The sequence below is a fragment of the Crinia signifera genome, unplaced genomic scaffold (assembly GCF_055691185.1).
Source record: "Crinia signifera unplaced genomic scaffold, ASM5569118v1 HAP2_SCAFFOLD_451, whole genome shotgun sequence".
Classification (NCBI taxonomy): domain Eukaryota; kingdom Metazoa; phylum Chordata; class Amphibia; order Anura; family Myobatrachidae; genus Crinia; species Crinia signifera.
Window position 1 is genome coordinate 11,072 of NW_028142344.1, and position 72,089 is coordinate 83,160.

Sequence of the window (72,089 nt, forward strand, 5' to 3'; positions counted from 1 at the left end):
TCCCTATTTCCACTCAACTCCACACGCAGAAGGTAGCCCTGACCCGGGGCATGTCATGCATGGGTCCGGGGACCGGCGCCCCCCGCTGGCCGCCCGGGGAAATGCATCCAAACGGTGAAAAAAGGACTTTGAAAATATTTTGACATTTCACCCACTCGAGCCCAGGATTCATGGCCAGGGCTATGGAAGTGTCCCTGGGCACGTGCAAGCGTATTCACCCCGGAAAAAAAACCATCCCTATTTCCACCCAACTCCACACGCGGAAGGTAGCCCTGACCCGGGGGATGTCATGCATGGGTCCGGGGATCGGCGCCCCCTGCTGGCCGCCCGGGGAAATGCATCCAAACGGTGAAAAAAGGACTTTGAAAATATTTTGAAATTTCACTCACTCGAGCCCAGGATTCATGCCCAGGGCTATGGAAGTGTCCCTGGGCACGTGCAAGCGTATTCACCCCGGAAAAAAAACATCCATATTTCCACCCAACTAAACACGCAGAAGGTAGCCCTGACCCGGGGCATGTCATGCATGGGTCCGGGGACCAGCGCCCCCCGCTGGCCGCCCGGGGAAATGCATCCAAACGGTGAAAAAAGGACTTTGAAAATATTTTGACATTTCACCCACTCGAGCCCAGGATTCATGGCCAGGGCTATGGAAGTGTCCCTGGGCACGTGCAAGCGTATTCACCCCGGAAAAAAAACATCCCTATTTCCACCCAACTCCACACGCGGAAGGTAGCCCTGACCCGGGGGATGTCATGCATGGGTCAGGGGATCGGCGCCCCCCGCTGGCCGCCCGGGGAAATGCATCCAAACGGTGAAAAAAGGACTTTGAAAATATTTTGAAATTTCACCCACTCGAGCCCAGGATTCATGCCCAGGGCTATGGAAGTGTCCCTGGGCACGTGCAAGCGTATTCCCCCCGGAAAAAAAAATCCTTATTTCCACCCAACTCCACATGCGGAAGGTAGCCCTGACCCGGGGGATGTCATGCATGGGTCCGGGGACCGGCGCCCCCCGCTGGCCGCCCGGGGAAATGCATCCAAATGGTGAAAAAAGGACTTTGAAAATATTTTGAAATTTCACCCACTCGAGCCCAGGATTCATGGCCAGGGCTATGGAAGTGTCCCTGGGCACGTGCAAGCGTATTCCCCCCGGAAAAAAAAACATCCCTATTTCCACTCAACTCCACACGCAGAAGGTAGCCCTGACCCGGGGCATGTCATGCATGGGTCCGGGGACCGGCGCCCCCCGCTGGCCGCCCGGGGAAATGCATCCAAACGGTGAAAAAAGGACTTTGAAAATATTTTGACATTTCACCCACTCGAGCCCAGGATTCATGGCCAGGGCTATGGAAGTGTCCCTGGGCACGTGCAAGCGTATTCACCCCGGAAAAAAAACCATCCCTATTTCCACCCAACTCCACACGCGGAAGGTAGCCCTGACCCGGGGGATGTCATGCATGGGTCCGGGGATCGGCGCCCCCTGCTGGCCGCCCGGGGAAATGCATCCAAACGGTGAAAAAAGGACTTTGAAAATATTTTGAAATTTCACTCACTCGAGCCCAGGATTCATGCCCAGGGCTATGGAAGTGTCCCTGGGCACGTGCAAGCGTATTCACCCCGGAAAAAAAACATCCATATTTCCACCCAACTAAACACGCAGAAGGTAGCCCTGACCCGGGGCATGTCATGCATGGGTCCGGGGACCAGCGCCCCCCGCTGGCCGCCCGGGGAAATGCATCCAAACGGTGAAAAAAGGACTTTGAAAATATTTTGAAATTTCACCCACTCGAGCCCAGGATTCATGCCCAGGGCTATGGAAGTGTCCCTGGGCACGTGCAAGCGTATTCCCCCAAGAAAAAAAACATCCATATTTCCACCCAACTCTACACGCGGAAGGTAGCCCTGACCCGGGGGATGTCATGCATGGGTCCGGGGACCGGCGCCCCCCGCTGGTCGCCCGGGTAAATGCATCCAAACGGTGAAAAAAGGACTTTGAAAATATTTTGAAATTTCACCCACTCGAGCCCAGGATTCATGCCCAGGGCTATGGAAGTGTCCCTGGGCACGTGCAAATGTATTCCCCCTGGAAAAAAACATCCATATTTCCACCCAACTAAACACGCAGAAGGTAGCCCTGACCCGGGGCATGTCATGCATGGGTCCGGGGACCAGCGCCCCCCGCAGGCCGCCCGGGGAAATGCATCCAAACGGTGAAAAAAGGACTTTGAAAATATTTTGAAATTTCACCCACTCGAGCCCAGGATTCATGCCCAGGGCTATGGAAGTGTCCCTGGGCACGTGCAAGCGTATTCCCCCCGAAAAAAAAACATCCTTATTTCCACCCAACTCCACATGCGGAAGGTAGCCCTGACCCGGGGGATGTCATGCATGGGTCCGGGGACCGGCGCCCCCCGCTGGCCGCCCGGGGAAATGCATCCAAATGGTGAAAAAAGGACTTTGAAAATATTTTGAAATTTCACCCACTCGAGCCCAGGATTCATGGCCAGGGCTATGGAAGTGTCCCTGGGCACGTGCAAGCGTATTCCCCCCGGAAAAAAAAACATCCCTATTTCCACTCAACTCCACACGCAGAAGGTAGCCCTGACCCGGGGCATGTCATGCATGGGTCCGGAGACCGGCGCCCCCCGCTGGCCGCCCGGGGAAATGCATTAAAACGGTGAAAAAAGGACTTTGAAAATATTTTGACATTTCACCCACTCGAGCCCAGGATTCATGGCCAGGGCTATGGAAGTGTCCCTGGGCACGTGCAAGCGTATTCACCCCGGAAAAAAAACATCCCTATTTCCACCCAACTCCACACGCGGAAGGTAGCCCTGACCCGGGGGATGTCATGCATGGGTCCGGGGATCGGCGCCCCCCGCTGGCCGCCCGGGGAAATGCATCCAAACGGTGAAAAAAGGACTTTGAAAATATTTTGAAATTTCACCCACTCGAGCCCAGGATTCATGCCCAGGGCTATGGAAGTGTCCCTGGGCACGTGCAAGCGTATTCCCCCCGAAAAAAAAAATCCTTATTTCCACCCAACTCCACATGCGGAAGGTAGCCCTGACCCGGGGGATGTCATGCATGGGTCCGGGGACCGGCGCCCCCCGCTGGCCGCCCGGGGAAATGCATCCAAATGGTGAAAAAAGGACTTTGAAAATATTTTGAAATTTCACCCACTCGAGCCCAGGATTCATGGCCAGGGCTATGGAAGTGTCCCTGGGCACGTGCAAGCGTATTCCCCCCGGAAAAAAAAACATCCCTATTTCCACTCAACTCCACACGCAGAAGGTAGCCCTGACCCGGGGCATGTCATGCATGGGTCCGGGGACCGGCGCCCCCCGCTGGCCGCCCGGGGAAATGCATCCAAACGGTGAAAAAAGGACTTTGAAAATATTTTGACATTTCACCCACTCGAGCCCAGGATTCATGGCCAGGGCTATGGAAGTGTCCCTGGGCACGTGCAAGCGTATTCACCCCGGAAAAAAAACCATCCCTATTTCCACCCAACTCCACACGCGGAAGGTAGCCCTGACCCGGGGGATGTCATGCATGGGTCCGGGGATCGGCGCCCCCTGCTGGCCGCCCGGGGAAATGCATCCAAACGGTGAAAAAAGGACTTTGAAAATATTTTGAAATTTCACTCACTCGAGCCCAGGATTCATGCCCAGGGCTATGGAAGTGTCCCTGGGCACGTGCAAGCGTATTCACCCCGGAAAAAAAACATCCATATTTCCACCCAACTAAACACGCAGAAGGTAGCCCTGACCCGGGGCATGTCATGCATGGGTCCGGGGACCAGCGCCCCCCGCTGGCCGCCCGGGGAAATGCATCCAAATGGTGAAAAAAGGACTTTGAAAATATTTTGAAATTTCACCCACTCGAGCCCAGGATTCATGCCCAGGGCTATGGAAGTGTCCCTGGGCACGTGCAAGCGTATTCCCCCAAGAAAAAAAACATCCATATTTCCACCCAACTCTACACGCGGAAGGTAGCCCTGACCCGGGGGATGTCATGCATGGGTCCGGGGACCGGCGCCCCCCGCTGGTCGCCCGGGTAAATGCATCCAAACGGTGAAAAAAGGACTTTGAAAATATTTTGAAATTTCACCCACTCGAGCCCAGGATTCATGCCCAGGGCTATGGAAGTGTCCCTGGGCACGTGCAAATGTATTCCCCCTGGAAAAAAACATCCATATTTCCACCCAACTAAACACGCAGAAGGTAGCCCTGACCCGGGGCATGTCATGCATGGGTCCGGGGACCAGCGCCCCCCGCAGGCCGCCCGGGGAAATGCATCCAAACGGTGAAAAAAGGACTTTGAAAATATTTTGAAATTTCACCCACTCGAGCCCAGGATTCATGCCCAGGGCTATGGAAGTGTCCCTGGGCACGTGCAAGCGTATTCCCCCCGAAAAAAAAACATCCTTATTTCCACCCAACTCCACATGCGGAAGGTAGCCCTGACCCGGGGGATGTCATGCATGGGTCCGGGGACCGGCGCCCCCCGCTGGCCGCCCGGGGAAATGCATCCAAATGGTGAAAAAAGGACTTTGAAAATATTTTGAAATTTCACCCACTCGAGCCCAGGATTCATGGCCAGGGCTATGGAAGTGTCCCTGGGCACGTGCAAGCGTATTCCCCCCGGAAAAAAAAACATCCCTATTTCCACTCAACTCCACACGCAGAAGGTAGCCCTGACCCGGGGCATGTCATGCATGGGTCCGGAGACCGGCGCCCCCCGCTGGCCGCCCGGGGAAATGCATCCAAACGGTGAAAAAAGGACTTTGAAAATATTTTGACATTTCACCCACTCGAGCCCAGGATTCATGAACAGGGCTATGGAAGTGTCCCTGGGCACGTGCAAGCGTATTCACCCCGGAAAAAAAACATCCCTATTTCCACCCAACTCCACACGCGGAAGGTAGCCCTGACCCGGGGGATGTCATGCATGGGTCCGGGGATCGGCGCCCCCCGCTGGCCGCCCGGGGAAATGCATCCAAACGGTGAAAAAAGGACTTTGAAAATATTTTGAAATTTCACCCACTCGAGCCCAGGATTCATGCCCAGGGCTATGGAAGTGTCCCTGGGCACGTGCAAGCGTATTCCCCCCGAAAAAAAAACATCCTTATTTCCACCCAACTCCACATGCGGAAGGTAGCCCTGACCCGGGGGATGTCATGCATGGGTCCGGGGACCGGCGCCCCCCGCTGGCCGCCCGGGGAAATGCATCCAAATGGTGAAAAAAGGACTTTGAAAATATTTTGAAATTTCACCCACTCGAGCCCAGGATTCATGGCCAGGGCTATGGAAGTGTCCCTGGGCACGTGCAAGCGTATTCCCCCCGGAAAAAAAAAACATCCCTATTTCCACTCAACTCCACACGCAGAAGGTAGCCCTGACCCGGGGCATCTCATGCATGGGTCCGGGGACCGGCGCCCCCCGCTGGCCGCCCGGGGAAATGCATCCAAACGGTGAAAAAAGGACTTTGAAAATATTTTGACATTTCACCCACTCGAGCCCAGGATTCATGGCCAGGGCTATGGAAGTGTCCCTGGGCACGTGCAAGCGTATTCACCCCGGAAAAAAAAACATCCCTATTTCCACCCAACTCCACACGCGGAAGGTAGCCCTGACCCGGGGGATGTCATGCATGGGTCCGGGGATCGGCGCCCCCCGCTGGCCGCCCGGGGAAATGCATCCAAACGGTGAAAAAAGGACTTTGAAAATATTTTGAAATTTCACTCACTCGAGCCCAGGATTCATGCCCAGGGCTATGGAAGTGTCCCTGGGCACGTGCAAGCGTATTCACCCCGGAAAAAAAACATCCATATTTCCACCCAACTAAACACGCAGAAGGTAGCCCTGACCCGGGGCATGTCATGCATGGGTCCGGGGACCAGCGCCCCCCGCTGGCCGCCCGGGGAAATGCATCCAAACGGTGAAAAAAGGACTTTGAAAATATTTTGACATTTCACCCACTCGAGCCCAGGATTCATGCCCAGGGCTATGGAAGTGTCCCTGGGCACGTGCAAGCGTATTCCCCCAAGAAAAAAAACATCCATATTTCCACCCAACTAAACACGCAGAAGGTAGCCCTGACCCGGGGGATGTCATGCATGGGTCCGGGGACCGGCGCCCCCCACTGGCCGCCCGGGGAAATGCATCCAAACGGTGAAAAAAGGACTTTGAAAATATTTTGAAATTTCACCCACTCGAGCCCAGGATTCATGCCCAGGGCTATGGAAGTGTCCCTGGGCACGTGCAAGCGTATTCCCCCCGGGAAAAAAAAAACATCCATATTTCCACCCAACTCTACACGCGGAAGGTAGCCCTGACCCGGGGGATGTCATGCATGGGTCCGGGGACCGGCGCCCCCCGCTGGTCGCCCGGGTAAATGCATCCAAAAGGTGAAAAAAGGACTTTGAAAATATTTTGAAATTTCACCCACTCGAGCCCAGGATTCATGCCCAGGGCTAGGGGAAGTCGCTAGTGGGAGGAGCATGCTCCTCCGACCAGTGACCATTCAGGGGCTGAAAATAGGAGCGTGCATCCGGCGATTTATCGCTGGTGCACCCTCCAAACGCTGGCAATATGGTCGCTCAGCGACCATATTTCCAGCGATATTTACTATAATCGCCCCCATGTGTACTCACCATCACAGAGTCCATAGCGGGATAACATATCACTGGCTTCTTTAAATGAATGGGCGGCATACCCGTACTCACGTAGATGTGGTGTAGCAGTCATCACATAAAGGTATATTTAGTGTTAGTGTAGATAAAAAAAATTGTATGGTTTACAAGACATTAATAAAAAAGAGATACATTTTTTTTTCTAGGTAAGAGATGGTTGGTGTCCCGGGTGTTTACAGCGTGTGCTAACCCACAGATTGGTTCCGGACCACACTGGTGTTACACTGAGGGTCTAAAGCCATGTACACACTGCTGCGATAGGGGCTGCGCGCTCCTGTTTTCAGCCCCGTTCCAATCGCTGGTCGCAGGAGCTTTCCCTCTGAGGCTCCCCCGGCAGAGGTTCCTTTTCATCAGCGACCATCTCTGGTCGCTGATGAAAAGGAAACACTGAGCAATATATCTCCCCCCGTGTGTACGCACCTTTACCTTCTTCTCTACCTTATTTAAATTGGATGTGTCACAGGTGTTGGCTAGTAAACTATCATCTGCACCACCCCAGCAGTCTGTGATAATGTCTAATGGGCGTAACGGTGTTATTTGGTACTTGTTTCCTAGCACGGCACCTACTTCTCCATTTGCGTAGTGGGCTATTCAGGGTAAGGAAATCGTATCGCATCGTATGCCATTAATGGCATACGATGCGATATGATTTTTTTTATCTTATCCTATCTTTTTAATGTATTCACTGACTTAGCCCATTAAAAAGATAGGGGGTGACATTCTATGGGATGAGATTTGTGTTTTTTTGGCGAATATTAGTAAAACAAATTGCGACATCGCATTTTTCCTTGAAATCTCAATTTTAATAGGATGCGCTAAGGGACGGATATCGCATATTATGTGCGATAACTCATGCGGACCAAAAGTGTGTGTAAAAATCACATTTTTATTGCATCCAGATGTTTTCGTACAGAAAAGTATACAAATCGCTTATTTAATGGGATGCGTTTTCGCAAATCGCACTTTTAAGGTGTCTAATAATCGCACTTTTTTCAGACCAGGTTCTGTTGGGCGATTTGGCCCAGAACTCACTTTAGTCAAGTGCACAAATGGTTAATTTCAGCACAGGTGCCCTCAATTTCACTCAGAAACACCCCTACATATACCCCAACATCATTAAGGACACCTGTGAGGGTTTGAGACATGGAGATTTTGCAGAGTGGTTTGGAGTTGCTCATTTGTGATGTGGCCCATTTGGAGGAGCTGTGCAGGAGGGAGGAAGCTGCACACCAGATTCAGGTAGCCCCCCGACTACTGCGTACCCCACGTATGTATCGTGCTCGGCTGTACCTGGACTCCCTCTCGGATCAACAGGTTGTGGGGATGTTTAGGCTGAACCGCAATAACCTGTTGGACTTATATGAGCAGGTGAGAGATGATTTGGACCCTTTTGGGGGAGGCAACTATGCAGTGTCTGGGCTGCAGAAATTTGGCCACTGGCTCCACTCAGTGACCTCATGGTCCTTGGGGGTATCACAGCCCACTTTCTCTAAGCATTTTACTCAAGTGTTACTTGCTTTAAAGAAGTTGTGGCGGACATACATCAGATTCCCACGTTCTGAGTTGGAGTGGCAGGACCACAAGGTGGCTTTTTATAGACTCTCAGCATTCCCTCACGTGCTGGGAGCTATAGACTGCACACACATTGGGATTAGGGCACCGCACGTGCGGGGCCACGTCTATGTCAATAGGCGTGGGCGGCACTCCCTGAACGTGCAGGTTGTATGTGATGCTCATCTGAAAATCCTAAGTGTTGTCACAGGCTTTCCTGGGAACTGCCATGACGCCTATATTCTGAGGCACTCAGCCCTCTGCACCCGATTCAACCAACAACAAATGCCAGAGGGCTGGCTACTTGGTAAGTACATTTTTACATATTACCCTCTCTGTCCTTATTTGTACCTGCTCAAATGTGTGTGTTTCCAGTTTCACAAGCATATTGCTCTTGTCCCAGTGTCTCCTGTTTGCACAATGCACATACCTTACCATATAAGGCAATAACTTCCTATCTGTGTTTAAGGTGACTCAGGATATGGGTGTGTTTCCTGGTTCATGACACCTTTGCGCTCCCCAGAGGGCCCTGCACAGCACCGGTATAATGAAGCCCATATTGCAACCCGCAATGTGGTGGAGTGTACATTTGGCGTATTGAAAAGTAGATTCAGTTGTTTGGACCAGTCATCGGGTAAGCTGCTTTACCACCCAGCAAAAGTAGTGATGATCATCCAGGCTTGCTGCATGTTACACAACATAGCCCTGTCCCAACCTGCCTATGTGGAGGAGGAACATGCAGCAGTCGTGCAGGAAGCCCAACCTACCACACCTCGGGTAGTGAGGGGTACGCAGAGGGGGAATCTGGTGCGTACACAAATCATCAGGCGTTACTTTTCTGGTAAGTGAAGGATTAATCAGCCATCTTGTCTTAATGTGTTCCTTAGTTTCGTTTCTCCTGTATATTCTTAATGTGTTCCTAAGTTTCGTTTCTCCTACACATTCTGTAAGTTTCATTTCCTGCATGTCACGTGTTGCTATGCCCCTATATGGTAACTTGTACTCACCCCTCCCTAGACACTGTACTTCCCCCACCTCTATGCCAGCCTATTAGCTTGTCAAGCCTACATTCTATGTATTGTTATAAATATGCTGTACGCCCCCATTAAAATCAGAGTTGTACCTTGCATTACGTGGTCTCCGATTATTGATCATTTCTATGCAGGGTCCCTCTCTCACGGAATTCTAAGGAGTGATTACATTGAGGTCTATCAGGTAAGGGGGAGATAAGAATATATTTCCCAACAGCTGGGGGCTGAGTTCGGGATTCTGGGTCTGTCCCTAGACTGACAGAGAACTAATCTTTTTGTCATTTTGGGATTGCAGACAGTCAGAATTTGAACCCGTGTATCTCTGTTCCGGGAACAGAAGAACACTTTTACGAAGTCTGGGACTTCTGAAGCCAGGGGCTTCACTTCAATGTGCGCACACAGATCTGGGATCTGAACATTGACATTTGTGTCTGGGACACATAGACAGGACCTGGGGTCCGATTTAGTGACCTCAATTTGATCACTCGTCTCCTTATGGCCATTCTTTTCTGTCTTCATTTATTGTATGTTTAAAACTGTCTGTTCTATTGAATATCCTTTGTGTGGTTGGTAAGTGAACACACAATTGATATCTGTATAACCATTGTAAGTGCGGTTGGTAAGTTCACGCACAATAACATCAGGAAAATATTGTTTACTGTATGCCAACAGACTAGCGGCCTTGATGTTTCCTTACCTCTAAGGATAACGCTACGTGAGGCTTCATATACAGTATTCACATAACAACAAGACTCTGTCCACCGTCACGTAGACGGTCTGTTGTTTCACTAACATTTTGTACTTAAAAAATTATATTAATGGGATGTACTTAGAGGAAATATAGTTCATATAATATTCAGATAAAGACCAACCCTCACAGTCTGCTGCCACAGGTCCCGACCTGCCTGACTGAGACGGCGCCCCTGGTCTGAGTATTAAGAACTTTCCACGCTCCCATTCACAGTCAGAAATATTGATACACAATCATACCCCGACATGGGTGGAAATAATTGTAAGAATAAAACAGTCTATCCACCCCCATTACCTAGTGAAACATGTAAGGAATATGTAGCCCGTAATTCATCCACGGATTACTTCTTAGTTAATCCATGGGTAGACAATTTAGCAGGGTGGACAGAAGCAGTAAGTCCCAACCCTTTCCCCAGAGAAGGATCAAACTACCCTTTCTTCATGGATATGGTCAAAGGTCTTTGTCTAGAGGACAAAGAAGCCTGGCCATATTACACAGCAGATCCCAAGTGGGATATGAAATACATGCGTGCAGGAGGAGAACAATGGCTCATCATCGCTCCCTCCTGGTACGACACAAACTTATCTAAGAAACAGAGAAAGATAAAATCTGTCACAACAAAATTACACAAAATAGAAGAATTAAGGAGTAATAAGACCCTTAAAAATCTGTCACCTCCTCCCTATAGTCCAGTATATCCCTCACTTACAGATGTTGAATTAATGGCTGTCGGACATCATGTCTTAAAACCCACAGCCCCACCATCTGGCCGAGATGAGGAGGATCTCCTCAAATCAGAAACCAGTGAGGATGAGGAAAAAGAAGAGAAAGAACGAATAACACCTTTAAAAATCCAACTCACCAGTAAAAAGAGATTAACTGCAGATCAATCTTTAATAACTGATGATCTTGGCGCCAAAACTGTCAAATCTGGTGCTACTTATGATGCCCCTACCGCGTCACATACACCATTTATGACAATAGGAGATCAATTGCTCACAAAACCAATTGAAATAGAAGATTTAAATAGGATTATCAAACACTGCCCTAAGCCCACGGTCACAGCAACAGGATGCATTGCATATTTAAAAAAGGCATGCAATGGCAGAAATTACACCCATGATGATATAAGATTAATTATCGACAATGTCATTGACCACCATCATGGGTGGGATTGGAAACAAATTAAAACCATTACTAGTATGACCACGCAAGAAGGAGCCGCTAAGTACCCCCTTAATAACCCTGATGGAATAAAAGCAATGTGGGCTGAATTAGAAGCATATATGGTCGAAGTATTTAAGACTCGATCATCCTTACCCATTGCTGTAGCGTGTAGACAAAAGGCCACTGAAACAGTCACTGAATTCTGGAAAAGATTCAAGAAATGTTGGACTGAGGAGGCGGGACTTTCTCTAGAGATGTCCTCCCTACTCATCTCCACTTTCATCAGTAATCTGCACTTTTCCATCTCCACCGCAGTAAAACAGAGCGTCTCTTCCTGGACCTCTGATACTGTTGAAAACTTTGAAACACACCTATACGAAAAAGAAGCAGCAGGTTGTTTTGAAGTAAAAAAACCCGCCACAATTCCTAGTCATAGTTATCAACAAGACAACAGGGGCCCACCAAATAGACAGAGTAGGGCACCCCAATATGGTCAAAGGAAACCCTTCAGACCATCACAAGGCCCACCACACCAACACCATCGGGCCCCTCCTTACAACAGAGATAATAATACTGGCGCAATACACAAACAAACAACCTGTTACAATTGTGGCCAAGATACACACTGGGCTAGGGAATGCCCATTCCCACCCCAAAGACCACAACAACCATACCAACCTCCACAAGGCCCACACAGGTCTCAACAACCATCTTTCACACAAGGGCCATCCAGAGCAGCCCATGGCCCCACACCCGTTCAAGAACATGTACGCTTTAGGGTTGACTGGTCCGACCCCACCCTGTGACGGGGCCCAGAGGAGGGTATCCTATCTTTTGTCCAATTTACCACCCACTGGGAAGATGCACCCCTTGTCACATTATATGTGAATGGGAAGAAACTACCCTTTTTGGTAGACAGCGGTGCCACAACCAGTGTCCTGTGTTCCTTACACTATGATGGTGAATTACAAAAGACTACTCCTTCAATGGGAATCAACGGGATACCCACTGACACTTACCTGACTGACGAACTGACCATACAATCTGAAAACGGACGTTATCTAGGTGAACATCAATTCAGGGTCATCGCAGAATGCCCTGTCAACTTATTGGGAAGGGACCTTTTCAATAAATTCCGCATCTCCATCACACCTTCACCCAAGGGAAGTGGACTTCACGTCACTTCACCACACTTCTTAATGTCCCAAGACTCACTAAACACTTCAATTGACAAAATCAACGCAGGAATCTGGGCCAACGGTCCCTATGACACAGGCTTCATACCTTGTACGCCATACAAAGCCAAACTCAAACCAGATTCAAGTCATGTGTACAGTAAACAGTACCCATTATCACCAGAGAAGATTGAAGGTCTTAGACCAATGATACAGGAGTTCTTAGAACAAGGCATACTGATCTCACCATACTGCACACCCATCAACCCTGTTGCTAAAGCTGATGGAAGCATAAGATTTGTTCAGGACCTGAGGAAAGTAAATGACCTCATAGTACCAATTGCACCAATAGTGCCAGACATTAACACACTCATTTCATCAATCCCTGCAGACGCAGCATTTTTCTCAGTTGTCGATCTGAAGAATGCGTTTTTCAGTATCCCGATTGACGCAGAGACCCAATTACTCTTTGCTTTTTCTTTTGAAGGTAAACAACTCACCTGGTGTCGTTTACCACAAGGCTATATTGACTCACCTGTAGTCTATAGCATAGTCCTCCAAGCCACATTGGCTCCATGGCACCCCCCCCATAGTTCTGTCCTGCTACAGTATGCAGACGATCTGCTACTCTGTAGTCCAACTGAGGAGGCCAGCCGGGAGGATGGTATATCACTGTTAAACTGGTTATGTGAATGTGGACACAAGGTGTCCAAAACAAAAATGCAATGGTGTCAAAAGCATGTCAATTACTTGGGTTTTGTGCTCTCTGAGGGAGAAAGGAAAATCAGCCCACAACGCATACAGTCTGTACTGGGCCTGGTCACCCCAGCTACCCAGAAGGATATGCTGTCTTTCTTGGGTATGGTAAATTACTGCAGACAGTGGATTTCTGATTGTTCCTATTACGATAATATCTTGAGACAATGCACACTCAAAGACAAACCCAAAGTCATACAATGGTCAAATGAAATGTTTTCTGCACATGAAAAGCTCAAAGCAATGTTAGTTAAAAGCCCCGCGCTTGGTCTCCCCAACTATGTTTTGTCATTTCACCTGTTTGCAAGGGACACCTGTAAAACTATGGCGGGTGTGCTCACCCAAGTTCATGGAGGCAAAATGCGACCCGTCGCATTCTTTTCAAAGGTAATGCCGGTCACTGTACAAGGAATGCCTGCTTGTCTTCGAGCACTGGCTGCCTGTGCAATGGTTGTTGAAATGGCTGCCGCACTCACTTTAGGACACAGTACCGTTCTTCATACTACACATAACGTACTGTCCATCCTCAAAGGCTTACATACACAACACATGTCAGCCCAAAGACTCAGTGGTTACGAGGTACTCCTACTAGGTAACCCATCACTCATTATCAAGTACGCAACAAATTCAGAGGGACCGGTGCCCATACTCAATGCCCTTTTAGGCTTAAAAGGACCTGACGACGAGGCACCTCCTCCACATGACTGTTCTCTGACTATTGACTCAGAAACTTCACCCAGAAGTGACATGTCGACTGTGCCCATACCTGACGCCGACATAATTTTTGTTGACGGATCTTGCAGTCGACCAAATGACAACACGTACCAGGCAGGCTACGCAGTAGTTAAACTTCCTCAAACTGTTCTTGAAGCAAAAGCAGTTCCTCTACAATCAGCACAAGCTGCTGAACTAATTGCTCTCACAAGAGCATACCACCTATACACTGCAAAGCCTGTCACTATTTACACAGACTCCAAATATGCCTATGGCGTTGTCCACGACCATGGTATGATTTGGCAGCGCCGAGGCTTCACAGGCGCTGATGGAAAAGGCATATCACATGCCCAATTAATCACTGACCTCCTACATGCAATCACACTGCCTTCACACATTGCCATCCTCCACTGCAAAGCACACACCGGAGGAAAGGACGATATCTCGCGGGGCAATGCCCTTGCTGACACTGCTGCAAAACAGGCTGCTACCACATCCACATACAATCTCACACTGGCCGTAATCTCGCCACCGTCATTAGATGACACATACCTTCTCACAGAGTTACAGGCGGCTGCCTCTAATTCTGATTTAGCTGATTGGACTTATCCAATTCTGCAGAAGAATCCACGGACTGGATTAATCTGCAAAGAGGGGAAACCGTGTATCCCCCAAACAAGTGCCTCACTGTTCATAGCACACTACCACGGAGTAGGTCACCACAGTAAAGTCACGACAACACTGCTCCTCACCAATGATTTTTACATCACAAATGCAAAAGAACTTGTAAACCAATATGTTAGCAGATGTATTGTGTGTCTTAGAAACAACCCAAACAACCCCAACAAAGCAAGACACCAGCATCTTGAATACCCAACCACCCCGTTTACTCACCTGCAAATAGATTTTACCCATATACCAGGTACAGGAAAACAAGAATACGCTTTGGTCATAGTTGATATGTTCTCGCGATGGCCAGAAGCATTCCCAACAAAGTCCGAAGACGCAAAAACAGTTGCCCGCATTCTCACGCAGGAGATCATTCCGCGATGGGGATGCCCACTACAAATCAATAGTGATAAAGGATCAGCCTTTACTGCAAAAGTCACTGAAGCTCTAGTTAAAGCCTTGCAAATCCAATGGAAATTCCACATTCCCTATCATCCCCAGAGCTCAGGTATTGTGGAACGAATGAATAGGACTTTAAAGGATAAATTGAGAAAAGCAACAGGCGGCAACTTCAGCAAATGGAAGACAGTCCTTCCTATCATACTGGCTGAAATTAGAATGACGCCACAAAAGACTCTAGGTTACTCCCCCTTCGAAGTGCTAATGGGCAGACCCTTCCCCACGCCCTGGGCGAAGAAACCATTGGTCATAGCGGAGGGGGACTTAGAAGTAATAAGAGAGGAATACATAAGATCCCTAATACAGAAACTAGATGAGATTGAACAAAATGTTATCTTTAAAAATCCTTCTCATCCACAGATACCCACTCACCCATTCAGGGTTGGAGACAAGGTCGTTGTGAAGATCCTGCCAAGGAACAAGAACCCCGGAGACTTCGCATACGGACCAGAGACAGAAGTGGTCGCTGTCACAAGAACGGCTGTTCTTACAGACGAGGGACCAACGTGGATCCACGCATCCAGAGTAAAAATCCCAACTTCAGCTGCTATCGACACAGAGGTCGACACCGATCCAGAGATTGACACAGGCCGGACCAGCGAGGTACTAACGAGGGTAGACAACCCTGACCTCCACCCTGGAGAAGAACTGCCGGTTGAAGACACCGAGGACGAGGACTTACAACCTCCTGAAGCCGAGGGGGACTTTGAGAGAAATGATTCCCCCCACTTTAGCCCTAGTGACTTTGCTAGGTCTTGCAGTATATATACCCCTTAAAGCTGAAGTAGATATAACTCGAGATGACGAACTGTTAACCCTATGGTATAATTCATCTAATACCCATGTTGCCACATTTGTGCTTGACTATTTTCAATTCCCAAAAATAGCTAAAGAGAGAAAAAAAAAATCGATATAGCCATGCGATTCGATCAAGTACCACCATCCAACTTAAGGCCCGAAGTTATTTATATCTGTGTAACAAGTGATTACTGGGGACACAACTGCGATTATTGGGGGGCGGCAGCTTGGAATTCAGGGAACAAGTGGAATTACCGCCCCACCGAGGCCCTGAACAGGAAAGACAAACATAACAGGGCCCTCATAGACAGAATGACTATCTCCAAGCATACCACTATCTGCACTTCCTCTAACGCAGACCGACCCCGCGGGCACTGGAAACCTAAGATCCTCAAGCCCTGCCAGTTTACGATAAATATAGAAAACCCCAGCCCCCAAGACAGCGGCCTGTACGTATTTGGACTTCACTTCCCCCGAGGCCTAGTCCCTAGCCCCTGGCAAACCTTCTACCTAAAGGATATGTATAATGGTAAAAACTATGCCCCCAGTGCACAGAGGGGAAGGGATGACACAGGTAAGCCTCTTATGCCACACATAGTTAAGTTCAAAGACATGTTAGCTATCAACAACCCCACTTATGAAGATACTATAGCTATGGAAACTGGATTCTCAGATGTTAATTTTTGGTTAGAATGGATGAAATATAATGCCCATAAAAGTAATAATACTGATTGTTATGTATGTGCTAAATCTAGACCTCATCTAGGTACTGTCCCCCTGAATATACCAGAATCAGAGGATAAATGCTTTTTTACCTTGTACACTGATAGTAAGACATTAGATAATGAATGTGAGTCATGGAAAAGGAATTATCCCATTTTGTCTAAACACACCAACCCAGGTAACGCTATCACCATCTACCCAGGTAATTACACTTGTTATTACTCAAATATCACCAATGGAGCTGATTTGAAAGTATTTCCTGAAGGATTCTGTGCCACTCGCAGATTCTTTGCCCTACCCATTATGAAAAAGTCCCTTGGTGATATTTATTTTATCTGTGGTGATATGAAAATTAGAACCAGACTCGAAAACGCATGGAAAGGAGAATGTGCCCTGGCTAAAGTCATTATGCCTATCCACATTCTACCCTCCAGCATTGAAATACCCACACCTGCACCCACAACAAAACCATTAAACATTATTAGAAGTAAAAGAGAAACACCTAAGGAAAGTTTTGATCCCCATGTATACATAGATACTATTGGTGTCCCAAGAGGGGTCCCAGATGAGTTCAAAGCACGAAACGAAGTTGCTGCCGGCTTTGAATCACTGATACCCATTGTGACAATCAATAAAAATGTGGCATGGATAAATTATATGTATTATAATCAGCAGAGATTTGTTAATGATACCCGAGATGCTTTGAAAGGTATAGCTGAACAATTAGAGGCCACCTCCCAGATGACATTCCAAAATCGAATGGCCTTAGATATGATTCTTGCTGAAAAAGGAGGAACTTGTGTGTATATTAATAAAGTAGCAGGATGCTGTACGTACATACCTGACAACACAGGTCCCAACGGTAAAATCACTTTAGCTATTAAAAAGTTAGAAGATCTACCCATCGAACTCAAGAAGAACTCAGGTGTCACCGACCCCTGGAGTGCTTGGTTTGGATGGATGAACAATTGGAAACATGCCTTAGCTCAGCTAGGCATTTTCCTACTTGTAGTACTGATATTATTTATGATTATTGCTTATTGTGTTTTCCCCCTGTGCAAGAAGATTGGGGCAAAGTACCTAGACAATGCTACACCTGTTATGTATACTGATTTGTCTGCCAAGACCCCTTCCCCAGAAGATTACGCTGCTTATGTCACACAGCAACGCCAGAAGAGGGAAGCTGTTTATAAGAATCAGATAGTCTGAGAGACTATGATTCTAAGAGGGGATTGAAGGGTTAATCAGCCATCTTGTCTTAATGTGTTCCTTAGTTTCGTTTCTCCTGTATATTCTTAATGTGTTCCTAAGTTTCGTTTCTCCTACACATTCTGTAAGTTTCATTTCCTGCATGTCACGTGTTGCTATGCCCCTATATGGTAACTTGTACTCACCCCTCCCTAGACACTGTACTTCCCCCACCTCTATGCCAGCCTATTAGCTTGTCGAGCCTACATTCTATGTATTGTTATAAATATGCTGTACGCCCCCATTAAAATCAGAGTTGTACCTTGCATTACGTGGTCTCCGATTATTGATCATTTCTATGCAGGGTCCCTCTCTCACGGAATTCTAAGGAGTGATTACATTGAGGTCTATCAGGTAAGGGGGAGATAAGAATATATTTCCCAACAGTAAGCACATGTGCCCTGTATTCCAACATGTACCTTTGCTGTAAGTGTACTCATAAACAAATTATTTAGCAATACCATCTGTTTCCACCCACATTTAGCCTAATACACAGAGCCCAATGGATGCAGCTGGTGGTGCTGACCTATCCCTTGCTGTAATCAACCTTGTAAGTACATTTGTAACATGTATGAATTAAGTTTGCTCTAAAACATGGCTCACCTGGTGTTGTGGAACTACACGTGCCAGCATGCCTTGACACACAATAACCATTACAGTCTAAACAATGAGTGCCAGAGCTTGCTGGAATATGTAGTTCCACAACCTTTGACGGGCCAGAAGTTACCCAACACTACTTTTCAGCAATCCCATTGTCATATACCATTACACTATGTCATATTTCACACAACAATTGCTTTAAAAATAATACACAGACAAAATGGTATGCGTTTAGACATTTTTACTGCAATTTCATATGTCATAAACAACCTGCATTTTTGTCACTCAAACATTCAAACTGTTGGGGGATGTAACAAGATGTATTGCATATTAGATGCAAATTAAAAATGTATAAAAAAAATTCTCCCACCATCAGGCCACCCTAAACCACTTCTTGAAGCTGCACCCAGGCCACCCCGGGTCCTAATACTCCGATGGGGTGGGGAAGTGGGGGAGCCACTTACTGGGGTGCTAGATACACTACTCAGTGTAGATGCTGCTGCACCTACGACATTGCCTTCCATCTGCTGAAGTTGTGCCTGCATACCTATTAAGGCATTGGTCTGCGCTGTGCATGATTGGCTAAGTGCAGCTATACTTTGCGCAAGGCTGCCAATATGGCTATTCTGTTCCCTTACAGCAGAAGTAAGATCTGCAAAACGGGTGTCAATGCTATTAGCAATGCGCACATGAGTACCTACACCAACCAGTACACTCCTTGAAATTTTTCTTAATTGAAGAAAAGTGTGACGCATGTACCCCTGAATGTTCCCTATTTGCAGGCTTTGGGAGGCCATAAATTAAATTTGTTTCTCCTTGAAATTTACCAAGGAGTTCGCTACTTGTGCAGCAGAAGCTGCTGTATGGGGTGTGTTTGTGGGTGGGGGTGGGAGTCACCCCACTTGGGGGAAGATCACTCTGTGATGACGTCTGTATTTCCTCCTCAGCCGCAAAGGTCTCCACGGGTTCGAGAATGATGTCCATTTCGTCCAACATCATAGAGGATTCTGTTGGTTGTGTTCCTAGTTGTACATTACCTGTGGATACAGATGAAGAGGTAAGTACTGATGCATATATAGGCCAGTCTCTCTTCAGTACTGTTTTTGAAAAGGCTTGAGATGCTGAACGCACATACATAGGGGTATTATGTACTTGTACACATGTATAAATTTCCGTTGCAATGTAGCAGCAGGAGATGAATGTAGTGTGAGATATTGTTGATGTGACATGGGTGTTTGTTGATGTGACATGGGTGTGTGTACTGTATGTGTAATGGCCTGTTTTTTGTTCATTTACCTGCTTCCACAGATTCTGCACCAACGGGCCTTCTGTTCTTTGATGCGTGAGCACTTCGGGACGGACAATCTGTGAAAGGAAAGATGGGCAGCCATTATGTACCTTGCAATGGATAAGCATTTATGCCAAAAATGCATTGAAATTACATTACTGGACAATACTTCCTTTGGTTAAGGACTACATTATTTAGTCCCCACATTATTTGACATATGTTTTGGTACTCTTTACCCAATTGACCCGATTTTCCATAGGGAACAATGTTAAAAGGCCCACAGAGGCCAAATAGCCACCCTGAAGTGTGAAATGCGCCCCCCAATTGTTAACGCCACCCCACGATCAACGTCAACCCGAAGTGTGGCGAGCGCAGCGAGCCTGCGAGAGGCGGCGGTACGCGTCCTCCGACCTTTTCATACCCCCACTATCCACGTCGGCGTGGAGGTGAGAATAGAAAGTGTGGTGAGCGCAGCGAGCCCGAAGCATGGCGAGCGCAGCGCGCCCCGCGAGGGGACGCGGGCACCTGTGAAACCCGCGAGGGGACGCGTATGGAAGTTTTTTTTTCCGGGGGGGGGGGGGGGAGACGCTTTAACGTGCCCAGGGACACTTCCACAGCCCTGGGCATGAGTCCCAGGCTCGAGTAGGGAAGCAGTTTCAAAGTATTTTAAAGTGCTTTTTTCACTGTTTGGATGCATTTCTCCGGGCGACCAGCGGGAGGCTCCGGTCCCCGGGGATGATCTCCCCCGGGCCTGGGTCACCTTCCCCGGGCAGCGTGGGTGGAAATCTGGAAGTTTTTTTTTTTCAGGGGAAGACGCTTTAACGTGCCCAAGGACACTTCCAAAGCCCTGGGCATGAGTCCCAGGCTCGAGTGGGGGAGCAGTTTCAAAGTATTTTCAAAGTGCTTTTTTCACTGTGGATGCATTTCTCTGGGCGACCAGCGGGGGGATCCGGCCCAGGGTCCCAGGGTGACCTCCCCTAGGCCCAGGCTACCTTCCCCGGGCAGCGTGGGGTGGAAATCTGGAAGTTTTTGTTCCAGCAAGGGGGGGGGGGGGGAGAGAGAAAGACGCTTCAACGTGCCCAGGGACACTTCCACAGCCCTGGGCATGAGTCCCAGGCTCGAGTGGAGGAGCAGTTTCAAAGTATTTTCAAAGTGCTTTTTTCACTGTTTGGATGCATTTCTCTGGGCGACCAGCGGGGGGCTCCGGTCCCCGGACCCGGGGATGATCTCCCCCGGGCCCGGGTCACCTTCCCCGGGCAGCGTGGGGTGGAGATCTGGAAGGTTTTTTTTTTCAGGGGAAGACGCTTTAACGTGCCCAAGGACACTTCCAAAGCCCTGGGCATGAGTCCCAGGCTCGAGTGGGGGAGCAGTTTCAAAGTATTTTCAAAGTGCTTTTTTCACTGTGGATGCATTTCTCTGGGCGACCAGCGGGGGGATCCGGCCCAGGGTCCCAGGGTGACCTCCCCTAGGCCCAGGCTACCTTCCCCGGGCAGCGTGGGGTGGAAATCTGGAAGTTTTTGTTCCAGCGGGGGGGGGGGGGAGAGAGAAAGACGCTTCAACGTGCCCAGGGACACTTCCACAGCCCTGGGCATGAGTCCCAGGCTCGAGTGGAGGAGCAGTTTCAAAGTATTTTCAAAGTGCTTTTTTCACTGTTTGGATGCATTTCTCTGGGCGACCAGCGGGGGGCTCCGGTCCCCGGACCCGGGGATGATCTCCCCCGGGCCCGGGTCACCTTCCCCGGGCAGCGTGGGGTGGAGATCTGGAAGTTTTTTTTTTTTCAGGGGAAGACGCTTAAACGTGCCCAGGGACACTTCCACAGCCCTGGGCATGAGTCCCAGGCTCGAGTAGGGAAGCAGTTTCAAAGTATTTTCAAAGTGCTTTTTTCACTGTGGATGCATTTCTCTGGGCGACCAGCGGGGGGATCCGGCCCAGGGTCCCAGGGTGACCTCCCCCAGGCCAAGGCTACCTTCCCCGGGCAGCGTGGGGTGGAAATCTGGAAGTTTTTTTTTTCAGGGAGAAGATGCTTCAACGTGCCCAGGGACAGTTCCACAGCCCTGGGCATGAGTCCCAGGCTCGAGTAGGGAAGCAGTTTCCAAGTATTTTCAAAGTGCTTTTTTCACTGTGGATGCATTTCTCTGGGCGACCAGCGGGGGGATCCGGCCCAGGGTCCCAGGGTGACCTCCCCCAGGCCAAGGCTACCTTCCCCGGGCAGCGTGGGGTGGAGATCTGGAAGGTTTTTTTTTTCAGGGGAAGACGCTTCAACGTGCCCTGGGACACTTCCACAGCCCTGGGCATGAGTCCCAGGCTCGAGTAGGGAAGCAGTTTCCAAGTATTTTCAAAGTGCTTTTTTCACTGTGGATGCATTTCTCTGGGCGACCAGCGGGGGGATCCGGCCCAGGGTGACCTCCCCCAGGCCAAGGCTACCTTCCCCGGGCAGCGTGGGGTGGAGATCTGGAAGTTTTTTTTTTTTTTCAGGGGAAGACGCTTAAACGTGCCCAGGGACACTTCCACAGCCCTGAGCATGAGTCCCAGGCTCGAGTAGGGAAGCAGTTTCCAAGTATTTTCAAAGTGCTTTTTTCACTGTTTGGATGCATTTCTCCGGGCGACCAGCAGGGGGGGGGGGGGGGCGCTCCTGGGTCACCTTCCCCGGGCAGCATGGGGTGGAAATCTGGAAGTTTTTTTTTCAGGGGGAAGATGCTTCAACGTGCCCAGGGACACTTCCACAGCCCTGGGCAAGAGACCCAAGCTCGAGTGGGGGAGCAGTTTCAAAGTATTTTCAAAGTGCTTTTTTCACTGTGGATGCATTTCTCTGGGTGACCAGCAGGGGGATCCGGCCCAGGGTCCCAGGGTGACCTCCCCCAGGCCAAGGCTACTTTCCCCGGGCAGCGTGGGGTGGAAATCTGGAAGTTTTTTTTTCAGGGGGAAGACGCTTCAACGTGCCCAGGGACACTTCCACAGCCCTGGGCATGAGTCCCAGGCTCGAGTGGGGGAGCAGTTTCAAAGTGTTTTTTTACTGTTTGGATGCATTTCTCTGGGCGACCAGCGGGGGGGGGGATCCGGTCCCCGGACCCGGGTATGATCTCTACCGGGCCCGGGTCACCTTCCCCGGGCAGCGTGGGGTGGAAATCTGGAAGGTTTTTTTTTCAGGGGGAAGACGCTTCAACGTGCCCAGGGACACTTCCACAGCCCTGGGCATGAGTCCCAGGCTCGAGTGGGGGAGCAGTTTCAAAGTATTTTCAAAGTGCTTTTTTCACTGTTTGACTGCATTTCTCCGATGTCCCTGGACCCCGGGATGACATCTCCTGGGCCCAGGCTTGCTTCCCCAGGTAGAGCGGGGTGGTTTTCTGGAAGTTTATTTTCAAGAGGGGAAGGCGCTTCAGCTTGCCCATGGACACTTCCATAGCCCTGGGCATGAATCCCGGGCTTGAGTGGGTGATCGATTTCAAAGTATTTTTTCTTGATTCTCGCGGAGCCTGTTTCTGGGGCGTGAGAAGCCCCTCTTCCCCTGGGGATGCCTGGAGCTCGTTGGGGGCTCCCCGTGCGCAGCTATCCCAGCCTGAGCTCCATGAGCCCGGCCCGGAACTCACCCGGGTCCGAGAGGGGGCCTCCCGCTCCCTCGTGCCCGAAGGAGGGAACCGAGAGACGAGGGTGCCTTGTCCTGGCTCGCAGTCGCCCCCCGGTGGTGCGTGATATATTGCACTTTGTGGAAGTCTTTTCTATGAGAACGAACCTGCCCCTCTGCGGCCGGAGGTCGGTTCCAGGAGGGCGGGAGGAGGATGCTCCAAGTACCGGTAAAGTGACGCGCGCCACTCACATGCAGCTACCCACCGGAGCACCCCTCCTGGAGATATATAGGAGGGATGAAATCTGCCAGCAGGCGGAGGAAAGATGGAAGTTAGAGATGGGCCTTCTTTCGTTCCCCGCTACCCCGATCGATGTGGCACCCTGGCCGAAGAGATGCATCCAACCGGTGAAAAAAAAAAACTTTGCTTCAGCTTGCCCATGGACACTTCCATAGCCCTGGGCATGAATCCCGGGCTTGAGTGGGTGATCGATTTCAAAGTATTTTTTCTTGATTCTCGCGGAGCCTGTTCCTGGGGCGTGAGAAGCCCCTCTTCCCCTGGGGATGCCTGGAGCTCGTTGGGGGCTCCCCGTGCGCAGCTATCCCAGCCTGAGCTCCATGAGCCCGGCCCGGAACTCACCCGGGTCCGAGAGGGGGCCTCCCGCTCCCTCGTGCCCGAAGGAGGGAACCGAGAGACGAGGGTGCCTTGTCCTGGCTCGCAGTCGCCCCCCGGTGGTGCGTGATATATTGCACTTTGTGGAAGTCTTTTCTATGAGAACGAACCTGCCCCTCTGCGGCCGGAGGTCGGTTCCAGGAGGGCGGGAGGAGGATGCTCCAAGTACCGGTAAAGTGACGCGCGCCACTCACATGCAGCTACCCACCGGAGCACCCCTCCTGGAGATATATATATCAATTTATGGAAGTTCCTCAGATGAGTGCAAACAGGCCTCCCTCGGGCCGTGGAACAGGCAAATGGAAATGATGCCTGAGTAATGAAAAAAAGGTACATAGATTGGGAGGGTGTCTGAGCCACAGATCAACCCAGCCTGCAGAGCTTGTTTCTATGGGTGTGAAACCAATAATGCATGGAGCTTTTAATCGGGTGTTTTTCACTGCAAAACACACCCTGCTTTCCGTGAGAGGGAGGTTTGCCTGGCTGAGGGGACCAGAGCCCAGGGAGGTGTGGGCCGGCTCTTGGGTGCCCCCTGGCAGTGTAGACAAGTAGTGCAATTTATGCAAGTTAATCAGATGTACGGTGCACCCAGAACTTCTCCAAGTGAGTTGGTCTGGTCTTCGTAAGGTACTCATACTCCTGGCCTGAGCGGAGTTAAAAACAAAAAGGGCCTTTATCTGTAATTTGATCGATGTGGCAACCTGCACCCCGGCGGGGAGGGTTATTCACTCGGCAGGAGACCAGGGTCCCAGTCGGCTTCAGGTGAACCCAACGCTCCCTCTGCCCACGGTGCACCCAGAACTTCTCCTAGTGAGTTGGTCTGGTCTTGGTAAGGTGTCTGCCTAATGCTCCTCGCCTGCAACAGCGTTGAAGGAGATTGGGTAAATCTGACCCTGTACGGTGTGGTCTGCTCTGTCTGCAAACCTACAGGTGCCTGCCTAAACCGGGAATGCTAGCAAGTGAGGTTCTCAGCCTTGCACCCTGGTGGAGCACATAATTTCCTAGGAACTATATGAGCAGTGCCAATGGCTGGGGCTCACTGGCCCTGGAGAGGGCTTTAAGCACTGCCCAATATGGTGGCCACATCGAAGGGCAGAGGTAGAGTGAGAGCATGGATAGGGGAGCTTTGCAGGGCTAAGAGAAAAGCATAGACTTTTCAGGTAGTGAGAGGCTCTATTGGCGGGAGCAGGCGGAAGCTGTGCGTGAAGTGGACGTGGTATGTGACAGCTTTTGACACCCTTTCACCCACCCTCGGTTAAGATTAAACCAGCCAGGTATGGATCGGGATGTGGTGGGTTGAGGTAATGTGGTCTCCTTGAAGGCCCGGTGCCGGGGTAACTGAGGTGACCACAGGCTATTAATAAATCACACACACTCCCTGAGAGGGCTTGCATTGGTTTTTAAGTTGTTGGGTGAGGAGAAAAATGGTGATAGCAGGTGAATCGGGCCCTGTGGTTATGCCAACCTCTCACTCAGCATGCGGACGGTCGCTAGCCTGCCAACGGTCTACCTCATTGCCCTCCGCTTGAAGGCTGCCCCAATGCATGCCTCTTACCTCTGCCATTGCACCATCTGGCGGCACACACTGCTTTCGAAACACCTGATGGATGGGCCCAGCCCTGGGCTTCCAGGAACCCAAGAGATACATGCTTGATCCTGCCAGTAGCATATGCTTGTCTTAAATGAGTACAGTTTTAATCCCTTAACCAGGACCCATTGGATGGCAATTCTGGTGCCAGCAGCTGCTATAATTATAGCTCCAACAGCATGTTTTCAACTCGCTGCAGTGGCGGGATATGCATCAGATGGAGGATAAGGGAAGGTGGCTGCGGGGCCCACCCCATCTCGGGCACACCCACTTCAGCAGTTCCCTCCAGGCCGATCTGGGTAACACTCACATCCTCCCCGCCCCGGAGAGGGGGAGGGGGTGGTAGGTTGAGAAGACCTAAGACGCAGTGCCTCCCTGCCAGGAGTGCTGCACAGGCAAGGTATGTGCTCAGCGGCCCACACCTCTGCCATGCAGCAAGATTCCCGGCAGGACAGAGTGTCCGGGCGCCCAGACACTCTGACCCTTTCGAAACACAGAGTGCCCCTGTTGACCACAGTGAAAAGCAAAGTGAAAACTACAACTCTCAGTGGTGGATCACTCGTCTAGCGTGTTGATGAAGACCACAGCTAGTTGTGGTAATCAGTGTGAATTGCATTGCTCATCGACTCTTTGAACGCACCTTGCGCCCCCTGGGTTCCTCCTGGGGCTATGCCTGTCTGATGGTCCCTATATCAATCGCTCACGATCGTTTTGGCGGCGTGCAGCGCAGCTGGGGCTGTTGCAGTCAGCCACCGCCCCCCTCTCCTGCAGGGGGGGGGGGCTGGCTGCCTTCATTCCCCCAAAGGCAGACCCGTTCTCTTTTCCCTTTTCCTGGGACATGATGGCTTCACCCTCTGGGCGTCCCGAGGTCAAATCAGGGCGGCCTGGGGGAGAGCTGGCATGCACTGTGAGAGGGTCTGGAGGCGGAGAGAGAATGCTGCGGGAGGAGGGTGGTGGTGGGAGGGGGTTATACCCCTCCCAGCTGCCACTCCTGCCCCCACCTCCTGGCGCCATTCTCACAACTGAGACCGCAGAACAGACATGTCGACCCGCTAAATTTAAGCATATTAATAAGCGGAGGAAAAGAAACTAACTAGGATTCCCCAAGTAATGTTGAGTGAAAAGGGAAAAGCCCAGCGCTGAATCCCTGCACGCCTGGTGGGCACGGGAAATGTGGCGTACGGAAGACTGGACCCACCCCAGTGTTGCTGGGGTTCTTGCTCGGGAACCATTCTGAGCAAAGAACAGCCCAGAGACGGTGATAGGCAATTGGTGGAACCCAGTCTTCCCGGAGTCGGGCTGCTTAAGAATGCAGCCCAAAGCGGGTGGTAAACTCCATCTAAGGCTAAATACTGGCGCAACAACGACAAGTACCATAAGGGAAAGTTAAAAAGAACTTTGAAGAGAAAGTTCAAGGCGTGAAACTGTTGAGAGGTTAACGGGTGAGATCTGATCGATCTGCCCAGAGGATTAAAAATGGCGGGTCAGACTTCCTGGGTTTTTAGGCCCCTGTATGCTACACCGTCCCCTTGTGGGAGGGTGGCCAGCAGCAGGGGAATACGGCCCGGGAGGTCCAAGCCCCGCATTTCCTCTGCGGTGGTGCACTGCGAATGGCTCCAGGTCGGCTGGAAAAATGGCACGGAGGCCGTAGGCGGTTGCACAGCTTCAAAGCCCCCTCCTGGCAAGGACAGCCTCTGGGGCCATGGGAGATGACTGCCTCTGTGCCTTTGATGTTGAACCATCCCAAATCCTGTCCCACTCCTGAAGACATCAGGAATCGGGGTAAGGAAGAGGGATGGGGCCACTCGCTCCCAGCAGTGCTGCCCACTAGGGTAGACTGCCCTCAGCGTGCCCTAAACCATGCTGCAGAGGTGGGAGGGCCACAACTAGGGGCGCAAGCAGTCCGCGGTGATGTTGGTGTCCCACCCGACCGTCTTAAAAAACGGACCAAGTAGTCTAACGCGTACGCGAGTCAAAGGGCACGAGCGAACCCCATGGCGCAATGAGGGCGAGAGTCGGAATCCCCCGGCTGAGGTGGGATCCTGCCACTGTGGGCGGGCGAACCACCGGCCCGCCTTGCCCTACTCCATTGGGGAGGCGGCGCTTGAGCGTGCGCGATAGGACCCGAAAGATGGTGAGATTTATACTTCGGAAGGGCAAATCAAGTGGAAACTCTGGCGGATAGAGTTGAAAGACTAATCGAACCATCTAGTTGCTGGTTTCCTCCAAAGTTTCCCTCAGCAACGATAGCTGGTGCTGGTTGGTTACACGCATGGACTGAGAGCACCCAGTGGGCCACTTCTGGTAAGCAGGACTGGCACTGTGGGAAGAACTGAATACTGAACGCCGGGTTAAGGCGACTGATGGCGATGCTCATCAGACCCCAGAAAAGGTGTTGGTTGATATAGACTTCCGGATGGCGACCATGGCAGTCAGAACCCGCGAAAAAGTGTGTACTAACACACCTGCCAAATCAACTAGCCCTAAAATGGAGCATCGAGCCCATACCCGGCCATCGCTGGCATTGGCTAGCCCGCGGGGGTTATGCTGCGATGAGTAGGAGGGCCGCCACGGTGAGCGTAGAAACCTGTGGCGAGAGCCTGGGTGGAGCTGCCGTGGGTGCATATCTTGGTGGTAGTAGCAAATAGTCTCAAGGTGTGAATGAACAGCCTCTTAGGTTAGAAGTAGGTAAGGGAAGTCAGCAAGTCAGATCTGTAACTTCGGGATAAAGATTGGCTCTAAGGCCTGGATCGGTCGGGCTAGGGCAAGAAGTGGGGCTGGGTGCGTGCCGCGACTAGATGAGGCGCCCCCTTCCAGCACCTGTGCGTTGACTGTCACCTCCCTTGGGGGCAGGTGCAGGCTGGCAGGCAGCAGCAGGGGCTTCCAGATGGGCGGCAACTCTGGACATGTACCGCACCCGTCCCGTGGATTGCCCCAGCTGCAGCGGGCACCTCTCCTCCCGAGCTCCCCCTCAATACATCTGCTCTCCCCCTTGCAGGGAAAGCAGGTCGACGGGAGGGGAGACCAGGGTGGCGTTGTCCCGCCTCGACTGGTCCTGCGCTGCTGACTAAGAGCTGCAATGTGATTTCTGCCCAGTGCTCTGAATGTCAAAGTGAAGAAATTCAATGAAGTGCGGGTAAATGGCAGGAGTAACTATTAGCGATGCAGGTGAGCGAGATTCCCTCTGTCCCTACCTACTATCTAGCGAAACCACTGCCAATGACACGGGAGTGGCATTAGCGGGGAAAATAACCCTGTGGAGCTTGACTCTAGTCTGCGATTGTGAAGAGAGATGATGAGATGTAGAATAAGTGGGAGGCACCCAGTCCCCTACTGCAGAGGGGCCATGGGAGCCAACAATGAAATACCACTACTCTCATAACTTTTCACTTACCCGGAGCGGTGGGAGGGTGAAGCCCCAAGACCATCCGCTGCGGGGACAGTGGCAGGTTGGGAGTTTTGACAGGGAAACCTGGGTTTAGACCGTTGTGAAGACAGGTTAGTTTTACCCCACTGAAGTGGTGTTGTCACTATAGTAATTCTGCGTGGTGCGAGAGAAACAGCAGGTTCAGACATTTGGTGTATGTGCTTGGCTGAGTAGCCAATGGGGCACATAAGCTACCATCTGGGGTATTCCGATAAAATACCAACTAATGTGTGACGATACTAAAGCGCCGTCGAGCCACGGTTGGCCTGGGATAGTCGGACCTGGGGGCCAGGGTCCGGCACGTAGGGCCCGATCGCCACGGGAACGGAGCGTGGACGGAAGTGGGCCACCTCTCTCCCGCAGCACATCTCTTATTCGCAGGGTACCCGGTGCTAAATCCTTTGGAAACGACCTGATTCTGGGTCAGGGATTTGTACGTAGCAGAGCAGCGCCCGCGCTGCGATCTATTGAAAATCATCCCTCGAGCCAAGCATTTGTCAACCTTCGGGGGTGGCGCGCCGGGGCGTCCCGAGCGTGCGCCACGCACCCGACCTTTCTAGGCCTGGCACGACCCCTTGGCCTTTACCACGAGTCAGCTCCACCGCCGAAGGGGAGGTCGGAGTGAGGGGGATCTTAGACCTAAGAAGGCTGTTTCAGCTATATTATAATTTAGGGGAGCTACCCATCCGCCGCTGGGCCATTTAGCCTGTTCTAAATGCTCCATTAGCACAGCAAGGTAGTGCAGTGAAACAACAGAAAGAACTATAAACCAAGCGCAGGAAAAAACAAACAGGGCTAGTGGTTGTCCTTGCTGCTATCCTAGAAGGGATACTCAACCCTTCTTAAACCAAAAAAGCCCAAAATACATACAAATAGACAGCGCAGACTGGACACTCAATAACCCATTAGTTAAAATTTAAATCTGTTTATTTAGTATAAATCTCTTAGAATTATAAACAAATTTTAAAAAGAGATCACCGGCCGGTGGGGTTCATACAATACATAGCATTTTTCACAAAATGACATAAAAAAAATAAAATAGATGAAAAATAGGAGCAGCATTCAATAAGGACTCATTCCAGCTTGGTTAAGCATACATAGGGTTAGTTGCTTGTTAAGCAGGGTTAGATGGAATCAGGCTTTTTGCCAGAAGGCTGTTAATTGACAGGTTGTTATGCTGTGCTGCCTGCACAGACCTTGCTTTCAGCAGCTTGATATTAGATTAGTCAGTCAGCCATGCGTTTAGGTTAAAGTTAGTGACAGATTTGGCACATATAAGCAGAAAAAAACAAGCAAACAGATATATTTATGCTTTGTTCTGCAGCTCGTGGAATGCTGTGTATTTGTAATCCACTTGGGGAATGAAAACTTGCCCTGCCTTGAGTGGTGTTCCCAGCTGGTTTGCTCGAATTGCCTTCAGCTATATCCAGAACGCTCCGGCTTCCAAGTACCCCACACTCAAGGCAGAGCAAGTTTTCATTCCCCAAGTGGATTACAAATACACAGCATTCCACGAGCTGCAGAACAAAGCATAAGTATATCTGTTTGCTTGTTTTTTTCTGCTTATATGTGCCAAATCTGTCACTAACTTTAACCTAAACGCATGGCTGACTGACTAATCTAATATCAAGCTGCTAAAAGCAAGGTCTGTGCAGGCAGCACAGCATAACAACCTGTCAATTAACAGCCTTCTGGCAAAAAGCCTGATTCCATCTAACCCTGCTTTAACAAGCAACTAACCCTATGTATGCTTAACCAAGCTGGAATGAGTCATTATTGAATGCTGCTCCTATTTTTCATCTATTTTATTTTTTTATTTTTTTATGTCATTTTGTGAAAAATGCTATGTATTGTATGAACCCCACTGGCCGGTGACCTCTTTTTAAAATTTGTTTATAATTCTAAGAGATTTAAATTTTAACTAATGGGTTATTGAGTGTCCAGTCTGCGCTGTCTATTTGTATGTATTTTTAGTGCAGTGAAAGTCCCCCCCCTATAAGTGCGGTCGGGCAACAGGGAAATGGTTCAAGGAGTCTGGGGAACTATTGAATGTGGCCTGCACACATTTTTTAGGTGGTGACTGAGATATTCAGAAAAGACAGTTTGTTAGAATAAAAGGGTGATTGTTTGGCCAGTGACCAGGTTTCCTGGAGGCAGACTGTAAAAAAGATCACGGAGGCAAAAGTACTGGAAACCAGTAAAGGTGTGAAGTGCTTAACACTCAGGTTTGCTGGTCCCAACAGGGACATGACTTTTATGAGGCAAGCAGTTCAGATGACTGCAGCAAGGATGAGACATCTTCGGGAAAAAGAAAAACATTATGCTATTTGTCTAGGTTCTTTCCTGAAAAAGGGATAGTACACCAAGAAAATAATTTGCTTAAGGCTATAATCAAAAATGCAAGGAAGCCATCCACTGCAGTTGGAAAAAGAAACAGCCACCTTCCCAATGGAAAAAATATTTAAATCGTCCCGCCTAAATCTAAAATATATCTCCATCTTCCCACTAATTGTATGGGGTTTGGATAATTTGGTCTACAGCATGTTGGTGGACAAGCATTAGATTGACACCACTAGGTTGACATGGGACAGGGTCGACACAAGCATCAGATCGACAGTGTCTAGGTCAACAGTCAAAAGGTCAACATGGGGTTTTTCACTGTTTTTTTGGTACTTGTGTATTATCTGGGCGCCCGATATATCGCATGCCACTAGTTAAGGCATGCGATGCGATGGGACCCGGTTTTGAGCCTTTCCCGAGAGGAGTGTACAATTTTAATATCGCGTTGCATCGCATGCCTTAACTAGTGGCATGCGATGCAATGCGATTATACCCGATATTACATTGTACAGGCACCCTGATGGGTGATGTGAAATGCCCCCCCCCCATTGTTAACGCCACCCCAAAATCAATGCCAACCCGAAGCGTAGCGCGGCGGTACGCGTCCTCCGACCTTTTCATGCCCCCACTATCCACGTCGGTGTGGAGTTGATTTTATATAGTGTGGAGAGTGCAGCGTGCCTGTGAGTGGACGCGTATTACTTCACATGTATTCCGCGTCCGCTCGCCACGCTTCGGGCTCGGTGGCTCGCCACACTATATAAAATCAACTCCACGCCGACGTTGATAGTGGGGGTATGAAAAGGTCGGAGGATGCATACCGCCGCCCCTCGCAGGCTCGCCACGCTTCAGGTTGGCATTGATAGTGGGGTGGCGTTAATAATGGGGGGCCATTTAATCATAGTAATCACCCATCAGGGTGGGTGTACAATCAAAAATAGGGTCTGGGGGTGGGGGGGCATTTAACATAGGAATCAGGCATCTGGGTGCCTGTGCGATTAAAAATCGGGTCCAATCGCGTCGCATGCGATATGATTGTATGCGATGCAACGCAATTTTTTACGTGCAATAAAAAAAAACGGGCGTCCAGATAAATACACAAGTACCATTTTTTTTACCCAGATGTCGACATGGTCACAGTTTCAAGTGCACCGCATCGCTCTCCATGCTTCGGGCACGGCGCCTCCCGCCATGCCCTAGTGGATGGTAGGGCATGAAATAATGCCTGTTGGCACATGTCGGCTCAAACAGTGAAAAACCCCATGTCGACCTAGACCCAGGTCGACCATCATGCTGTAGATCAAATGACCGTATCCCATTGTATGAGAGTGGGCAGAAATCTGAGTGCAATTGCTGCAGCCTAAAACTAGGTCAGTCTCCCTCACACCACAGAAGAAAATTGAACAAGGTTAATTGTGACAATGCTCAGGCACTCCATGCCTTTTTGTACAACCCTGAGAATTGGCACAGGCTGATGACAGGGGTTGGGCTGATTGAGTTTTAAGGTGCCCATTCACTAGGGCAATATTTCCGGTGGCAGATGAACAGGGCCCAAATCGCTGTGGTATTGCCCTTGTGTATGGGGACCTAGTGCATCTAGTTTTGAGCAGAATGGAAAAACCAATGGATGTAGTCATTAGAATTACATTAAAAATATTTACACTAAAATGTCAACAGTTATGTTGACATTGTTAAAAGGTCAGGTCATGGGTTCAATCCCCACCATGGCTCTAACTGTGCGGAGTTTGTATATTCTCCCCGTGCTTGCGTGGGTTTACTCCTGGTACTCCGGTTTCCTCCCACAATCCAAAAATATACAGATAGGTTAATTGGCTTCCAACAACAACAAAAAAAAAAGTTATGTTGACATTGTTAAAAGGTCAACTTGACAACAAGTCGACAGTCTTGGAATGGCAACATGTCTATTGACATTAGAAACAGACATGGGAGGGGAAGGGTTATGTGTGTTTACACGGTCAGATATGCCGTGCTATGCGAGTCACGATACGATCAGATTGTATCGGGACTCGCATCGCACGTCATCGATGGATTGGCACAATTTAGACTATATAATGCAGATCTGCACTATATAGTCTTGGCTGCCCTCTCAATTTGACGGCCGACTTAGACTCACACGGGAGCGCGCATCAGGCTCGCAAGCCCTAAAAAAGCATGCAATATGGCTTCCGATGTTTACTATATCAGCAACATCGGAAGCCATATCTGCCCGTGTGTACACACTATTAGATAACAGGGTGGGAAACAGACTTGTGGGGCGATTCAGGTCCCACAGGTCCGAATTTGGCCCAGATGGTGGGGGCCTGGATATGTAATAATGCGCATGTGCAAAGCCCAGCAGCGAGCACCTTCTGTGAATTTTTCATTCGCCGGGGTGCTCGTTGTCTGATTGACAGGCAGGGGGGCATTTCAGAGTGGGTACCCAGCATTTCTTGGGGGTGCCCACAAAAATGGTTGGCGTCCATAGAAAGATAAGCACCTGCCCCCCAACTTGGCCATCTCCGTTCAAGAAAAAAAAAATGAAGTCCTGGCCTACTCTTTGAATAGAGAAAACCATCAAATGATTTTTCCTCTGTGCGGGCACATGAGAGCGGATATGTAAGCATACACACCTGATTGTGGCATAGCAAGGGGATTCTGGGGACAGGGGGCATGCGTTCGGCAGGCTGGTGTGAACCTGCTCACTAGGCAGTGAATATATGCAGCCTAGCTAGCAGGTCTGAATTGGGCCCTGTGACTGTATTTAGATTTGGTTGAGGGGTGTTCAAACCGAAAACAAAATAGCAGCATAAAAATAAAGCAGCCAATATATGCACTGCACATAAAAAAATTCAAATAAAACAAAATCACCCAAATATGATCCTATAACTACGTACACACCAGAACGATCATGATCGGACACATTTGCAGATGTACGGCCAGGCTTTTAACTAGTTGCACATCATCACCATTTACAAACAATATATTTGTAGATGTGTGATACCCTCACAGATAAGTATCTTTATCCTTACAGGTTATCTTGCAACAGCAATTATCAACAGCTCACCACAATAACTCACAAGGAAAAATAATAGAGTAATTTTATTAAGCTGGAACTCCGTTTTTCTTAAAGGAACTGATGGAAATCAAGGATACTATTATGCACAAAATATCAATATATAAATACAAACATCAGAGATTCTTCCCACGTAACATTGGTGAGATATTGATGTATAACAATATTAGTTAGAGCATAAATTGTACTATTCTGCAACAAACAAATAAGCAACTATCCATTCACCTGCAATGTATAACAAACCGTTACAATATCAAAACAGGTTATAGCGTTTTACCAGTACTAGATTATCATTGCGCAATAATTGTTTATGTCTACAATAGTCTTGGGTTAACCCTATTATGTCTGCAGTCACCTGTTCTTTAAGCGCTTATTTATAACAAATATTCTTTCTTTTATAGGTCCCACGCTGCAAGGTCAACTCTCTGTGTATTTGTAATCCAAAGTCAAGAGAATACATAAGGTAAGTCTTGCGTAATAATGCTGCTGCCTTTTAACTTGAACGTCAAATAATCTGATAATAGATGACAGAAGCTAGCAATCTTTTTGGAATATCCTGAGTAGAATGATATAAGCAATTTTCCTTAGCAGTATAATTGCCACAAGTGTCTCTATAAGTGTCAGTCCACTTCTGTAATATGCAGCTTTGGGGCTGATTCAGCAGCCACTACTCCCTTCCTCCTAACTTGTAGCTAAGGACGACTTGGGTATTGTGTGCAGTATTAACTACTAGAGTCTCTCCCCAAATGCCAGTGTAGGTACTGCTTATTGCTGCCTGGATGAGGTGAATGTTACACACAATGCTTTCTTTAGCCGGGAGAGGTGTTAGGTTGGCTATGAGGTTACTGCAGGGGCGTTACAGCTATCTGTGGGCCATCCTGTAGGCTGTCTCCGGCTGGACTATCTCTGGGCTGATCTGTGGGATATGCAGGAGGCTGTACTGTGCTGCCTTGGGGCTGGACAATCACTCACCACACCCTCTTCTTTATCGATCACAGCATGGATCAGTCACCGCCTCTGTCACCGCTGCTCAAGGGGACCTCGGGAAATCACCGGAGCCCTTTTGGTAAGTATTCTCCTAATTACAGCAACGCATCACACACTTTCCAGCTGCCTTAACTTTCTCTCCACAACTGCTACACAGTGTCTTTTCTGCTATCCACAACACACCTACAGCTCTTTCCCCTGAGCACCTCTATAGTCCCTGCTCTGGGGTTTCCAGATGAGCAGGGGCTCTGCCAACTGTCAGAGTATATTTTCCTTTCTGGAATATTCCTCACAGTTCTCCCCTTTAAAGCAGGGTATATGGTATAGTCCACCCTAATGGGCTAGGAGGACAAGTCCATTGTCAGTTCAGGAAAGGGGTAAACAGTGTTCAGTCCACAATATTCTATTAATAAGGAGTATTAACACATTAATACTTTTCCTAAATAATTAATTAACTACTAATATTACTTTTGATATCTGCTACATTTACTGTATAACAACCATATAACATTTTAGTTTATGTATAAACATTAACCCTTATTGGGGTGTTACAGATGTATGGCCAGCTTTAGCCATCATTTTGCCAGGCTTTTAAGTAGTTGCACATAATCATCATTTACAAACAAAAATAAAAACACTTGCCTCCTGTTAATGAATTGCACCCAGATCATTTTAGTTGAATGGTAACTCGGAGAAGCGCCAGTTAGCTGTCCCAGGCACGGTACAGTGACACACATGGTTGGTGCTGTACAGGAGCAATACACAGCGACCGCACATTCGGCAGAATCGAGCATACACTAACTGACTACGGCAGCAGGTACACACAACACTTACCCAGCACCAGCAGAATTTGTTTTTCCCGGATCAACGCGTCACCACATCGCAGCTGGCGCAGACCTATCGCAGTTCTCGTTTTACAGCCTGCGGAAAAGGCTGCAGAGTACAGAGAGGAGTCATTGGCTTAATGCACGGCGGCCACCGATTGGTTGTAAATCGAATGTCAGGGAGGAGCTGGGTGCTGCTACGCTCAGTTAATTGCAGCCAATCATTTCTGAACCGGTACATAATTACATAGCGCTTCTCTTACCTCAATCCGGCTAATATAAAAATTGGGATAAGCCTTTTAATTGGTAAAGTCCGTGTCATTGTTTTCCATAGGGGGAGTACGTACTGTACATCATTATAGTTACCTCTGAACTAATAGTCGTGCCGTGAAAGTTTGTTATTGTAGAGTTGAGGTGCAGTGCTAAGCACAGGAGTAGGGACTGAGGTGGAGCTCAGAAAAACTATTTGACCCTCACCTATTGATGCCCAAAACATTGAGCACTAGGTGTTTGGGGAACATCGATAGTCGATGGACATCCCTAGTGCAGAATAGCGGGGTATGGGTAAAAACCGGACCAGGACAAAACCCCCGGACCAGACATCAAACTCTGCATTTTGGAGCTTGTAGCGTCCGGTCCAGGGGGTGTCCGGTCCGGGGATGTCCTGTCCTGGGGGGCTGCCTGTGACACCTGTCACCAGGTAGAGGAGGAGGGGTAGAATAAAGCCTCCCTGTATGGTCCGGGCATGTAGCAAAAACCGGACGGTCTGGACCACACGGGGAGGCTGTAATCTCCCCTTCCACATGTCCCTGATGATAGATATCACAGGGACCCCCCTGGACAAGACACCCCCCAACAGGACACCCCCCGGACCGGACCCTATAAGCTCCGGACTGCAGATTTTGATGTCCTGTCCGGCGTTCCGGAGTCTGGTCCGGTTTTTACATAGTCCCAGAATAGCGGGGGAATTAATAGAGACTGAGGGGTGCAATGACAGGGACTGAGGGTGCAGCACAGAGGGGCGCAGTGGTAAGGACCGAGATGTAGCCCAGAGGAGCGCAGTGGTAAGGTCTGAGGGGCAGCTAGGGTTGCCACCTCACTCATCATCGATTCCTGGAAATCATACCTCTCCCCTCATCCCAATGCGGTGCAGCGCGGCTCTGCGCAGCGTGCCGACGTCAGAGGTCACACTGTGCAGGCCGCATAGGATGTCTCCATGCTGTGACTGACCCCGGCACGAATATCCGCCCGTAGCGATAACCATCGTTGCCATAGCCATCGATGGTTGGCATCGATGGCAATTCAGCAACTGGCCATCGATAGTGCTAAACTATGCAATGGATGACCATCAATATTTTTACATATCGATGGTCATTCATTGTGTTTGATTGATTGGCCTTTGGGTCAATCAAAACATGGGGCGGGGTTTCACCGGTGTCGGGGGCGGAGCTATGCTCAGTGTCCCGGCACTTTTGAAAAAAAAGCAAAACATCATTTTGCTGTTCCATCGATGGAGGGAAACCATCTGGTTCTCCCCCATCGATGGCAAAAGTATTCGACATCGGCCATGAACCATCAATGATTTCAAATCATCGATAGTCGATGGCCATCCCTACCGCCCCGGCCACAGACCGCCGGCGCCCACCCGCCCAGCAGCGGACCAGCCCGCTCCCCATCAACACAGCTCGTCTTCCCGACGGGCTCCATCTCCCCTGCTCGCCCACCCACCGGCTCCCGGCCGCACCACGCAGTGAGTAAATATGCGGGGCGGCCAAGGCGTGTTTTTTATATTAGGGAGCCGGGATTGGAAAAAATGCCCCGGGATTGGCTTCCTTAGTACGTACCCTTCTCTCCATGTGAGACATGTAAATAAAAGGAATAAACAAAACAATGTGTAGTCCTGTATCTTATAAAACAAGTAAAATTATCATGGGGGGGTTTAAAAAAAAAAAAAAAAAGTCCCTCTCTTCCACTTCATGTAAGTCCCTGTTTCAGATGAATAAATTCTATGGGGTTCACCCCGTGTCACCAAAGATAGGGTATTCATACATGTATTTTGTAAAGAAAGACTGCACTTATAAGAACCAGGTGCATGTAGGTCTGAATTAACGCTCACCACTTGCTTGTAAACAAATATATTTATTAAAAAGTATTAAATTCATATACATTTATTTTTGCAATAAAATATACACATACAATCAATACTCGGTGGCCACCTATATTGTGTAAATTAATAAAACAGTATTACTACTCGATCAAAGAAGCTTTCTTTGGGCTTGTAGGCTCTAAATATCAAAATGAAATTAGCTTATTCCAAGAGGGACAATAATATAAGCCAGTAGGATAGTATCCAGTCTCCGCTTGTGAGCTTTATAAGGTAAATGTCCACTGCACTTTAATGAAGTTTTATACTCACAGACTCCATGTTTGATGTAAATACTGGGCTGGGCAGTTGTTTGAATTAGCAGGGAGGCAGGAGAGCTTATGTGAATTAGCTGTGTCCGTAGCTCTCCGTTCTACACCCGCAATAGCAGACGCTAAGACGCTGAACCAATCCCCAGCAGTTCTAGTCAGTCCAGATACCGCGTCTCTCACTCGCGGCTGGAGTCTCCTCCATCAAGCGTCTGCCCAGCCCGTAGAACTGCAGAGTGGCGTCTCTCACCTGCCCTTTTGCACCAGCAACACGATAGCGCTGGGTCTGTGTTTCAGTAATACTTGGTGTGCAGGTTCAGTTGGAGATGACAAGAGAGAGTCCCTTCTTGGATCCAAAGTTTGCCGGGCAAGTTCCCACTAAGGCATTTTGCTCTATTAGAGCTTTTTCAAAGCCTCTGTAAACTTTGGTTTGAAATTATAGGACTGTTTTCACATTTAACCCTGACTGCAGACATTTCATTTAACACTATATAAACACGTGTGTGTGTAAGTACTAGGATGGTACTCTTTGAAAAAGCTCCAATAGAGCGTCTGCCACCGGAAATATTGCCCTAGTGAATGGGCACCTTAAAATTCAATCAGCCCAACCCCTGTCATCAGTCTGTGCCAATTCTCAGGGTTGTACAAAAAGGTTGTGATTTCTCTGTTTGCATATTTATAGAAACAATAAATGTAGTATCTTTTGCTCACTGAGGGCCTTGCGTACCATCTCCAATGCGCAGGCGCGACGACTCCACAACGCTCACGGACGGGTCTTTCCGTGCGAAAAAACCTGTACGCGAGAGTACGGTCACTGTGGGCGGAATAGGGGCGTGTTGAGGGGAGTGGCCGAAATAATGAGGGAAAATGGGCGTACACGGGGGTGTGCACCAAAAATGTGCGGTGCTACTACCGCTCGCTCGGCTAAAGCACCGTTCATTTTTGGACACAAAACAGGCGGCCGCCACCGCCACCTCAGACCACCCCTACAGATACCGCTTGACAGCGGACGCCTGGGTCTGCTAATTTATGCTGATTACTACTCAAACACATACACCTGAATGTAATAAGCAATGCTGCAGTCTATTAAGTCCAAACCATTATTTCTTGCCACTTGCAGACTCTCTGAAGAAGCCGCTGATAACCAAAAAAGGCGGGGAAACGCGTTAGAGTACAAGTCCACCGGCAATATACCTAAGAGGACCGATACCTTTGAGTACACTGTGACCAGCTTTCCTGAGAACCATACTCCGGATAAAGTTGAGAATCTGGCTAATCAGCGCCATCAACTGGGAGGACAGGACGTAGCAGCACAAGGTCATCTGTAAGGTACCAATTATTGTCTGGCCAGACGTAAAAAGTTATTAAAACTCCATCAAACTACTAACAAATACTGCAGTTTATCACGTTTCTAATAATGATATGAAAATCCGGGAATGCACAGTGACTGTCAGTAACATCATATGTTTTTAACAATACTAACCTGATACCAACACTACCAGGACTGGAATACAGCTAATACGACCGGTTGTATAATCCACCCCTCTATTTTTCATATTTTGTGTTTTTATTGTATTTTTACTTATTTTTTATTTCTGTATTGTACGTGTGTAATTGTAATAAATTGTTTTTAATACTCCAGTTGGGTGTGCAGCTCTATTTTTCTACATTATTTCACTACCTGCAAGCTACACACAGCACTCAAACACATTGGATGCATATCTTTCTACACTTCTCTACATTAAAAGCTTTGTTTCATTTAAGGTAAGAATCATTTAAAGAGCTGCTTATATATGCTAAGTTAGGTATTTGTTAAACATTTATACACATTCACTACGTGTTTTCATATACTTTACACAGTAGCACACTCAATCTACACAAGTCGACATGTGTCAACGTGTTCACTCTAATACAAACATATGTTTTGTATTTCTGATACAAATACATAAACCACATCTAACAGCTACAAAGGATGTTTCAGCAATGTTTTAAGCCCATGCCCACTATTTTGCACACAATCTTTGTATAGTACCCAAAATACAGAACTGTACCACTTTCTGATCTGCTATGAATTGGATTTTACTACACTCTGGATGTAAGATGCCACCAATCACATTATTGCAATCACATCTCTCTAACAAAGGATTCCTACATCTGCTTATGACACTGAAAACTCATATATTTAAATATTTAAACATGTTTGTTCACAAGCAATTTTATCATGTTTGGCCGATTCACACATCTTTAACATGTACCAAGACATGACTGTTTTTTTAGGGAGGACACATATGCATTCCTACACAAATGTCCCTTTTGACACTTGTTTGCCTACCTCACCCACTCCATGAGGAAATCATTGTTCTGGACCTGCTTTTACCTACTAATGCAGGAGTTACCTCACCTGCACACAAACTGCTTTCTCACCTATTACCATTTACCTTATAAAGCTCACAAGCGGAGACTGGATACTATCCTACTGGCTTATATTATTGTCCCTCTTGGAATAAGCTAATTTCATTTTGATATTTAGAGCCTACAAGCCCAAAGAAAGCTTCTTTGATCGAGTAGTAATACTGTTTTATTAATTTACACAATATAGGTTATTCATTATAATATATAATATTATTATAATACTCATTATTTCGGCCACTCCCCTCAACACGCCCCTATTACGCCCACAGTGACCGTACTCTCGCGTACAGGTTTTTTCGCACGGAAAGACCCATCCGTGAGCGTTGTGGAGTCGTCGCGCCTGCGCATTGGAGATGGTACGCAAGGCCCTCAGTGAGCAAAAGATACTACATTTATTGTTTCTATAAATATGCAAACAGAGAAATCACAACCTTTTTGTACAACCCTGAGAATTGGCACAGACTGATGACAGGGCAAAGTTGGGCTGATTGAATTTTAAGGTGCCCATTCACTAGGGCAATATTTCCGGTGGCAGACGCTCTATTGGAGCTTTTTCAAAGAGTACCATCCTAGTACTTACACACACACGTGTTTATATAGTGTTAAATGAAATGTCTGCAGTCAGGGTTAAATGTGAAAACAGTCCTATAATTTCAAACCAAAGTTTACAGAGGCTTTGAAAAAGCTCTAATAGAGCAAAATGCCTTAGTGGGAACTTGCCCGGCAAACTTTGGATCCAAGAAGGGACTCTCTGCCAGTTATCTTATCACCGCTAATTGTCATCTCCAACTGAACCTGCACACCAAGTATTACTGAAACACAGACCCAGCGCTATCGTGTTGCTGGTGCAAAAGGGCAGGTGAGAGACGCCACTCTGCAGTTCTACGGGCTGGGCAGACGCTTGACGGAGGAGACTCCAGCCGCGAGTGAGAGACGCGGTATCTGGACTGACTAGAACTGCTGGGGATTGGTTCAGCGTCTTAGCGTCTGCTATTGCGGGTGTAGAACGGAGAGCTACGGACACAGCTAATTCACATAAGCTCTCCTGCCTCCCTGCTAATTCAAACAACTGCCCAGCCCAGTATTTACATCAAACATGGAGTCTGTGAGTATAAAACTTCATTAAAGTGCAGTGGACATTTACCTTATAAAGCTCACAAGCGGAGACTGGATACTATCCTACTGGCTTATATTATTGTCCCTCTTGGAATAAGCTAATTTCATTTTGATATTTAGAGCCTACAAGCCCAAAGAAAGCTTCTTTGATCGAGTAGTAATACTGTTTTATTAATTTACACAATATAGGTGGCCACCGAGTATTGATTGTATGTGTATATTTTATTGCAAAAATAAATGTATATGAATTTAATACTTTTTAATAAATATATTTGTTTACAAGCAAGTGGTGAGCGTTAATTCAGACCTACATGCACCTGGTTCTTATAAGTGCAGTCTTTCTTTACAAAATACATGTATGAATACCCTATCTTTGGTGACACGGGGTGAACCCCATAGAATTTATTCATCTGAAACAGGCACTTACATGAAGTGGAAGAGAGGGACTTTTTTTTTTTTTTTTTAAACCCCCCCATGATAATTTTACTTGTTTTATAAGATACAGGACTACACATTGTTTTGTTTATTCCTTTTATTTACATGTCTCACATGGAGAGAAGGGTACGTACTAAGGAAGCCAATCCCGGGGCATTTTTTCCAATCCCGGCTCCCTAATATAAAAAACAAGCCTTGGCCGCCCCGCATATTTACTCACTGCGTGGTGCGGCCGGGAGCCGGTGGGTGGGCGAGCAGGGGAGATGGAGCCCGTCGGGAAGACGAGCTGTGTTGATGGGGAGCGGGCTGGTCCGCTGCTGGGCGGGTGGGCGCCGGCGGTCTGTGGCCGGGGCGGTAGGGATGGCCATCGACTATCGATGATTTGAAATCATTGATGGTTCATGGCCGATGTCGAATACTTTTGCCATCGATGGGGGAGAACCAGATGGTTTGGTACTTATGTATTATCTGGACTCCCATGTTAAATGCACCCCATTTTTTCATACCCCTACTATCCAACTACGCATGGAGTTGATTTTATATAGTGTGGCGAGCGCAGCGAGCCACCGTGCCCGAAGCGTGGTGAGCGCAGCGAGCCCCGCGAGGGGACGCGGTCTCAAAAGAAAAACGGGAGTCCAGATATTACATAAGTACCGATGGTTTCCCTCCATCGATGGAACAGCAAAATGATGTTTTGCTTTTTTTTTCAAAAGTGCCGGGACACTGAGCATAGCTCCGCCCCCCGACACCGGTGAAACCCCGCCCCATGTTTTGATTGACCCAAAGGCCAATCAATCAAACACAATGAATGACCATCGATATGTAAAAATATTGATGGTCATCCATTGCATAGTTTAGCACTATCGATGGCCAGTTGCTGAATTGCCATCGATGCCAACCATCGATGGCTATGGCAACGATGGTTATCGCTACGGGCGGGTATTCGTGCCGGGGTCAGTCACAGCATGGAGACATCCTATGCGGCCTGCACAGTGTGACCTCTGACGTCGGCACGCTGCGCAGAGCCGCGCTGCACCGCATTGGGATGAGGGGAGAGGTATGATTTCCAGGAATCGATGATGAGTGAGGTGGCAACCCTAGCTGCCCCTCAGACCTTACCACTGCGCTCCTCTGGGCTACATCTCGGTCCTTACCACTGCGCCCCTCTGTGCTGCACCCTCATTGTCATTACACCCCTCAGTCTCTATTAATTCCCCCGCTATTCTGGGACTATGTAAAAACCGGACCAGACTCCGGACCGCCGGACAGGACATCAAAATCTGCAGTCCGGAGCTTATAGGGTCCGGTCCGGGGGGTGTCCTGTTGGGGGGTGTCTTGTCCAGGGGGGTCCCTGTGATAGCTATCATCAGGGACATGTGGAAGGGGAGATTACAGCCTCCCCGTGTGGTCCAGACCGTCCGGTTTTTGCTACATGCCCGGACCATACAGGGAGGCTTTATTCTACCCCTCCTCTACCTGGTGACAGGTGTCACAGGCAGCCCCCCAGGACAGGACATCCCCAGACAGGACACCCCCTGGACCGGACGCTACAAGCTCCAAAATGCAGAGTTTGATGTCTGGTCCGGCGGTCCGGGGGTTTTGTCCTGGTCCGGTTTTTACCCATACCCCGCTATTCTGCACTAGGGATGTCCATCGACTATCGATGTTCCCCAAACACCTAGTGCTCAATGTTTTGGGCATCAATAGGTGAGGGTCAAATAGTTTTTCTGAGCTCCACCTCAGTCCCTACTACTGTGCTTAGCACTGCACCTCAACTCTACAATAACAAACTTTCACGGCACGACTATTAGTTCAGAGGTAACTATAATGATGTACAGTACGTACTCCCCCTATGGAAAACAATGACACGGACTTTACCAATTAAAAGGCTTATCCCAATTTTTATATTAGCCGGATTGAGGTAAGAGAAGCGCTATGTAATTATGTACCGGTTCAGAAATGATTGGCTGCAATTAACTGAGCGTAACAGCACCCAGCTCCTCCCTGACATTCGATTTACAACCAATCGGTGGCCGCCGTGCATTAAGCCAATGACTCCTCTCTGTACTCTGCAGCCTTTTCCGCAGGCTGTAAAACGAGAACTGCGATAGGTCTGCGCCAGCTGCGATGTGGTGACGCGTTTATCCGGGAAAAACAAATTCTGCTGGCGCTGGGTAAGTGTTGTGTGCGCCTGCTGCCGTAGTCAGTTAGTGTATGCTCGATTCTGCCGAATGTGCGGTCGCTGTGTATTGCTCCTGTACAGCACCAACCATGTGTGTCACTGTACCGTGCCTGGGACAGCTAACTGGCGATTCTCCGAGTTACCATTCAACTAAAATGATCTGGGTGCAATTCATTAACAGGAGGCAAGTGTTTTTATTTTTGTTTGTAAATGGTGATTATGTGCAACTACTTAAAAGCCTGGCAAAATGATGGCTAAAGCTGGCCATACATCTACAAATATATTGTTTGTAAATGGTGATGATGTGCAACTAGTTAAAAGCCTGGCCGTACATCTGCAAATGTGTCCGATCATGATCGTTCTGGTGTGTACGTAGTTATAGGATCATATTTGGGTGATTTTGTTTTATTTGAATTTTTTTATGTGCAGTGCATATATTGGCTGCTTTATTTTTATGCTGCTATTTTGTTTTCGGTTTGAACACCCCTCAACCAAATCTAAATACAGTCACAGGGCCCAATTCAGACCTGCTAGCTAGGCTGCATATATTCACTGCCTAGTGAGCAGGTTCACACCAGCCTGCCGAACGCATGCCCCCTGTCCCCAGAATCCCCTTGCTATGCCACAATCAGGTGTGTATGCTTACATATCCGCTCTCATGTGCCCGCACAGAGGAAAAATCATTTGATGGTTTTCTCTATTCAAAGAGTAGGCCAGGACTTCATTTTTTTTTTTCTTGAACGGAGATGGCCAAGTTGGGGGGCAGGTGCTTATCTTTCTATGGACGCCAACCATTTTTGTGGGCACCCCTAAGAAATGCTGGGTACCCACTCTGAAATGCCCCCCTGCCTGTCAATCAGACAACGAGCACCCCGGCGAATGAAAAATTCACAGAAGGTGCTCGCTGCTGGGCTTTGCACATGCGCATTATTACATATCCAGGCCCCCACCATCTGGGCCAAATTCGGACCTGTGCGACCTGAATCGCCCCACAAGTCTGTTTCCCACCCTGTTATCTAATAGTGTGTACACACGGGCAGATATGGCTTCCGATGTTGCTGATATAGTAAACATCGGAAGCCATATTGCATGCTTTTTTAGGGCTTGCGAGCCTGATGCGCGCTCTCGTGTGAGTCTAAGTCGGCCGTCAAATCGAGAGGGCAGCCAAGACTATATAGTGCAGATCTGCATTATGTAGTCTAAATTGTGCCAATCCATCGATGACGTGCGATGCGAGTCCCGATACAATCTGATCGTATCGTGACTCGCATAGCACGGCATATCTGACCGTGTGTACACACATAACCCTTCCCCTCCCATGTCTGTTTCTAATGTCAATAGACATGTTGCCATTCCAAGACTGTCGACTTGTTGTCAAGTTGACCTTTTAACAATGTCAACATAACGTTTTTTTTTTTTTTTTGTTGGAAGCCAATTAACCTATCTGTATATTTTTGGATTGTGGGAGGAAACCGGAGTACCCGGAGTAAACCCACGCAAGCACGGGGAGAATATACAAACTCCGCACAGTTAGAGCCATGGTGGGGATTGAACCCATGACCTGACCTTTTAACAATGTCAACATAACTGTTGACATTTTAGTGTAAATATTTTTAATGTTATTCTAATGACTACATCCATTGGTTTTTCCATTCTGCTCAAAACTAGATGCACTAGGTCCCCATACACAAGGGCAATACCACAGCGATTTGGGCCCTGTTCATCTGCCACCGGAAATATTTCCCTAGTGAATGGGCACCTTAAAACTCAAAATATTGCCCTAGTGAATGGGCACCTTAAAACTCAATCAGCCCAACCCCTGTCATCAGCCTGTGCCAATTCTCAGGGTTGTACAAAAAGGCATGGAGTGCCTGAGCATTGTCACAATTAACCTTGTTCAATTTTCTTCTGTGGTGTGAGGGAGACTGACCTAGTTTTAGGCTGCAGCAATTGCACTCAGATTTCTGCCCACTCTCATACAATGGGATACGGTCATTTGATCTACAGCATGATGGTCGACCTGGGTCTAGGTCGACACAATCATTAGGTCGACAGTGTGTAGGTCGACATGGGGTTTTTCACTGTTTGAGCCGACATGTGCCAACAGGCATTATTTCATGCCCTTACATCCACTAGGGCATGGCGGGAGGAGCATGGAGAGCGATGCGGTGCACTTGAAACTGTGACCATGTCGACATCTAGGTAAAAAAAATGGTACTTGTGTATTTATCTTGACGCCCGTTTTTTTTTATTGCACGTAAAAAAATTGTGTTGCATCGCATACAATCATATCGCATGCGACGCGATTGGACACGATTTTTAATCGCACAGGCACCCAGATGCCTGATTCCTATGTTAAATGCCCCCCCACCCCCAGACCCTATTTTTGATTGTACACCCACCCTGATGGGTGATTACTATGATTGAATGGCCCCCCAATTATTAACGCCACCCCACTATCAATGCCAACCTGAAGCGTGGCGAGCCTGCGAGGGGCGGCGGTATGCATCCTCCGACCTTTTCATACCCCCACTATCAACGTCGGCGTGGAGTTGATTTTATATAGTGTGGCGAGCCACCGAGCCCGAAGCGTGGCGAGCGGACGCGGAATACATGTGAAGTAATACGCGTCCACTCGCAGGGCACGCTGCACTCTCCACACTATATAAAATCAACTCCACACCGACGTGGATAGTGGGGGCATGAAAAGGTCGGAGGACGCGTACCGCCGCGCTACGCTTCGGGTTGGCATTGATTTTGGGGTGGCGTTAACAATGGGGGGGGGGCGGCATTTCACATCACCCATCAGGGTGCCTGTACAATGTAATATCGGGTATAATCGCGTTGCATCGCATGCCACTAGTTAAGGCATGCGATGCAACGCGATATTAAAATTGTACACTCCTCTCGGGAAAGGCTCAAAACCGGGTCCCATCGCATCGCATGCCTTAACTAGTGGCATGCGATATATCGGGCGCCCAGATAATACACAAGTACCAAAAAAACAGTGAAAAACCCCATTTTGACTGTTGACCTAGACACTGTCGATCTGATGCTTGTGTCGACCCTGTCCCATGTCAACCTAGTGGTGTCAATCTAATGCTTGTCCACCAACATGCTGTAGACCAAATTATCCAAACCCCATACAATTAGTGGGAAGATGGAAATATATTTTAGATTTAGGCGGGACGATTTAAATATTTTTTCCATTGGGAAGGTGGCTGTTTCTTTTTCCAACTGCAGTGGATGGCTTCCTTGCATTTTTGATTATAGCCTTAAGCAAATTATTTTCTTGGTGTACTATCCCTTTTTCAGGAAAGAACCTAGACAAATAGCATAATGTTTTTCTTTTTCCCGAAGATGTCTCATCCTTGCTGCAGTCATCTGAACTGCTTGCCTCATAAAAGTCATGTCCCTGTTGGGACCAGCAAACCTGAGTGTTAAGCACTTCACACCTTTACTGGTTTCCAGTACTTTTGCCTCCGTGATCTTTTTTACAGTCTGCCTCCAGGAAACCTGGTCACTGGCCAAACAATCACCCTTTTATTCTAACAAACTGTCTTTTCTGAATATCTCAGTCACCACCTAAAAAATGTGTGCAGGCCACATTCAATAGTTCCCCAGACTCCTTGAACCATTTCCCTGTTGCCCGACCGCACTTATAATGACTCATTCCAGCTTGGTTAAGCATACATAGGGTTAGTTGCTTGTTAAAGCAGGGTTAGATGGAATCAGGCTTTTTGCCAGAAGGCTGTTAATTGACAGGTTGTTATGCTGTGCTGCCTGCACAGACCTTGCTTTTAGCAGCTTGATATTAGATTAGTCAGTCAGCCATGCGTTTAGGTTAAAGTTAGTGACAGATTTGGCACATATAAGCAGAAAAAAACAAGCAAACAGATATACTTATGCTTTGTTCTGCAGCTCGTGGAATGCTGTGTATTTGTAATCCACTTGGGGAATGAAAACTTGCTCTGCCTTGAGTGTGGGGTACTTGGAAGCCGGAGCGTTCTGGATATAGCTGAAGGCAATTCGAGCAAACCAGCTGGGAACACCACTCAAGGCAGGGCAAGTTTTCATTCCCCAAGTGGATTACAAATACACAGCATTCCACGAGCTGCAGAACAAAGCATAAGTATATCTGTTTGCTTGTTTTTTTCTGCTTATATGTGCCAAATCTGTCACTAACTTTAACCTAAACGCATGGCTGACTGACTAATCTAATATCAAGCTGCTGAAAGCAAGGTCTGTGCAGGCAGCACAGCATAACAACCTGTCAATTAACAGCCTTCTGGCAAAAAGCCTGATTCCATCTAACCCTGCTTAACAAGCAACTAACCCTATGTATGCTTAACCAAGCTGGAATGAGTCATTATTGAATGCTGCTCCTATTTTTCATCTATTTATTTTTTTTTTTATGTCATTTTGTGAAAAATGCTATGTATTGTATGAACCCCACCGGCCGGTGATCTCTTTTTAAAATTTGTTTATAATTCTAAGAGATTTATACTAAATAAACAGATTTAAATTTAAACTAATGGGTTATTGAGTGTCCAGTCTGCGCTGTCTATTTGTATGTATTTTTGGCTTTTTTGGTTTAAGAAGGGTTGAGTATCCCTTCTAGGATAGCAGCAAGGACAACCACTAGCCCTGTTTGTTTTTTCCTGCGCTTGGTTTATAGTTCTTTCTGTTGTTTCACTGCACTACCTTGCTGTGCTAATGGAGCATTTAGAACAGGTTAAATGGCCCAGCGGCGGATGGGTAGCTCCCCTAAATTATAATATAGCTGAAACAGCCTTCTTAGGTCTAAGATCCCCCTCACTCCGACCTCCCCTTCGGCGGTGGAGCTGACTCGTGGTAAAGGCCAAGGGGTCGTGCCAGGCCTAGAAAGGTCGGGTGCGTGGCGCACGCTCGGGACGCCCCGGCGCGCCACCCCCGAAGGTTGACAAATGCTTGGCTCGAGGGATGATTTTCAATAGATCGCAGCGCGGGCGCTGCTCTGCTACGTACAAATCCCTGACCCAGAATCAGGTCGTTTCCAAAGGATTTAGCACCGGGTACCCTGCGAATAAGAGATGTGCTGCGGGAGAGAGGTGGCTCACTTCCGTCCACGCTCCGTTCCCGTGGCGATCGGGCCCTACGTGCCGGACCCTGGCCCCCAGGTCCGACTATCCCAGGCCAACCGTGGCTCGACGGCGCTTTAGTATCGTCACACATTAGTTGGTATTTTATCGGAATACCCCAGATGGTAGCTTATGTGCCCCATTGGCTACTCAGCCAAGCACATACACCAAATGTCTGAACCTGCTGTTTCTCTCGCACCACGCAGAATTACTATAGTGACAACACCACTTCAGTGGGGTAAAACTAACCTGTCTTCACAACGGTCTAAACCCAGGTTTCCCTGTCAAAACTCCCAACCTGCCACTGTCCCCGCAGCGGATGGTCTTGGGGCTTCACCCTCCCACCGCTCCGGGTAAGTGAAAAGTTATGAGAGTAGTGGTATTTCATTGTTGGCTCCCATGGCCCCTCTGCAGTAGGGGACTGGGTGCCTCCCACTTATTCTACATCTCATCATCTCTCTTCACAATCGCAGACTAGAGTCAAGCTCCACAGGGTTATTTTCCCCGCTAATGCCACTCCCGTGTCATTGGCAGTGGTTTCGCTAGATAGTAGGTAGGGACAGAGGGAATCTCGCTCACCTGCATCGCTAATAGTTACTCCTGCCATTTACCCGCACTTCATTGAATTTCTTCACTTTGACATTCAGAGCACTGGGCAGAAATCACATTGCAGCTCTTAGTCAGCAGCGCAGGACCAGTCGAGGCGGGACAACGCCACCCTGGTCTCCCCTCCCGTCGACCTGCTTTCCCTGCAAGGGGGAGAGCAGATGTATTGAGGGGGAGCTCGGGAGGAGAGGTGCCCGCTGCAGCTGGGGCAATCCACGGGACGGGTGCGGTACATGTCCAGAGTTGCCGCCCATCTGGAAGCCCCTGCTGCTGCCTGCCAGCCTGCACCTGCCCCCAAGGGAGGTGACAGTCAACGCACAGGTGCTGGAAGGGGGCGCCTCATCTAGTCGCGGCACGCACCCAGCCCCACTTCTTGCCCTAGCCCGACCGATCCAGGCCTTAGAGCCAATCTTTATCCCGAAGTTACAGATCTGACTTGCTGACTTCCCTTACCTACTTCTAACCTAAGAGGCTGTTCATTCACACCTTGAGACTATTTGCTACTACCACCAAGATATGCACCCACGGCAGCTCCACCCAGGCTCTCGCCACAGGCTTCTACGCTCACCGTGGCGGCCCTCCTACTCATCGCAGCATAACCCCCGCGGGCTAGCCAATGCCAGCGATGGCCGGGTATGGGCTCGATGCTCCATTTTAGGGCTAGTTGATTTGGCAGGTGTGTTAGTACACACTTTTTCGCGGGTTCTGACTGCCATGGTCGCCATCCGGAAGTCTATATCAACCAACACCTTTTCTGGGGTCTGATGAGCATCGGCATCAGTCGCCTTAACCCGGCGTTCAGTATTCAGTTCTTCCCACAGTGCCAGTCCTGCTTACCAGAAGTGGCCCACTGGGTGCTCTCAGTCCATGCGTGTAACCAACCAGCACCAGCTATCGTTGCTGAGGGAAACTTTGGAGGAAACCAGCAACTAGATGGTTCGATTAGTCTTTCAACTCTATCCGCCAGAGTTTCCACTTGATTTGCCCTTCCGAAGTATAAATCTCACCATCTTTCGGGTCCTATCGCGCACGCTCAAGCGCCGCCTCCCCAATGGAGTGGGGCAAGGCGGGCCGGTGGTTCGCCCGCCCACAGTGGCAGGATCCCACCTCAGCCGGGGGATTCCGACTCTCGCCCTCATTGCGCCATGGGGTTCGCTCGTGCCCTTTGACTCGCGTACGCGTTAGACTACTTGGTCCGTTTTTTAAGACGGTCGGGTGGGACACCAACATCACCGCGGACTGCTTGCGCCCCTAGTTGTGGCCCTCCCACCTCTGCAGCATGGTTTAGGGCACGCTGAGGGCAGTCTACCCTAGTGGGCAGCACTGCTGGGAGCGAGTGGCCCCATCCCTCTTCCTTACCCCGATTCCTGATGTCTTCAGGAGTGGGACAGGATTTGGGATGGTTCAACATCAAAGGCACAGAGGCAGTCGTCTCCCATGGCCCCAGAGGCTGTCCTTGCCAGGAGGGGGCTTTAAAGCTGTGCAACCGCCTACGGCCTCCGTGCCATTTTTCCAGCCGACCTGGAGCCATTCGCAGTGCACCACCGCAGAGGAAATGCGGGGCTTGGACCTCCCGGGCCGTATTCCCCTGCTGCTGGCCACCCTCCCACAAGGGGACGGTGTAGCATACAGGGGCCTAAAAACCCAGGAAGTCTCACCCGCCGTTTTTAATCCTCTGGGCAGATCGATCAGATCTCACCCGTTAACCTCTCAACAGTTTCACGCCTTGAACTTTCTCTTCAAAGTTCTTTTTAACTTTCCCTTATGGTACTTGTCGTTGTTGCGCCAGTATTTAGCCTTAGATGGAGTTTACCACCCGCTTTGGGCTGCATTCTTAAGCAGCCCGACTCCGGGAAGACTGGCTTCCACCAATTGCCTATCACCGTCTCTGGGCTGTTCTTTGCTCAGAATGGTTCCCGAGCAAGAACCCCAGCAACACTGGGGTGGGTCCAGTCTTCCGTACGCCACATTTCCCGTGCCCACCAGGCGTGCAGGGATTCGGCGCTGGGCTTTTCCCTTTTCACTCAACATTACTTGGGGAATCCTAGTTAGTTTCTTTTCCTCCGCTTATTAATATGCTTAAATTTAGCGGGTCGACATGTCTGTTCTGCGGTCTCAGTTGTGAGAATGGCGCCAGGAGGTGGGGGCAGGAGTGGCAGCTGGGAGGGGTATAACCCCCTCCCACCACCACCCTCCTCCCGCAGCATTCTCTCTCCGCCTCCAGACCCTCTCACAGTGCATGCCAGCTCTCCCCCAGGCCGCCCTGATTTGACCTCGGGACGCCCAGAGGGTGAAGCCATCATGTCCCAGGAAAAGGGAAAAGAGAACGGGTCTGCCTTTGGGGGAATGAAGGCAGCCAGGCCCCCCCCTGCAGGAGAGGGGGGCGGTGGCTGACTGCAACAGCCCCAGCTGCGCTGCACGCCGCCGAAACGATCGTGAGCGATTGATATAGGGACCATCAGACAGGCATAGCCCCAGGAGGAACCCAGGGGCCGCAAGGTGCGTTCAAAGAGTCGATGAGCAATGCAATTCACACTGATTACCACAACTAGCTGTGGTCTTCATCAACGCGCTAGACGAGTGATCCACCACTGAGAGTTGTAGTTTTCACTTTGCTTTTCACTGTGGTCAACAGGGGCACTCTGTGTTTCGAAAGGGTCAGAGTGTCTGGGTGCCCGGACACTCTGTCCTGCCGGGAATCTTGCTGCATGGCAGAGGTGTGGGCCGCGGAGCACATACCTTGCCTGTGCAGCACTCCTGGCAGGGAGGCACTGCGTCTTAGGTCTTCTCAACCTACCACCCCCTCCCCCTCTCCGGGGCGGGGAGGATGTGAGTGTTACCCAGATCAGCCTGGAGGGGACTGCTGAAGTGGGTGTGCCCGAGATGGGGTGGTTGCGTTGCTGCCACGGGAGAGAGGGTGGGCCCCGCAGCCACCTTCCCTTATCCTCCATCTGATGCATATCCCGCCACTGCAGCGAGTTGAAAACATGCTGTTGGAGCTATAATTATAGCAGCTGCTGGCACCAGAATTGCCATCCAATGGGTCCTGGTTGAGGGATTAAAACTGTACTCATTTAAGACAAGCATATGCTACTGGCAGGATCAAGCATGTATCTCTTGGGTTCCTAGAAGCCCAGGGCTGGGCCCATCCATCAGGTGTTTCGAAAGCAGTGTGTGCCACCAGATGGTGCAATGGCAGAGGTAAGAGGCATGCATTGGGGCAGCCTTCAAGCGGAGGGCAATGAGGTAGACCGTTGGCAGGCTAGCGACCGTCCGCATGCTGAGTGAGAGGTTGGCATAACCACAGGGCCCGATTCACCTGCTATCACCATTTTTCTCCTCACCCAACAACTTAAAAACCAATGCAAGCCCTCTCAGGGAGTGTGTGTGATTTATTAATAGCCTGTGGTCACCTCAGTTACCCCGGCACCGGGCCTTCAAGGAGACCACATTACCTCAACCCACCACATCCCGATCCATACCTGGCTGGTTTAATCTTAACCGAGGGTGGGTGAAAGGGTGTCAAAAGCTGTCACATACCACGTCCACTTCACGCACAGCTTCCGCCTGCTCCCGCCAATAGAGCCTCTCACTACCTGAAAAGTCTATGCTTTTCTCTTAGCCCTGCAAAGCTCCCCTATCCATGCTCTCACTCTACCTCTGCCCTTCGATGTGGCCACCATATTGGGCAGTGCTTAAAGCCCTCTCCAGGGCCAGTGAGCCCCAGCCATTGGCACTGCTCATATAGTTCCTAGGAAATTATGTGCTCCACCAGGGTGCAAGGCTGAGAACCTCACTTGCTAGCATTCCCGGTTTAGGCAGGCACCTGTAGGTTTGCAGACAGAGCAGACCACACCGTACAGGGTCAGATTCACCCAATCTCCTTCAACGCTGTTGCAGGCGAGGAGCATTAGGCAGACACCTTACCAAGACCAGACCAACTCACTAGGAGAAGTTCTGGGTGCACCGTGGGCAGAGGGAGCGTTGGGTTCACCTGAAGCCGACTGGGACCCTGGTCTCCTGCCGAGTGAATAACCCTCCCCGCCGGGGTGCAGGTTGCCACATCGATCAAATTACAGATAAAGGCCCTTTTTGTTTTTAACTCCGCTCAGGCCAGGAGTATGAGTACCTTACGAAGACCAGACCAACTCACTTGGAGAAGTTCTGGGTGCACCGTACATCTGATTAACTTGCACTACTTGTCTACACTGCCAGGGGGCACCCAAGAGCCGGCCCACACCTCCCTGGGCTCTGGTCCCCTCAGCCAGGCAAACCTCCCTCTCACAGAAAGCAGGGTGTGTTTTGCAGTGAAAAACACCCGATTAAAAGCTCCATGCATTATTGGTTTCACACCCATAGAAACAAGCTCTGCAGGCTGGGTTGATCTGTGGCTCAGACACCCTCCCAATCTATGTACCTTTTTTTCATTACTCAGGCATCATTTCCATTTGCCTGTTCCACGGCCCGAGGGAGGCCTGTTTGCACTCATCTGAGGAACTTCCATAAATTGCCTCGGACCCGGGTGAGTTCCGGGCCGGGCTCATGGAGCTCAGGCTGGGATAGCTGCGCACGGGGAGCCCCCAACGAGCTCCAGGCATCCCCAGGGGAAGAGGGGCTTCTCACGCCCCAGGAACAGGCTCCGCGAGAATCAAGAAAAAATACTTTGAAATCGATCACCCACTCAAGCCCGGGATTCATGCCCAGGGCTATGGAAGTGTCCATGGGCAAGCTGAAGCAAAGTTTTTTTTTTTCACCGGTTGGATGCATCTCTTCGGCCGGGGTGCCACATCGATCGAGGTAGCGGGGAACGAAAGAAGGCCCATCTCTAACTTCCATCTTTCCTCCGCCTGCTGGCAGATTTCATCCCTCCTATATATCTCCAGGAGGGGTGCTCCGGTGGGTAGCTGCATGTGAGTGGCGCGCGTCACTTTACCGGTACTTGGAGCATCCTCCTCCCGCCCTCCTGGAACCGACCTCCGGCCGCAGAGGGGCAGGTTCGTTCTCATAGAAAAGACTTCCACAAAGTGCAATATATCACGCACCACCGGGGGGCGACTGCGAGCCAGGACAAGGCACCCTCGTCTCTCGGTTCCCTCCTTCGGGCACGAGGGAGCGGGAGGCCCCCTCTCGGACCCGGGTGAGTTCCGGGCCGGGCTCATGGAGCTCAGGCTGGGATAGCTGCGCACGGGGAGCCCCCAACGAGCTCCAGGCATCCCCAGGGGAAGAGGGGCTTCTCACGCCCCAGGAACAGGCTCCGCGAGAATCAAGAAAAAATACTTTGAAATTGATCACCCACTCAAGCCCGGGATTCATGCCCAGGGCTATGGAAGTGTCCATGGGCAAGCTGAAGCAAAGTTTTTTTTTTTCACCGGTTGGATGCATCTCTTCGGCCGGGGTGCCACATCGATCGAGGTAGCGGGGAACGAAAGAAGGCCCATCTCTAACTTCCATCTTTCCTCCGCCTGCTGGCAGATTTCATCCCTCCTATATATCTCCAGGAGGGGTGCTCCGGTGGGTAGCTGCATGTGAGTGGCGCGCGTCACTTTACCAGTACTTTGAGCATCCTCCTCCCGCCCTCCTGGAACCGACCTCCGGCCGCAGAGGGGCAGGTTCATTCTCATAGAAAAGACTTCCACAAAGTGCAATATATCACGCACCACCGGGGGGCGACTGCGAGCCAGGACAAGGCACCCTCGTCTCTCGGTTCCCTCCTTCGGGCACGAGGGAGCGGGAGGCCCCCTCTCGGACCCGGGTGAGTTCCGGGCCGGGCTCATGGAGCTCAGGCTGGGATAGCTGCGCACGGGGAGCCCCCAACGAGCTCCAGGCATCCCCAGGGGAAGAGGGGCTTCTCACGCCCCAGGAACAGGCTCCGCGAGAATCAAGAAAAAATACTTTGAAATCGATCACCCACTCAAGCCCGGGATTCATGCCCAGGGCTATGGAAGTGTCCATGGGCAAGCTGAAGCAAAGTTTTTTTTTTTTCACCGGTTGGATGCATCTCTTCGGCCGGGGTGCCACATCGATCGAGGTAGCGGGGAACGAAAGAAGGCCCATCTCTAACTTCCATCTTTCCTCCGCCTGCTGGCAGATTTCATCCCTCCTATATATCTCCAGGAGGGGTGCTCCGGTGGGTAGCTGCATGTGAGTGGCGCGCGTCACTTTACCGGTACTTTGAGCATCCTCCTCCCGCCCTCCTGGAACCGACCTCCGGCCGCAGAGGGGCAGGTTCATTCTCATAGAAAAGACTTCCACAAAGTGCAATATATCACGCACCACCGGGGGGCGACTGCGAGCCAGGACAAGGCACCCTCGTCTCTCGGTTCCCTCCTTCGGGCACGAGGGAGCGGGAGGCCCCCTCTCGGACCCGGGTGAGTTCCGGGCCGGGCTCATGGAGCTCAGGCTGGGATAGCTGCGCACGGGGAGCCCCCAACGAGCTCCAGGCATCCCCAGGGGAAGAGGGGCTTCTCACGCCCCAGGAACAGGCTCCGCGAGAATCAAGAAAAAATACTTTGAAATCGATCACCCACTCAAGCCCGGGATTCATGCCCAGGGCTATGGAAGTGTCCATGGGCAAGCTGAAGCAAAGTTTTTTTTTTTTCACCGGTTGGATGCATCTCTTCGGCCGGGGTGCCACATCGATCGAGGTAGCGGGGAACGAAAGAAGGCCCATCTCTAACTTCCATCTTTCCTCCGCCTGCTGGCAGATTTCATCCCTCCTATATATCTCCAGGAGGGGTGCTCCGGTGGGTAGCTGCATGTGAGTGGCGCGCGTCACTTTACCGGTACTTTGAGCATCCTCCTCCCGCCCTCCTGGAACCGACCTCCGGCCGCAGAGGGGCAGGTTCATTCTCATAGAAAAGACTTCCACAAAGTGCAATATCTCACGCACCACCGGGGGGCGACTGCGAGCCAGGACAAGGCACCCTCGTCTCTCGGTTCCCTCCTTCGGGCACGAGGGAGCGGGAGGCCCCCTCTCGGACCCGGGTGAGTTCCGGGCCGGGCTCATGGAGCTCAGGCTGGGATAGCTGCGCACGGGGAGCCCCCAACGAGCTCCAGGCATCCCCAGGGGAAGAGGGGCTTCTCACGCCCCAGGAACAGGCTCCGCGAGAATCAAGAAAAAATACTTTGAAATCGATCACCCACTCAAGCCTCCCCAGGGGAAGAGGGGCTTCTCACGCCCCAGGAACAGGCTCCGCGAGAATCAAGAAAAAATACTTTGAAATCGATCACCCACTCAAGCCCGGGATTCATGCCCAGGGCTATGGAAGTGTCCATGGGCAAGCTGAAGCGCCTTCCCCTCTTGAAAATAAACTTCCAGAAAACCACCCCGCTCTACCTGGGGAAGCAAGCCTGGGCCCTGGAGATGTCATCCCGGGGTCCAGGGACATCGGAGAAATGCAGTCAAACAGTGAAAAAAGCACTTTGAAAATACTTTGAAACTGCTCCCCCACTCGAGCCTGGGACTCATGCCCAGGGCTGTGGAAGTGTCCCTGGGCACGTTAAAGCGTCTTCCCCCTGGAAAAAAAAACTTTCAGTTTTCCACCCCACGCTGCCCGGGGAAGGTAGCCTTGGCCTGGGGGAGGTCACCCTGGGCCGGATCCCCCCGCTGGTCGCCCAGAGAAATGCATCCACAGTGAAAAAAGCACTTTGAAAATACTTTGAAACTGCTCCCCCACTCGAGCCTGGGACTCATGCCCAGGGCTGTGGAAGTGTCCCTGGGCACGTTGAAGCGTCTTCCCCTGAAAAAAAAACCTTCCAGATCTCCCCCCTACGCTGCCCGGGGAAGGTAGCCTTGGCCTGGGGGAGGTCACCCTGGGACCCTGGGCCGGATCCCCCCGCTGGTCGCCCAGAGAAATGCATCCACAGTGAAAAAAGCACTTTGAAAATACTTTGAAACTGCTCCCCAACTCGAGCCTGGGACTCATGCCCAGGGCTTTGGAAGTGTCCTTGGGCACGTTAAAGCGTCTTCCCCTGAAAAAAAAAACTTCCAGATTTCCACCCACGCTGCCCGGAGAAGGTGACCCAGGCCCGGGGGAGATCATCCCCGGGGACCGGAGCCCCCCGCTGGTCGCCCGGAGAAATGCATCCAAACAGTGAAAAAAGCACTTTGAAAATACTTTGAAACTGCTTCCCTACTCGAGCCTGGGACTCATGCCCAGGGCTGTGGAAGTGTCCCTGGGCACGTTAAAGCGTCTCCCCCCCCCCCCCCCCCCCCCGGAAAAAAAAAACTTCCATACGCGTCCCCTCGCGGGTTTCACAGGTGTCCGCGTCCCCTCACGGGGCGCGCTGCGCTCGCCATGCTTCGGGCTCGCTGCGCTCGCCACACTTTCTATTCTCACCTCCACGCCGACGTGGATAGTGGGGGTATGAAAAGGTCGGAGGACGCGTAACGCCGCCTCTCGCAGGCTCACTGCGCTCGCCACACTTCGGGTTGACGTTGATCGTGGGGTGGCGTTAACAATTGGGGGGGGCCATTTCACACTTCAGGGTGGCTATTTGGCCTCTGTGGGCCTTTTAACATTGTTCCCTATGGAAAATCGGGTCAATTGGGTAAAGAGTACCAAAACATATGTCAAATAATGTGGGGACTAAATAATGTAGTCCTTAACCAAAGGAAGTATTGTCCAGTAATGTAATTTCAATATATTTTTGGCATAAATGCTTATCCATTGCAAGGTACATAATGGCTGCCCATCTTTCCTTTCACAGATTGTCCGTCCCGAAGTGCTCACGCATCAAAGAAAAAAAAGGCCCGTTGGTGCAGAATCTGTGGAAGGTAAATGAACAAAAAACAGGCCATTACACATACAGTACACACACCCATGTCACATCAACAAACACCCATGTCACATCAACAATACCTCACACTACATTCATCTCCTGCTGCTACATTGCAACGGAAATTTATGTAATCTGACCTAGCCATCTCACTTATTATTAATGTCAATGTTACATGCAGTATCGGGGTACATGTGTACAAGTACATAATACCCCTATGTATGTGCGTTCAGCATCTCAAGCCTTTTCAAAAACAGTACTGAAGAGAGACTGGCCTATATATGCATCAGTACTTACCTCTTCATCTGTATCCACAGGTAATGTACAACTAGGAACACAACCAACAGAATCCTCTATGATGATGTTGGACGAAATGGACATCATTCTCGAACCCGTGGAGACCTTTGCGGCTGAGGAGGAAATACAGACGTCATCACAGAGTGATCTTCCCCCAAGTGGGGTGACTCCCACCCCCACCCACAAACACACCCCATACAGCAGCTTCTGCTGCACAAGTAGCTAACTCCTTGGTAAATTTCAAGGAGAAACAAATTTAATTTATGGCCTCCCAAAGCCTGCAAATAGGGAACATTCAGGGGTACATGCGTCACACTTTTCTTCAATTAAGAAAAATTTCAAGGAGTGTACTGGTTGGTGTAGGTACTCATGTGCGCATTGCTAATAGCATTGACACCCGTTTTGCAGATCTTACTTCTGCTGTAAGGGAACAGAATAGCCATATTGGCAGCCTTGCGCAAAGTATAGCTGCACTTAGCCAATCATGCACAGCGCAGACCAATGCCTTAATAGGTATGCAGGCACAACTTCAGCAGATGGAAGGCAATGTCATAGGTGCAGCAGCATCTACACTGAGTAGTGTATCTAGCACCCCAGTAAGTGGCTCCCCCACTTCCCCACCCCATCAGAGTATTAGGACCCGGGGTGGCCTGGGTGCAGCTTCAAGAAGTGGTTTAGGGTGGCCTGATGGTGGGAGAATTTTTTTATACATTTTTAATTTGCATCTAATATGCAATACATCTTGTTACATCCCCCAACAGTTTGAATGTTTGAGTGACAAAAATGCAGGTTGTTTATGACATACTATACTGCAGTAAAAATGTCTAAACGCATACCATTTTGTCTGTGTATTATTTTTAAAGCAATTGTTGTGTGAAATATGACATAGTGTAATGGTATATGACAATGGGATTGCTGAAAAGTAGTGTTGGGTAACTTCTGGCCCGTCAAAGGTTGTGGAACTACATATTCCAGCAAGCTCTGGCACTCATTGTTTAGACTGTAATGGTTATTGTGTGTCAAGGCATGCTGGCACGTGTAGTTCCACAACACCAGGTGAGCCATGTTTTAGAGCAAACTTAATTCATACATGTTACAAATGTACTTACAAGGTTGATTACAGCAAGGGATAGGTCAGCACCACCAGCTGCATCTGTTGGGCTCTGTGTATTAGGCTAAATGTGGGTGGAAACAGATGGTATTGCTAAATAATTTGTTTATGAGTACACTTTCAGCAAAGGTACATGTTGGAATACAGGGCACATGTGCTTACCAGAAAAGTAACGCCTGATGATTTGTGTACGCACCAGATTCCCCCTCTGCGTACCCCTCACTACCCGAGGTGTGGTAGGTTGGGCTTCCTGCACGACTGCTGCATGTTCCTCCTCCACATAGGCAGGTTGGGACAGGGCTATGTTGTGTAACATGCAGCAAGCCTGGACGATCATCACTACTTTTGCTGGGTGGTAAAGCAGCTTACCCGATGACCGGTCCAAACAACTGAATCTACTTTTCAATACGCCAAATGTACACTCCACCACATTGCGGGTTGCAATATGGGCTTCATTATACCGGTGCTGTGCAGGGCCCTCTGGGGAGCGCAAAGGTGTCATGAACCAGGAAACACACCCATATCCTGAGTCACCTTAAACACAGATAGGAAGTTATTGCCTTATATGGTAAGGTATGTGCATTGTGCAAACAGGAGACACTGGGACAAGAGCAATATGCTTGTGAAACTGGAAACACACACATTTGAGCAGGTACAAATAAGGACAGAGAGGGTAATATGTAAAAATGTACTTGCCAAGTAGCCAGCCCTCTGGCATTTGTTGTTGGTTGAATCGGGTGCAGAGGGCTGAGTGCCTCAGAATATAGGCGTCATGGCAGTTCCCAGGAAAGCCTGTGACAACACTTAGGATTTTCAGATGAGCATCACATACAACCTGCACGTTCAGGGAGTGCCGCCCACGCCTATTGACGTGCGGTGCCCTAATCCCAATGTGTGTGCAGTCTATAGCTCCCAGCACGTGAGGGAATGCTGAGAGTCTATAAAAAGCCACCTTGTGGTCCTGCCACTCCAACTCAGAACGTGGGAATCTGATGTATGTCCGCCACAACTTCTTTAAAGCAAGTAACACTTGAGTAAAATGCTTAGAGAAAGTGGGCTGTGATACCCCCAAGGACCATGAGGTCACTGAGTGGAGCCAGTGGCCAAATTTCTGCAGCCCAGACACTGCATAGTTGCCTCCCCCAAAAGGGTCCAAATCATCTCTCACCTGCTCATATAAGTCCAACAGGTTATTGCGGTTCAGCCTAAACATCCCCACAACCTGTTGATCCGAGAGGGAGTCCAGGTACAGCCGAGCACGATACATACGTGGGGTACGCAGTAGTCGGGGGGCTACCTGAATCTGGTGTGCAGCTTCCTCCCTCCTGCACAGCTCCTCCAAATGGGCCACATCACAAATGAGCAACTCCAAACCACTCTGCAAAATCTCCATGTCTCAAACCCTCACAGGTGTCCTTAATGATGTTGGGGTATATGTAGGGGTGTTTCTGAGTGAAATTGAGGGCACCTGTGCTGAAATTAACCATTTGTGCACTTGACTAAAGTGAGTTCTGGGCCAAATCGCCCAACAGAACCTGGTCTGAAAAAAGTGCGATTATTAGACACCTTAAAAGTGCGATTTGCGAAAACGCATCCCATTAAATAAGCGATTTGTATACTTTTCTGTACGAAAACATCTGGATGCAATAAAAATGTGATTTTTACACACACTTTTGGTCCGCATGAGTTATCGCACATAATATGCGATATCCGTCCCTTAGCGCATCCTATTAAAATTGAGATTTCAAGGAAAAATGCGATGTCGCAATTTGTTTTACTAATATTCGCCAAAAAAACACAAATCTCATCCCATAGAATGTCACCCCCTATCTTTTTAATGGGCTAAGTCAGTGAATACATTAAAAAGATAGGATAAGATAAAAAAAATCATATCGCATCATATGCCATTAATGGCATACGATGCGATACGATTTCCTTACCCTGAATAGCCCACTACGCAAATGGAGAAGTAGGTGCCGTGCTAGGAAACAAGTACCAAATAACACCGTTACGCCCATTAGACATTATCACAGACTGCTGGGGTGGTGCAGATGATAGTTTACTAGCCAACACCTGTGACACATCCAATTTAAATAAGGTAGAGAAGAAGGTAAAGGTGCATACACACGGGGGGAGATATATTGCTCAGTGTTTCCTTTTCATCAGCGACCAGAGATGGTCGCTGATGAAAAGGAACCTCTGCCGGGGGAGCCTCAGAGGGAAAGCTCCTGCGACCAGCGATTGGAACGGGGCTGAAAACAGGAGCGCGCAGCCCCTATCGCAGCAGTGTGTACATGGCTTTAGACCCTCAGTGTAACACCAGTGTGGTCCGGAACCAATCTGTGGGTTAGCACACGCTGTAAACACCCGGGACACCAACCATCTCTTACCTAGAAAAAAAAATGTATCTCTTTTTTATTAATGTCTTGTAAACCATACATTTTTTTTTTTATCTACACTAACACTAAATATACCTTTATGTGATGACTGCTACACCACATCTACGTGAGTACGGGTATGCCGCCCATTCATTTAAAGAAGCCAGTGATATGTTATCCCGCTATCGACTCTGTGATGGTGAGTACACATGGGGGCGATTATAGTAAATATCGCTGGAAATATGGTCGCTGAGCGACCATATTGCCAGCGTTTGGAGGGTGCACCAGCGATAAATCGCCGGATGCACGCTCCTATTTTCAGCCCCTGAATGGTCACTGGTCGGAGGAGCATGCTCCTCCCACTAGCGACTTCCCCTTCCTCTTCTCCCGGCAGCGTGACATTTTCATCTGCGACCATCTCTGGTCGCAGATGAAAATGGGTCACTGAGCAATATGATCGCCAGCGATCATATTGCCCCGTGTGTATGCACTTTAAGTTAGGTACGTTTCAAGTGAGACGCACTTAAACAAATTAGAAACCTAAGAAAATTTGAAAAAAAAAACAGGAAAAATAAACAGATTTACACATTGTTCTTTTTGAATTTGTTTTATTGCATCATACAAACCCATGACTGGAGAGAAAATATAATTGCTAATAATCAGAAAAGGAGAGAAGAGAAGAATGAAAATATCCCAAACATCATGCACCTCCTCCTTAGCAGACAGTACAGCAGCCGGAGAAGAGGCAGGCCGGAAAGGAGGCGGGCAGGGAAGAGGCAGACGTGCGGAGGAGAGTGGAAGGGGGCGGGCACAGAAGAAGGCTGCAAGAGTGGGCGGTTTGGCCTGCACAGCGTGACCTCTACTGTCACGCTATGCAGGCCGCACGAAGGGGTCAGGATTCGGGAACAGCCGGGCATCTGAGCGAGTGCTCAGAGGGGAAGGGGGGGGGGGGAGGAAGGTGTCGGGGCGCAATGCACGGGGATGAGAGGGGAGTTCGGAGAGATGCAGGGGAAATAGGGTACACTGAGGGAGCATATGGGGAATCAGGCTGCAGGGGACGGCAGGTTGGAGACACACTGGGGGTAATAAGGCACACTGAGGGAGCATGTGGGGAGTCAGGCTGTGCGGGCGAAGGTAGCAGGTCAGGGAGATGTTGGGGGCAATAGGGCACATGTAGGGAATCAGTCTGCAGGGGGTGGGGCAGGTCGAAGAGTGTACCAGCACACGGCGCACTTCTGCTGCTTGAAAACGTCTCTAGTCACATGGTTGTGACGACATCTGAGGACAGCGGGTCACATGGGGAGGACGTCAAAGATCCTTTCCACAAAGGGAAACTAGCCGCTACCCTTCCTGCTGGCACCAAACAAAAACTGAGGAGCTGGGCATGGAGGCAGGGTTATAGGGGAGAAGGACCAGGCATCCTGAGAAACTTTCAAAGCTTTGCTGATTGGTGCCACGGTCCTCTAGATCCACCTACAACCCCAAGGTCACCCTGTGGGAGCCATGGAACCTGAAGAAGAAAAGAAAAAAAAGAGGAAAGAAAAGGGGAAGGAGCAGATGGAGTGAGAGGGTGAGATAAAGAGGGGGAGAGAGGAGAGTCAGAGAAAGGATTGAGATGAGAGGGAGGAAGGTGATGGTGAACTTAGAGTGGACGAGGTGAGAGGGCACAGGCTAAGAGGGTCACTGTGTGTAAATATCTGCTATTTGTATTATAATTTGTTTGTAAATGTTGTGTTGATAAAAAAAGAAAAATGTAATAAATAAATATCTGATACAAAAAAAAGAGGGTCACGAGAAGGAAAAGGGGACAGGGAGAAGGAAAAAATAGGAAAGAGGAGGTGTGGTGAGATGAGGGGGGCGAGATGAGAGGGGGTAAGCCGACGGGGGTGGAGAGATAGTGGGTGAGCTTACAGAAGGTGGGTGACTGTGTGAGCTGGTGGGGAGCAAGAGAGGGCAGAGAGCGAAAAAGAGTAAAGATGGGGTGGGGTGGAGAAGTGAAATGAGAGGGGGAAGGTGACAGGCCAAGAGGGGGATGAGGCAAGAGGGGGTGAGGAGAGAGGGTGAGCTTACAGAGCTAGAGGGGTGAGGAGACAGGGCTAGAAGGGTAGAAAGTGAGCTGACTATAGAAAAAGAGTGGGGAGAGCGAAAAAGAGGAAAGAGATGGAGTGGCTCCCTATTAAGGGCCCCCATACATCCTAGGGACAAGTCGGACCTGATTTATCCGGCAGACTCGCTGGAGAGCTAGCCAGGGGACAGAGGCAGCGCGTGGGGGGACGCCGGTGACTCGTCGAGGGAGCTGGGCAGGAAGATCTGGGACTCGCTCTGCAAGGAAAAAAAAACAATACAAATTAATAGGCAGCCAGTCACTGGCTGCCCATTCATTTGTAATGTTTTTTTTTTATTTTTTCCTTGCAGAGACTAGTCCCCGATCCTCCTGCCCAGCTCCCTCGTTTCACTCGCCGGTACACTGCGTGCTGCCTGTGTCCCTTGCCCAGCATTCCAGCGCCCCCCTGCCAGCTGCCTATTTGACAGCTTACCATGCCCGGCTCCCCCCCACACCCCCTGCACCTCCCCAGCATCTACCGCCGCTACTCTGCCCAGCTCTCCGGCCTCACCACTCGATGCTACTGGCCGCCTCTCTAACTGCCCTCGCAGCGTCCCCCGCTTGACTCCGATCTGATGCGCACGGGACCGCGCATCAGATCGGAGGGGATGTCTAAACATGTGATTTGGCCCGATTCATCCGAATTGGGTGAAATTGTGCCCAAATTGCATAGTGTATGGGGGTCTTAAGAGTGGGTGATAGGGCACAGTGAGTAACAGAGAGCGAGAGAGAGAGAAGAAGGAGTGGGGGAGTGATGGGACAGTCAGAAGAAATAGGTGACATATATATATATACATATATATATATATATATATATATATATATATATATATATACACACACACACTCACACACAAAAACACACAAACTTGGTGGCTCTGCTTGTCCTCCATGTCCTCTGTCCTGTTCAACCTCCCAGCGGCGTGCAGCTCTGGCTTCCCGCGAGAGGTAGCAGACAGGTCCCAGCAGTGCGCAGCTCCGGACTTCCCATGGTAGGTGGCAGGTGGGTCCAGGTGGTGCATGGCTCAAGCTCCCATGGGAGATGGCATGTTGGTCCTAGTGGTCCGTGGCTCTGGTCTCCCGCAAGTGGTGGCAGATGCGAACCCTTGAATCATGGAAAAAGAGGGAATGAGGGGGAAAAAAAGACAGCAGGGGAGAGATGAGGCGACAGACATGGTGAATGAGAGAGCAGGGGCAGAAAAAGAAAAAAAAGGAGGAGTAAAGGGGAAGGAGCAGAAAAGAGGACAAATGGGGTGAGGGGGTGAGAAAAAAGAGGGGGAGAGAAGCGAGTCAGAAAGGATTGAGGTGAGTGGGGATAGGCGAGATGAGAGCACGGGGTGAGCCGGCGGGGGGGTGGATAGACACGGGGTGAGCCGACGGGGGAGGGTGGACAGACACGGGGTGAGAAAAAAAAAGGAGGAGGAGAAAATGGGAAGGAGCAGAAAAGAGGACAAATGGGGTGATGGGGGGGTGAGAAAAAAGAGGGGGAGAGAAGAGAGACAGAAATGATGGGGGGGGGGCGGACGCGGGGTGAGCCGACGGGGGTGGGGTGGACACAGTCACTGGGTGAGCCGACACGGGACGGACAGACACGGGGTGGACCGACAGGGGGGTGGATAGACATGGGGTGAGCCGACGGGGGGTGGACAGACACGGGGTGAGCCAACGGGGGGTGGACAGACATGAGGTGAGCCAACGGGTGGTGGACAGACACGGGGTGACAAACAGACACGAGGGCGAGCCGATGGGGGGACACACACAGACACGGGGTGAGCCGACGGGGGGGCAGAGACACTGGGTGAGCCAACACGGGACGGACAGACACGGGGTGGACAGACACGGGGTGGACAGACACAGGGTGAGCCGCGGCTGAGAAGTGGGTGCACAGGTGAAGCCATTGACGAGAACCGGGGGTGGGTGAGAAGGAGGGGTGGCGGGAGCAGCTGTGGGTGAGAACTGAGGGGGGGTTGCGCAGCCATTGGGTGGATGAGATGAGAAGGGGGCACGGGTGAGGGGTGCAAACACACCTCACTGGTAACACAATGGTTAGCAGCAGGCTGCTCACATAGGAGGTTATTCTGGTTGGTGCGTAAATGTCCGAATTCTTTCGGAGCGGTCCGCACGCCACGCTGTGCGGACATGGTACGAAGAGACGCCCACCAGTCCTCCGCATTCGGACGGACTCACACTTTAAGAAGAGTTTACGGACGACATCCAAACATTGCGTGTGCGGTGGACACACACATATTCTGCACGGTCTTACAGCGTCTCCACGGTCTAACCGCGTCAGAACGGACGGGAAACTGGCCGTACGCACCAATGCGGTGTAGTTCCGCAAAACATACTACTATCATATGAACTCATACATCACACACGACACACTTATGCAATTAGGCTACCTCATTAAAAAGGGATTGTTTTTAATGGTCATCTATTAATTCTCAAATTGATAATTAAACATCCATGAAAAAAAAAACATCCATATTTTCACCCAAATCCACCCGCGGAAGGTGGCCTGACCCGGGGGATGTCATGCATGGGTCCGGGGACCGGCGCCCCCCGCTGGCCGCCCGGAGAAATGCATCCAAACGTTGAAAAAAGGACTTTGAAAATATTTTGAAATTTCACCCACTCGAGCCCAGGATTCATGCCCAGGGCTATGGAAGTGTCCCTGGGCACGTGCAAGCGTATTCCCCTGGAAAAAAAAACATCCATATTTCCACCCAACTAAACACGCAGAAGGTAGCCCTGACCCGGGGGATGTCATGCATGGGTCCGGGGACCGGCGCCCCCCGCTGGCCGCCCGGGGAAATGCATCCAAACGGTGAAAAAAGGACTTTGAAAATATTTTGAAATTTCACCCACTCGAGCTCAGGATTCATGCCCAGGGCTATGGAAGTGTCCCTGGGCACGTGCAAGCGTATTCCCCCCGGGAAAAAAAAAACATCCATATTTCCACCCAACTCTACACGCGGAAGGTAGCCCTGACCCGGGGGATGTCATGCATGGGTCCGGGGACCGGCGCCCCCCGCTGGCCGCCCGGGGAAATGCATCCAAACGGTGAAAAAAGGACTGAAAATATTTTGAAATTTCACCCACTCGAGCCCAGGATTCATGCCCAGGGCTATGGAAGTGTCCCTGGGCACGTGCAAGCGTATTCCCCCCGGAAAAAAAAAATCCATATTTCCACCCAACTAAACACGCAGAAGGTAGCCCTGACCCGGGGGATGTCATGCATGGGTCCGGGGACCGGCGCCCCCCACTGGCCGCCCGGGGAAATGCATCCAAACGGTGAAAAAAGGACTTTGAAAATATTTTGAAATTTCACCCACTCGAGCCCAGGATTCATGCCCAGGGCTATGGAAGTGTCCCTGGGCACGTGCAAGCGTATTCCCCCTGGAAAAAAAAACATCCATATTTCCACCCAACTAAACACGCAGAAGGTAGCCCTGACCCGGGGGATGTCATGCATGGGTCCGGGGACCGGCGCCCCCCGCTGGCCGCCCGGGGAAATGCATCCAAACGGTGAAAAAAGGACTTTGAAAATATTTTGAAATTTCACCCACTCGAGCTCAGGATTCATGCCCAGGGCTATGGAAGTGTCCCTGGGCACGTGCAAGCGTATTCCCCCCGGGAAAAAAAAAACATCCATATTTCCACCCAACTCTACACGCGGAAGGTAGCCCTGACCCGGGGGATGTCATGCATGGGTCCGGGGACCGGCGCCCCCCGCTGGCCGCCCGGGGAAATGCATCCAAACGGTGAAAAAAGGACTGAAAATATTTTGAAATTTCACCCACTCGAGCCCAGGATTCATGCCCAGGGCTATGGAAGTGTCCCTGGGCACGTGCAAGCGTATTCCCCCCGGAAAAAAAAAATCCATATTTCCACCCAACTAAACACGCAGAAGGTAGCCCTGACCCGGGGGATGTCATGCATGGGTCCGGGGACCGGCGCCCCCCACTGGCCGCCCGGGGAAATGCATCCAAACGGTGAAAAAAGGACTTTGAAAATATTTTGAAATTTCACCCACTCGAGCCCAGGATTCATGCCCAGGGCTATGGAAGTGTCCCTGGGCACGTGCAAGCGTATTCCCCCTGGAAAAAAAAACATCCATATTTCCACCCAACTAAACACGCAGAAGGTAGCCCTGACCCGGGGGATGTCATGCATGGGTCCGGGGACCGGCGCCCCCCGCTGGCCGCCCGGGGAAATGCATCCAAACGGTGAAAAAAGGACTGAAAATATTTTGAAATTTCACCCACTCGAGCCCAGGATTCATGCCCAGGGCTATGGAAGTGTCCCTGGGCACGTGCAAGCGTATTCCCCCCGGAAAAAAAAAATCCATATTTCCACCCAACTAAACACGCAGAAGGTAGCCCTGACCCGGGGGATGTCATGCATGGGTCCGGGGACCGGCGCCCCCCACTGGCCGCCCGGGGAAATGCATCCAAACGGTGAAAAAAGGACTTTGAAAATATTTTGAAATTTCACCCACTCGAGCTCAGGATTCATGCCCAGGGCTATGGAAGTGTCCCTGGGCACGTGCAAGCGTATTCCCCCCGGGAAAAAAAAATCCATATTTCCACCCAACTAAACACGCAGAAGGTAGCCCTGACCCGGGGGATGTCATGCATGGGTCCGGGGACCGGCGCCCCCCGCTGGTCGCCCGGGGAAATGCATCCAAACGGTGAAAAAAGGACTTTGAAAATATTTTGAAATTTCACCCACTCGAGCTCAGGATTCATGCCCAGGGCTATGGAAGTGTCCCTGGACACGTGCAAGCGTATTCCCCCCGGAAAAAAAAACATCCATATTTCCACCCAACTAAACACGCAGAAGGTAGCCCTGACCCGGGGGATGTCATGCATGGGTCCGGGGACCGGCGCCCCCCACTGGCCGCCCGGGGAAATGCATCCAAACGGTGAAAAAAGGACTGAAAATATTTTGAAATTTCACCCACTCGAGCTCAGGATTCATGCCCAGGGCTATGGAAGTGTCCCTGAGCACGTGCAAGCGTATTCCCCCCGGAAAAAAAAACATCCATATTTCCACCCAACTAAACACGCAGAAGGTAGCCCTGACCCGGGGGATGTCATGCATGGGTCCGGGGACCGGCGCCCCCCGCTGGCCGCCCGGGGAAATGCATCCAAACGGTGAAAAAAGGACTTTGAAAATATTTTGAAATTTCACCCACTCGAGCCCAGGATTCATGCCCAGGGCTATGGAAGTGTCCCTGGGCACGTGCAAGCGTATTCCCCCCGGAAAAAAAAAATCCATATTTCCACCCAACTAAACACGCAGAATGTAGCCCTGACCCGGGGGATGTCATGCATGGGTCCCTGGACCGGCGCCCCCCACTGGCCGCCCGGGGAAATGCATCCAAACGGTGAAAAAAGGACTTTGAAAATATTTTGAAATTTCACCCACTCGAGCTCAGGATTCATGCCCAGGGCTATGGAAGTGTCCCTGGGCACGTGCAAGCGTATTCCCCCCGAAAAAAAAACATCCATATTTCCACCCAACTAAACACGCAGAAGGTAGCCCTGACCCGGGGGATGTCATGCATGGGTCCGGGGACCGGCACCCCCCACTGGCCGCCCGGGGAAATGCATCCAAACGGTGAAAAAAGGACTTTGAAAATATTTTGAAATTTCACCCACTCGAGCTCAGGATTCATGCCCAGGGCTATGGAAGTGTCCCTGGGCACGTGCAAGCGTATTCCCCCCGGGAAAAAAAAAACATCCATATTTCCACCCAACTAAACACGCAGAAGGTAGCCCTGACCCGGGGGATGTCATGCATGGGTCCGGGGACCGGCGCCCCCCGCTGGTCGCCCGGGGAAATGCATCCAAACGGTGAAAAAAGGACTTTGAAAATATTTTGAAATTTCACCCACTCGAGCTCAGGATTCATGCCCAGGGCTATGGAAGTGTCCCTGGACACGTGCAAGCGTATTCCCCCCGGCAAAAAAAAACATCCATATTTCCACCCAACTAAACACGCAGAAGGTAGCCCTGACCCGGGGGATGTCATGCATGGGTCCGGGGACCGGCGCCCCCCACTGGCCGCCCGGGGAAATGCATCCAAACGGTGAAAAAAGGACTTTGAAAATATTTTGAAATTTCACCCACTCGAGCCCAGGATTCATGCCCAGGGCTATGGAAGTGTCCCTGGGCACGTGCAAGCGTATTCCCCCTGGAAAAAAAAACATCCATATTTCCACCCAACTAAACACGCAGAAGGTAGCCCTGACCCGGGGGATGTCATGCATGGGTCCGGGGACCGGCGCCCCCCGCTGGCCGCCCGGGGAAATGCATCCAAACGGTGAAAAAAGGACTGAAAATATTTTGAAATTTCACCCACTCGAGCCCAGGATTCATGCCCAGGGCTATGGAAGTGTCCCTGGGCACGTGCAAGCGTATTCCCCCCGGAAAAAAAAAATCCATATTTCCACCCAACTAAACACGCAGAAGGTAGCCCTGACCCGGGGGATGTCATGCATGGGTCCGGGGACCGGCGCCCCCCACTGGCCGCCCGGGGAAATGCATCCAAACGGTGAAAAAAGGACTTTGAAAATATTTTGAAATTTCACCCACTCGAGCTCAGGATTCATGCCCAGGGCTATGGAAGTGTCCCTGGGCACGTGCAAGCGTATTCCCCCCGGGAAAAAAAAATCCATATTTCCACCCAACTAAACACGCAGAAGGTAGCCCTGACCCGGGGGATGTCATGCATGGGTCCGGGGACCGGCGCCCCCCGCTGGTCGCCCGGGGAAATGCATCCAAACGGTGAAAAAAGGACTTTGAAAATATTTTGAAATTTCACCCACTCGAGCTCAGGATTCATGCCCAGGGCTATGGAAGTGTCCCTGGACACGTGCAAGCGTATTCCCCCCCGGAAAAAAAAACATCCATATTTCCACCCAACTAAACACGCAGAAGGTAGCCCTGACCCGGGGGATGTCATGCATGGGTCCGGGGACCGGCGCCCCCCACTGGCCGCCCGGGGAAATGCATCCAAACGGTGAAAAAA

At 50.0% G+C, this 72,089-nt stretch overlaps 4 pseudogenes; 2 read left to right on the forward strand and 2 right to left on the reverse strand.

Moving 5' to 3' along the window:
- Positions 1 to 25,991: 25,991 nt before the first annotated feature.
- On the forward strand, positions 25,992 to 26,139 carry LOC146055500 (5.8S ribosomal RNA; annotated as a pseudogene).
- A 338-nt stretch (positions 26,140 to 26,477) lies between these two features.
- On the forward strand, positions 26,478 to 29,377 carry LOC146055499 (28S ribosomal RNA; annotated as a pseudogene).
- Positions 29,378 to 49,602: 20,225 nt separating this feature from the next.
- Positions 49,603 to 52,502, reverse strand: LOC146055502 (28S ribosomal RNA; annotated as a pseudogene).
- A 336-nt stretch (positions 52,503 to 52,838) lies between these two features.
- LOC146055498 (5.8S ribosomal RNA) lies at positions 52,839 to 52,986 on the reverse strand (annotated as a pseudogene).
- Positions 52,987 to 72,089: the final 19,103 nt, after the last annotated feature.